This window comes from Caretta caretta, chromosome 24 (assembly GCF_965140235.1).
Source record: "Caretta caretta isolate rCarCar2 chromosome 24, rCarCar1.hap1, whole genome shotgun sequence".
NCBI lineage: Eukaryota > Metazoa > Chordata > Testudines > Cheloniidae > Caretta > Caretta caretta.
In genome coordinates, this window is record NC_134229.1 from 17,854,064 (window position 1) to 17,909,649 (window position 55,586).

At 61.3% G+C, this 55,586-nt stretch overlaps 5 protein-coding genes and 1 pseudogene across 10 annotated transcripts; 4 read left to right on the forward strand and 2 right to left on the reverse strand.

Moving 5' to 3' along the window:
- The first annotated feature begins 396 nt into the window (after window positions 1-396).
- On the forward strand, window positions 397-14,094 carry KCNN4 (potassium calcium-activated channel subfamily N member 4). Of its 2 annotated transcripts, none has more exons than XM_075122840.1 (9): window positions 397-817; window positions 3,143-3,238; window positions 6,562-7,100; window positions 7,555-7,684; window positions 8,614-8,724; window positions 9,690-9,808; window positions 10,021-10,090; window positions 10,675-10,852; window positions 12,271-14,094. In XM_075122840.1, the coding sequence occupies exons 1-9, from the start codon at window positions 617-619 to the stop codon at window positions 12,276-12,278; spliced, it is 1,452 nt and encodes a 483-aa protein (XP_074978941.1). In that variant the 5' UTR covers window positions 397-616; the 3' UTR covers window positions 12,279-14,094. The 2 variants fall into 2 exon arrangements, with proteins under 2 accessions (XP_074978941.1, XP_048684657.1); XM_048828700.2 differs by having other exon boundaries at window positions 399-817; window positions 6,562-6,971.
- A 626-nt stretch (window positions 14,095-14,720) lies between these two features.
- LOC125625607 (uncharacterized) lies at window positions 14,721-21,073 on the reverse strand. 2 transcript variants are annotated; one of them, XM_075123080.1, is made up of 3 exons: window positions 20,944-21,073; window positions 17,499-17,588; window positions 14,721-17,019 (listed from the first exon to the last, which is right to left on the reverse strand). In XM_075123080.1, the coding sequence occupies exons 2-3, from the start codon at window positions 17,580-17,582 to the stop codon at window positions 14,929-14,931; spliced, it is 2,175 nt and encodes a 724-aa protein (XP_074979181.1). In that variant the 5' UTR covers window positions 17,583-17,588; window positions 20,944-21,073; the 3' UTR covers window positions 14,721-14,928. The 2 variants fall into 2 exon arrangements, with proteins under 2 accessions (XP_074979181.1, XP_074979182.1); XM_075123081.1 differs by lacking the exon at window positions 20,944-21,073 and adding an exon at window positions 17,976-18,386.
- Window positions 20,891-30,582, forward strand: SMG9 (SMG9 nonsense mediated mRNA decay factor). Its single transcript, XM_048827880.2, has 14 exons — window positions 20,891-21,026; window positions 23,411-23,575; window positions 23,659-23,733; window positions 24,228-24,471; window positions 24,903-25,000; window positions 25,306-25,418; window positions 25,789-25,900; window positions 26,276-26,371; window positions 26,711-26,796; window positions 27,287-27,393; window positions 27,785-27,892; window positions 28,285-28,410; window positions 28,654-28,798; window positions 29,520-30,582. Exons 2-14 carry the CDS (start codon window positions 23,420-23,422, stop codon window positions 29,596-29,598), a joined length of 1,545 nt encoding a protein of 514 aa, XP_048683837.1. The 5' UTR covers window positions 20,891-21,026; window positions 23,411-23,419; the 3' UTR covers window positions 29,599-30,582.
- A 408-nt stretch (window positions 30,583-30,990) lies between these two features.
- On the reverse strand, window positions 30,991-34,400 carry IRGC (immunity related GTPase cinema). Its single transcript, XM_048827875.2, has 2 exons — window positions 34,320-34,400; window positions 30,991-32,674 (listed from the first exon to the last, which is right to left on the reverse strand). Exon 2 carries the CDS (start codon window positions 32,656-32,658, stop codon window positions 31,435-31,437), a length of 1,224 nt encoding a protein of 407 aa, XP_048683832.1. The 5' UTR covers window positions 32,659-32,674; window positions 34,320-34,400; the 3' UTR covers window positions 30,991-31,434.
- A 3,855-nt stretch (window positions 34,401-38,255) lies between these two features.
- LOC125625604 (interferon-inducible GTPase 5) lies at window positions 38,256-53,607 on the forward strand. 4 transcript variants are annotated; one of them, XM_048827877.2, is made up of 2 exons: window positions 38,256-38,354; window positions 51,838-53,607. In XM_048827877.2, the coding sequence occupies exon 2, from the start codon at window positions 51,841-51,843 to the stop codon at window positions 53,182-53,184; it is 1,344 nt and encodes a 447-aa protein (XP_048683834.2). In that variant the 5' UTR covers window positions 38,256-38,354; window positions 51,838-51,840; the 3' UTR covers window positions 53,185-53,607. The 4 variants fall into 4 exon arrangements, with proteins under 4 accessions (XP_048683834.2, XP_048683836.2, XP_074978956.1 ...); XM_048827879.2 differs by lacking the exon at window positions 51,838-53,607 and adding an exon at window positions 41,710-44,173; XM_075122855.1 differs by having other exon boundaries at window positions 38,260-38,372.
- LOC125625788 (interferon-inducible GTPase 5-like) lies at window positions 45,755-47,846 on the forward strand (annotated as a pseudogene).
- Window positions 53,608-55,586: the final 1,979 nt, after the last annotated feature.

Below are 55,586 nucleotides of genomic sequence, written 5' to 3' on the forward strand. Positions count from 1 at the left end.
TTCCTGCTGCCTTCCCTGTGCCCACTGCCACCCTCCCGTGCCACCTTCCCACCGCCTGCTGCCACCTTCCCCTGCCAACTTCCCTCCTCCTGCTCCTGCCACCTTCCCCTGCCACCTTCCCTCCGTACTAATACCCCTTCATCTATCTCTCTTCCACCTTCCCTTTATCTTTTTATCGCTCCGTCTCTCTCTCTTCTACACTCCCTCCGTTCTCTTCTCTCTCCGCCCGTCTCTTCCAAATTCCCTCCATTTCTCCATCTCACCTGCTCGTCCCTTTCTGGGGCTGTCCCATTACCTCTGCCAGGCTGACTTGCTCGCTGGCCCGTCTCTCCCCAGTCACTCCCGCCCGCCCTTTCGCAGCGACTCTCGTCCCCCTCCTTCCTTCCTTCCTTCCTTCCTTCCTTCCTTCCTTTCCCACCCCCCCGATTTCTCCAGCTCTCTCTTTTACTCTGGCCCCCCCTTTCCGCTCCGTGCCCCCTGCCCGCCCGCCTAGGGGTTGTGGCCCCCCTCCCTCGGTGTCACGCTGGCTGCGTGCTGGTTGCTGAAGCGCCACCGATGGGGGCCAGCCGGGGGGCCCCTCGCCCCCTGCCTGCCCGTGCCCCCCTGCGCCCATGAGATGGGAGTCAAGCAGAACGGCCCCGAAGCCACCGTCCTGCCCGTGCCGGGGGCGCCGGGCGAGAACCTGCGGCGGCTGCGGCTGCGGAAGAGGCTCCTGAAGGCCGAGGGGCGGCTGGCGGGCTGGGGCCTGGCCCTGGCGCTCGGGGGCATCCTGCTCATGGTGCTGCACACGGAGCTGGCCTGGTTCGGGGGCTGCAAGGTAGGAGGGTGCCCCTCAGCCCCGACCCACAACCCCCCCTCCCCCCGCTTCCCCGCCCCCAGCCCTGCCGGTGCCCCTCACTCCCGACCCGCAGCCCCCGGCCAGCCCAGCCCCGGGTCCACCCCCCAGCCCTGCCGGTGCCCCTCACTCCTGACCCGCAGCCCCCGGCCAGCCCAGCCCCGGGTCCACCCCCCAGCTCTGCCGATGCCCCTCACTCCCGACCCGCAGCCCACTGCCAGCCCAGCCCCGGGTCCACCCCCCAGCCCTGCCGGTGCCCCTCACTCCTGACCCGCAGCCCCCGGCCAGCCCAGCCCCGGGTCCACCCCCCAGCCCTGCCGGGGCCCCTCACTCCCGACCCGCAGCCCCCGGCCAGCCCAGCCCCGGGTCCACCCCCCAGCTCTGCCGATGCCCCTCACTCCCGACCCGCAGCCCCCGGCCAGCCCAGCCCCGGGTCCACCCCCCAGCCCTGCCGGTGCCCCTCACTCCTGACCCACAGCCCACTGCCAGCCCAGCCCCGGGTCCACCCCCCAGCCCTGCCGGTGCCCCTCACTCCTGACCCACAGCCCACTGCCAGCCCAGCCCCGGGTCCACCCCCCAGCTCTGCCAGTGCCCCTCACTCCCGACCCACAGCCCCCCGCCAGCCCAGCCCCGGGTCCACCCCCCAGGTCTGCAGGTGCCCCTCTCTCCCGACCTGCAACCCCATCCCGGAACTAGCTGCCACATGCTGGAATTCGGTGCCTGGTGGCAGCAGCCCTGGGCTGCAGAAACTTAATTATCCAAATCATTTATTTAACCAGCCATCAGCCATGGGCCGTTAGAGGGGTGGGAGTGGGGGTGGGAGGGTCAGAGTTGGGGGCTGGGAGCCAGAACTCCAGGCTTCTATCTCTGGATCTGGGAGGGGAGTGGGTTCTAGTGGGTTAGAGCAGGGGGAGGGGCGGGGAGCCTGGACTCCTGGGTTCTCATCTCGTCCCTTGTCGTTGAACCCAGGAGTCCTGACTCCCTGCTCTGGAATCTCGGGGGGCGGGGAGGAGGGGGTTGGCTAACTGCTGTGACTTTCCGGCGGCCAGTGGACCCTCCCAGTGATTACACGTGGGCTCAGCCTGGCTCAGTGTCTGGAACGGGCCCCTGGATCCGTTCTGGGCCCTCTCCCAGAACCCTCCCTTCTGTGGACATGTCTGGGCAGGAACCCGGAGCCGTGCAAAAACAATTTGTGCTGCAGGGGGGCAGGGTGGGGGCTCTCCCCTGGCAGGCAGAGCTGGCCCCAAAGCCCCAGCATGGGGCTGGGGGGGGGCGCTGTGCCGCAGGGAGTGCGGTGGGGGATTCAGTGGGGAAACCGAGGCACGAAGCAGCGATCATTTTGATGTCTTTCTGGGCACCAGCTCCCGGTACAGAGCTTGGTCATCCTGCTCCCGCTCTTGGCACCATCCAGCCCCATTTGCAAGAAGCCGCCAAGACTGGCTGCTCCGATTGTTCCCAACACAATCGCGCCCTTCACCGGGCGGGGGGTGTTGATTCTGGGCCAATGACAGGATAAATATTGATCAGGATGGTGGAGGTGGCAACTTCTCACATGGAAGGAGATCGATCAATCACTGCACAGGGCATGGGGGAGGGTAAACTGGGGTTTAGAGGGGGGGGGGGCTGGGAGCCAGGACTCCTGGGTTCTCTCCCTGGCTCTGGGAGGGGAGTGGGATTTGTGGCTAGAGCAGGGGGCTGGGAGTCCGGACTCCTGGGTTCTATCAGGGCTGGACTCTGGGTTCCCTGCACCTGCCGCTCTCAGAGCGGCCTGGCCCGCGCCCTGCCCCCTTCTCCATGGCGAATTCCCACCTTCCTCCCGGCCTCGCTCCAAACCCTCCACCTGCCCCCAGTGCTGTTTGCTCAGGGTGGGGCTGCGATCTGGGCTGGGCTGGAGGCAGTCACTTGCCGTCTGCCAGCAGAGCCGGGGGAGGCGGGGGGAATAGGCGGGGGGAAGGGGACGATCCCCACCCCGCTCCCCCCGGGGCCTGGCTGTGGTATCGGCCTTGGCTGGCGGCCGCTTTCCTGGGTCAATTACAAACGACAATGAGAGTTTGCAGTGAGAGCTTCAGGGCACGGGGGTCAAACGCCCCAGAGCCACCCACCCGGGCTGGGGCGGGAATGGGGCTCGGGGCCGCTCCCCTCTAGGGGCCCCCATCCGGCCCCAGGGCAGAGACTGGCTGGCTTAGGGGGCTGGGGAATGGGGCACGGGACGTTTCCCTTCTATAGGGCGCTGGCCCCCCATCCAGCCCCAGGGCAGGGCCTGGCTGGCTCAGGGGGTTTCACCCCCCTTTTCTCTCCCCCCCTCAGTGGTTTGCGTATCTGTTCCTGGTGAAATGCCTCCTCTCGCTCTCCACCGCCGCCCTGCTGGGCCTCATCCTCGCCTTCCACGTCAAGGAGATCCAGGTAAGGCCCCTCCCCGCAAATGTCGGCCAGCCCAGGGTCCTACGAACCTCCCCCCCGCCCGCCCACCGCCAGGCTTGCCCCTGATTCCCCCCACCCCCGAGAAGGCTCCTCTGCAGTGGGTGGGGTGGGGGTATGTTTGGGGTTCCCCTGTTTGGGACTGAAGCTCCCCCCAGCTGCTCTGAGCTCTTGGATCTAAAGTGGCCACCTCGTTATCAGCTCTTCCCAAGTCAAATTGGATCCTGGGAGTCCTGGCTCTGTCCCCCCCCCACCCCCCCACATACACTCTAACTACTAGACCCCCCACTCCCCTCCCAGAGCTGGGGAAAGAACCCAGGAGTCCTGGCTCCCAGGCCCCTCCCTGCACTCTAACCACTAGACCCCCCACTCCCCTCCCAGAGCCAGGGGAAGAACCCAGGAGTCCTGGTTCCCAGGCCCCTCCCTGCACTCTAACCACTAGACCCCCCACTCCCCTCCCAGAGCTGGGGAAAGAACCCAGGAGTCCTGGCTCCCAGGCCCCTCCCTGCACTCTAACCACTAGACCCCCACTCCCCTCCCAGAGCCGGGGAAAGAACCCAGGAGTCCTGGCTCCCAGCCCCCCACTCCAACCCCCCAAACCGGTGACAGAAAACGCACACTGACTAAATTTTTCCGTCTTCGGTTGGGGGCAGATTCCATCTAATCTCCCCAGATCAGGCTGAGTCTGGGCTTTTCTAGCTGCTGGTGGGTGGCAGGAGGTTGTGGGTTCATGTCCCCGCTGCACGCAGACATACACACTCTCTCTCTCTCACACACACAGAGACACACACAGAGACTCACACACACACCCGCACACAGACTCACACAGATACACAGACGCGCACAGAGACACACACAGAGACTCACACACACAGATACACAGACGCACACAGGGACACACACCCGCAGACAGACTCACACACACAGATACACAGACGCACACAGGGACACACACCCGCACACAGACACACACACAGATACACAGACGCACACAGGGACACACACCCACACACAGACACACACACACAGATACACAGACGCACACAGGGACACACACCCGCACACAGACTCACACACAGATACACAGACGCACACAGGGACACACACCCGCAGACAGACTCACACACACAGATACACAGACGCACACAGGGACACACCCCCGCACACAGACTCACACACAGATACACAGACGCACACAGGGACACACACCCACACACAGACTCACACACAGATACACAGACGCACACAGGGACACACACCCGCACACAGACACACACACACAGATACACAGACGCACACAGGGACACACACCCACACACAGACACACACACAGATACACAGACGTACACAGGGACACACACCCGCACACAGACTCACACACACAGATACACAGACGCACACAGGGACACACGCCCGCACACAGACTCACACACACAGATACACAGACGCACACAGGGACACACGCCCGCACACAGACTCACACACACAGATACACAGAGGCATGCAGAGACACACACCCGCAGACAGACTCACACACACAGATACACAGACGCACACAGGGACACACACCCGCACACAGACTCACACACACAGATACACAGACGCACACAGGGACACACACCCGCACACAGACTCACACACAGATACACAGACGCACACAGGGACACACACCCGCACACAGACTCACACACACAGATACACAGACGCACACAGGGACACACGCCCGCACACAGACTCACACACACAGATACACAGACGCACACAGGGACACACCCCCGCACACAGACTCACACACAGATACACAGACATACACAGGGACACACACCCGCACACAGACTCACACACACAGATACACAGACGCACACAGGGACACACACCCACACACAGACTCACACACAGATACACAGACGTACACAGGGACACACACCCGCACACAGACTCACACACACAGATACACAGACGCACACAGGGACACACGCCCGCACACAGACTCACACACAGATACACAGACGCACACAGGGACACACGCCCGCACACAGACACACACACAGATACACAGACGCACACAGGGACACACACCCACACACAGACACACACACAGATACACAGACGTACACAGGGACACACACCCGCACACAGACTCACACACACAGATACACAGAGGCACACAGGGACACACGCCCGCACACAGACTCACACACACAGATACACAGAGGCACACAGGGACACACGCCCGCACACAGACTCACACACAGATACACAGACGCACACAGGGACACACACCCGCAGACAGACTCACACACACAGATACACAGACGCACACAGGGACACACGCCCGCACACAGACTCACACACACAGATACACAGAGGCACACAGGGACACACGCCCGCACACAGACTCACACACACAGATACACAGAGGCACACAGGGACACACGCCCGCACACAGACTCACACACAGATACACAGACACACACAGGGACACACACCCGCAGACAGACTCACACACACAGATACACAGACGCACACAGGGACACACGCCCGCACACAGACTCACACACACAGATACACAGAGGCACACAGGGACACACGCCCGCACACAGACTCACACACACAGATACACAGAGGCACGCAGGGACACACGTGTGTTGTTGTCACAGCTGGGCGGGCTCGTGGCCCGCGGGGCGGAAATGGGAGGCTGATCTTGCGCGGGTGGAAGTTTCCCGCCCCAGGTTCTTGGGGCGGGTGAGCGAAGGGATCCTGGCTGTGAGTCACCCGCACACGCCTCTTGGCCCAGACAGACAGACACACGCACGGAGCAGGGCTCAGCCCCCCAAGCAATGGGTTACCCCCCCACCCACCCACACACCCACACACCCACACCCCGGTCCAGCCACTCCCGGGCCCCTCGAGGGGGAGAGTAGCTCTGGGTCTCCCTGCCTCTGCCCTGATGGCCCCTTATGGGGCAGGGCGGTGGGGGGCCGTGCCTGGCCCCTACCTGCAGCAGCTGGTTGTGGGGCTGAGCTCCCCACAGCCCCCAGCGGCCGGGGGTGGCGGCCGGGGGGGGTTGCTCCATTGAACTGAGGATCCTCCCCTAGGCAGGGGCAAATCCCAGAGAGGGAAAGAAAGATGGAGAAAGTGAAAACGAAAGAGAGAAATCGGGACAGAGAGAGAGGGGTGAAGTCAGGACTCCTGGGTTCTCTCCCCAGCTCCGGGAGGGGAGTGGGGTCTGGTGGGTTAGAGCCGGGGGGGCTGGGAGCCCGGACTCCTGGGTTCCATGCGCTCCCCCCTCCTCTCTCCCCCCACAGCTCTTCATGCTGGACAACTCGCTCCAAGACTGGCGCATCGCGGTGAGCGGCCCCAAGCTGGGCCTGATCCTGCTGGAGCTGCTGGTCTGCTCCCTGCACCCCTTCCCCGCCGGGGACCCCCCCTGCCTGGCCCCCGAGCTGGGCCCCCCGCCGCCCTTCCTGCCGGGGGCCGAGGTGCCCCTCTCGCTGCTGATGTTCCTGCGGCTGTACCTGGTGCCGCGGGCCGCCCTGCTGCAGAGCCGGGTGCTGGGGGACGCCTCGTACCGGACCATCGGCTCCCTCAACCAGATCCGCTTCCAGCACCCCTTCGTCCTGCGGCTGCTGGTCAACGGCCAGCCGGGCCGGGTGCTGCTGGTGCTCACCCTGGGGCTCTGGCTCACCGCCTCCTGGGTGCTGTCCGTCTGCGAGAGGTGCGGGCCGGGCGCGGGGCAGCCCCGGGGCAGGCTGGGACAGCGGCCCACTCCGCGGCCCAAGTGGACGGTGGGAGAGCCGCCGAGGGCCCTGGGGCATCGTGGGAAAGCAGGCGACTTTGGGCCCAGGTGCACGGTGGGAAAGTGGTCCAGGGGCCCGAAGCGCATCGTGGGAGAGTGGCCAACTTAGGGCCCAAGTGCACCATGGGAAAGCAGGTTAATTTAGGCCCAGGTGCATCATGGGAAAGCATCCATTGGGCCAAGGTGCATCATGGGAAAGTGCCCAAAGGCCCAAGGGCATCGTAGGGAAGCGGGCTACTTAAGGCCAGGTGCATCATGGGAAAGCGGCCGAAGGCCCAGCGGCGTGGTGGGAAAGCCGGCAATTTACGGCGAAAGAGCAGCATGGAAAAGGGGCCAAGCGGCCGGGTGCATTGTGGGTTGCGGGGCTCCCGCTGTAGGCCCAAGGGCATGCTGGGAAAGCCACCAGGCAGAAGGCCCAGGGGCATTGTGGGGGCAGGGGAGGGGGCAGGGCAGGCTCAGTGGGGGGGTCTCTGACGCTGTCTCTGTGACCCCCGTGCCGCAGGGAGAACGGAGCAGGGCACCTGGAGGGGACGCTGTGGGTGATCCCCATCACCTTCCTCACCATCGGCTACGGGGACGTGGTACCAGTGACGGTGTGCGGCCGGATGGTCTGTCTGTGCACCGGCATCATGGTGAGGGCCCTGACCCCCAGCACCGCGCCCCCTAGTGCCACCCGGGGCCAGTCCCCCGTTCCCGCCCCCTGCAGCACAGCGCCCCCCGGGGCTGCCATGGGGCCAGCCCCTCTCCCGCAACACAGCGCCCCCTAGTGCTGCCATGCGGCCACCCCCCACAGCACAGCGCCCCCTAGTGCCACCTGGGGCCAGTCCCCCGTTCCCGCCCCCTGCAGCACAGCGCCCCCCAGGGCTGCCATGGGGCCAGCCCCTCTCCCGCAACACAGCGCCCCCTAGTGCTGCCATGGGGCCACCCCCCACAGCACAGCGCCCCCTAGTGCTGCCATGGGGCCAGCCCCTCTCCCGCAACACAGCGCCCCCTAGTGCTGCCAGGGGGCCAGCCCCCCGTTCCTGCCCCCCTGCAGCACAGTACCCCCTAGTGCTGTCATGGGGCCACCCCCCACAGCACAGCGCCCTTTAGTGTTTCCCTGGGGCCAGCCCCCCACCCGCAGCACAGCGCCCCCTAGTGCTTCCCTGGGGCCAGTCCCCCCTGCAGCCCCCTAGTGCTGCCAGGGGGCCAGCCCCTCTCTCGCAGCACAGCGCCCCCTAGTGCTGCCAGGGGGCCAGCCGCTCCCTCCCGCAGCACAGCGCCCCCTAGTGCCACCCTGGGGCCAGCCCCCGTTCCCGCCCCCCTGCAGCACAGCGCCCCCTAGTGCTGCCATGGGGCCAGTCCCTTCCCCCTGCAGCACAGCGCCCCCTAGTGCTTCCCTGGGGCCAGTCCCCCCTGCAGCCCCCTAGTGCTGCCAGGGGGCCAGTCCCTCTCTCGCAGCACAGCGCCCCCTAGTGCCACCCTGGGGCCAGCCCCCGTTCCCGCCCCCCTGCAGCACAGCGCCCCCTAGTGCCACCCCGGGGCACTGCCTGGCTAGTCACATCCCCCGTCTCTGCCGCAGGGCGTTGGCTGCACGGCGCTGCTGGTGGCGGTGGCAGCCGACAAACTGGAGTTCAGCCGGGCGGAGAGACACGTTCACAACTTCATGCTGGACACACAGTGCACCAAAGAGGTGGGGCAGAACCCAGGCGTCCGGGCCCCCAGCCTCGAACCACCAGACCCCACAGCCCTCCCAGAGCTGGGATAGAACCCAGGGGTCCGGGCTCCCCCGCCCCCCGCTCTGACCTGGCTGTTTTACAAACGTCCTTCTGCGGACGGGGATGGGAAACGCTCCCGGCTTTCTGGGCTGACCCGGTGCCTGCTGGGGGGGAGGGGGCAGGGCCCCCCGGGCCATCCCGCCCCACAGCCGGGCCCTGACCCCCCGCCCCCGGCATGGTAGGGCTTGGCTGGGCCCCCATGGGCTGGTTGGCCTGCACAGGCTTAGTTGACACAGGGGCATTGTGAGAAAGTGGCCAAGCCCCGGAAATCCAGGTGCATTGTGGGACAGGGGAAAAGTAAGACCCAGTGCATTGTGGGAAAGTACCCATCCTCCAAGATCCACGTGCATTGTGGGAAAGTACCCATCCTCCAAGATCCAGGTGCATTGTGGGATGGGGAAATATTAAGGCTCCAGGAGCATTGAAGTGGCCAAGCCCTGGAAATCCAGGTGCATCGTGGGACAGGGGAAAAGTAAGACCCGGTGCATTGTGGGAAAGCACCCATCCTTCAAGATCCAGGTGCATTGTGGGATGGGGAAATATTAAGGCTCCAGGTGCATTGAGGTGGCCAAGCCCCGGAGATTCAGGTGCATTGTGGGACAGGGGACTAGTAAAACCTGGTGCATTGTGGGAAAGTACCCATCCTCCAAGATCCAGATGCATTGTGGGATGGGGGAATACTAAGGCCCCAGGTGCATGGTGGGAAAGTGCCCAACCTTGTAGCCCAGGGGCATTGTGGGAAGTATAGGGAGGAACCTCAGAGTCCAGGTGCTTTGTGCCCCTCCCCATCCCACCCAGCCCATGGGCCCCAGGTTGGGGCAGGGCCCAGCTGCCTCGGTGCATTGTGGGAAGGACCCTGACTGCTCTCCGTCCCCCCCAGATGAAGAACTCGGCCGCGAACGTCCTGCAGGCGGCTTGGCTCTTCCACAAGCACAGCACGGCCAGGGCCGGGCGCCGGGCCCGGAAACATCACAGGCGCTTGCTGGCGGCCATCCACAGGTGAGCGACGGCACCCGGACGCCTGGGTCCGCTCCCGGCCTCTGGAGGGTGGGGTGGTGGAATCTAGTGGTTAGAGCACAGGGCTGGGAGCCAGGACTCCTGGATTCTCTCCCCAGCTCTGGGAGGGGAGGGGGGAGCCCAGGGCTGGGCGGGCAGGGGGCTGGGGGTCGGGAGCGAGGGGCCCCGGCTGAGCTCGTTCTCCGGTTCTGCAGGTTCCGGGAGGTCCGGGTTCGGCACCGGAAGCTCCGAGACCAGGTTAACGCCTTGGTGGACGTGTCGCAGGTGAGTCCTGGCCGCACGTCCCAGCGGAGGGGAGTCTTCGATCTGGGGATCGCTCAAACCCCCGCCCCAGCCTGGCTTCCCCCTCCCAGGGCCCCTAAGTAACCCAGCCCCACACAGCCCCCTGCTCGGGGACAATAAGGTAGAAACTGTAGGGACTGAGCCAGGATGGGGGGCTGGGAGCCAAGACTCCTGGGTTCTCTCCCTGGCTCTGGGAGGAGAGTGGGGTCCAGTGGGTTAGAGCAGGGGGCGGGGGGGCTGGGGGCTAGGACTCCTGGGTTCTCTCGCTGGCTGTGGGGGACGGGGGAGTGGGGTCCAGTGGGTTAGAGTGGCTGCGGGGTGGGGGGGACTGGGAGCCAGAACTCCTGGGTTCTCTCCCCGGCTCTGGGGGGGGAGTGGGGTCCAGTGGGTTAGAGCCAGGGCGCTGCGGGTCGGGAGTGAGGGGCACCGGCTGAGCGGGCTGTGGGGCGCTGCTGCCCTCCAGGGGCTACACGTCCTCCCCCCGCCCGAGGCTTATCCTCAGGAGGGGCGTCTGACCCTTGGCCGCTTTCCCACGATGCCCCGGGGTTTTGTCCGCTCCCCCCCAGGTGCAGACGATTCTCTGCGACCTCAGCACCGGGCTCAGCACCTCCCAGCGCGGCCTGGAGAAGCGAATCGACGCCCTGGACCAGAAGCTGGACGCGCTGACGCGGCTGGTGACGGCCGCCCTGGAGGACAGACAACCGCAGGAGCCATGGCTGCTCCAGCCCCAGGACACCCAGACAGGTGGGCCCCGTGCCCCCCACTCCCGACCCGCAGCCCCCTGCCAGCCCAGCCCTGGGCTCCCCCGCCCACCAGCCCTGCCAGTGCCCCCCGCTCCCGACCCACAGCCCGCTGCCAGCCCAGCCCTGAGCTACTGCCCCCCGCTCCCGACCCACAGCCCCCTGCCAGCCCAGCCCTGGGCTCCCCCCCACCAGCCCTGCCAGTGCCCCCCGCTCCCGACCCACAGCCCCCTGCCAGCCCAGCCCTGGGCTCCCCCCCACCAGCCCTGCCAGTGCCCCCCACTCCCGACCCACAGCCCGCTGCCAGCCCAGCCCTGAGCTACTGCCCCCCGCTCCCGACCCACAGCCCCCTGCCAGCCCAGCCCTGAGCTACTGCCCCCCCTGCCCTGCCGGTGTCCCCCACTCCTGACCCACAGCCCGCTGCCAGCCCAGCCCTGAGCTACTGCCCCCCGCTCCCGACCCACAGCCCCCTGCCAGCCCAGCCCTGGGCTCCCCCCCACCAGCCCTGCCAGTGCCCCCCACTCCCGACCCACAGCCCCCTGCCAGCCCAGCCCTGGGCTCCCCCCCACCAGCCCTGCCAGTGCCCCCCGCTCCCGACCCACAGCCCGCTGCCAGCCCAGCCCTGAGCTACTGCCCCCCGCTCCCGACCCACAGCCCCCTGCCAGCCCAGCCCTGAGCTACTGCCCCCCCTGCCCTGCCGGTGTCCCCCACTCCTGACCCACAGCCCGCTGCCAGCCCAGCCCTGAGCTACTGCCCCTCCCCACCCTGCCGGTCCCCCTCACTCCCGACCCGCAGCCCCCTGCCAGCCCAGCCCTGGGCTCCTGGCCCCCACCTGCCCTGCCAGTGCCCCCCACTCCCGACCCACAGCCCCCTGCCAGCCCAGCCCTGGGCTCCTGGCCCCCACCTGCCCTGCCAGTGCCCCCCACTCCCGACCCACAGCCCGCTGCCAGCCCAGCCCTGAGCTACTGCCCCTCCCCGCCCTGCCGGTCCCCCTCACTCCTGACCCACAGCCCCCTGCCAGCCCAGCCCTGGGCTCCTGGCCCCCCCGCCCTGCCGGTGTCCCCCACTCCTGACCCACAGCCCCCTGCCAGCCCAGCCCTGGGCTACTGCCCCCCCCGCCCTGCCAGTGCCCCCCACTCCCGACCCACAGCCCGCTGCCAGCCCAGCCCTGGGCTACTGCCCCCCCCCCCAGCTCCACCGGCGCCCCTCACTCCCGACCTGCAGCCCCCTGCCAGCCCAGCCCTGGGCTCCCCCCACACCAGGTGTGCCTGTGAATTCACAAGCCCCCCTTTTCCTCCCCACCCCTTAGTGTGGGGGGGGGGCGGGCGGGGCTAAGGTGTGAAATGTAAATGGCCAGGACCCTCGTTTTGGTTCCCTCTGGGGCGAGTTTAACCTCTGGCTCTGTTTCTCTCTGCTCCGCAGGCCGGTGAGGAGGGGTTGACCCGGCGTTGGAGCCCAGACCCTGGTCCTGGGGGCGCCTGCCCCATAGAGGCCTGCAGGGACTCAGCCCTGTGTACCCTGAGTAGGGCTGAAGGAGACACCACTTGTGGGGCTGGGAATGGGTGGACAACAGCGCTACCTGGTGGCCGCAGCCCGGAACCGCAGTTCCAAAGTGCAAGAGGGTTACACGCCCGAAGGGGGGCTGTCAGCTCTGCGACGTGCCGGGGGGTGAAACACGGTGGGCACACGCCGTACTGGAGGGGATCCCCACTGAGGAATGATCCATGCAGGGGCCCACGCTTCGCGGCAGGACACCCCAGCTGCGAGCGGGCATGCGAAGACCCAGGCTGCAGAAGATGGCAAGGCACGTGCTTTGCACCAGATGTGATTGTGAACAGGCGTGCGAGGGCCCCAGGATGTGAGTCAGGGAAGACACACGCTTTGCACAAGGGGCTCTGGGATTGTGAAGGCTCCAGGGCATGAGACACGGCAAGCCCACACTGTGCACAAGGGTGAGCAGTGAATGTGAGCTGTTGTGCAAAAGAGCCAAGCTGTGAAACATGCTCAGCCTGTGCTTTGCCCCAGGGGCACCGTGATTGTGAACAGGCATGTGAGGGTTGCTGGCTGTGAAACACGGCAGACGCATGTTTTGCACCAGGGGCTCTGGTATGCGAGGGACCCAGTGTGCGAGACTTGGAAAGCACCTGCTTTGCACAAGAGGCTTTGGGATTGTGAGCAGCCGTGCGAGCCCCTAGAAACGTGAAACAGAGCACATGGGAGTCGTAACAGGTGCTGGCCCAGTGTGCACAGGGGCTGAGTGTGAAAGACAGCGGGTCCCCTCTTTAGACAAGACTGCGCACACTCACACCAGGTGCCCAGGAGGCAGATCACAGAGGGCACGACCCTCACCCGGGGCAAATGGCTGTGCGTACAGCACCAGGCGCGCCCAAGGCCGGTTCTTGTTGCTGACCAGCCTGGAGCACCATGAAATACCCAGGCTGGAACGGCCTCTTGAGCATGGGGTTTAATGTGGGGGACACCGGTGCCTTGCACATTTCAGCCAAGAGACAAACCCGGGGCCCTCGGCCCATTGTGGGCACTAGGGCCCTCCTGGTTCCCCCTCCTGCCCCAGACTGAGGGCACGAACCCAGGCGTCCTGGCCAAACCCAGCTCCCGTGATTCCCTAAACTCCCCGCTGCAGTTGCAGTTCTCCCTCACACACTGTCCTAAACCCCCGGAGGTGGCTGCATCATCACCGAGGGGTCCCTGTGTAAACAGCCCCTGCCCCCACCCCAGAGGTGGCCACATCTCAGCACCGGGCAAGGGGTGCCTGTCTAGCCATTTGGGCTCACGGTCAGGAACATCTCAGGCAAGTGGGGGGGGAGCAGGAACTGGAATCCCCTAAATTAACAGGGGGTCCCCATGACATGACAGTCCCCGGGGGTTAGATGCAGGGTGTGAATTACCCCGCAGAGGTGGCGGGAGGAGTTTCATGGCCATCAGCTCTTCGGGGCAGGGACCAGCTTTGGGGTTGCGGTTTGTCCAGTGCCTGGCGTCTGGGGGTGGGGGGCTGGGGCACCCCCACAGTCCCCTGAATGCGCAGCCGTGCTGCCATACAGCACCTGGCACATGGGGCCCTGGGGTGCCAGATGCCCAGCCATGGTGCCGTACAGCGCCTGGCGCGCGGGGCCCGGGGGTGATGGAGGCCCAGCCGTGGTGCCGTACAGCGCCTGGCGCGCTGGCTCACGGCAGTCTGATGGTCACAGACACAGCTGCTGCATTGGAAATAAAAGCCGTCTGCCCACCTGCCTGCCTCGGCCTCTCTTCCTTCTGAGCTCGGCTGCCCTAGGTCCAAAAATCCCCCCCCCCCAGCTGTCCCCTTCCCCACACCACCCCCCATCACAGGGCTCCGCAGCCCCTTCCCCATCCATCACCCCGACAACCTGCCAGCCCTGGACAAACCCCAACCCCGGCCACTAGGACCCTTCATTTTCAGCTCCCCCTCCGCCACACCCCCATTGTCCCCTTGCATCCTGCCCCCCACTATGTCAGCTCCCCGCCCCATTCACAGCCCCCATCTCCTTTCACTTACATCTTGCCAAGGCCCCCTCAATCCCAGGGACACCCCCTTTTCTACTCCTGCTGCCCTGTTTCCTTCACCCAGCCCTAGGCTCTCCCAGACACCTGGGTCTGTTCCTCGCTTGGCAGAGCTTGGCCTGGACCCCGGAAAGAGAAGGGAGGCCTGCGCGGAGGGTGTGGGGGGGTGCTAGAAAAGACGGGGGACCAGCTTCAGGGAGTCTGAGAAGCCCCTCAACCCCCCTGCTTCCACAGTTTCGGCATGGGTGGGGGGGGGCGCCCCGAGAAATCACCAGTGCCCCCACGCCAGGCCCCAGTGCCCCCCGGGGTGGGGGAGAAAAGGTCATGACAGCTGCTCCGCTTTAGCTCTTTAATTAGGAACAATCTAATTAGAACAAGAATCAGGTCACTCAGAGCCAGCCAGGCCCAGGATGGGAGCCGGCGCCCCCTGGAGGGGAGAGGCCCCGTGCCCCATTCCCCGCCCCCCTGAGCCAGCCGGTCCCTGCCCTGGGGCCGGATGGGAGCCGGCGCCCCCTGGAGGGGAGAGGCCCCGTGCGGCCCCGCTCAGGCCGGGGGGAGGAAGCTGTCCAGGCTGTAGACGCCCAGGCTGGGCGGCTGGTTCCGGATCCGGTGCCAGAGGTACCGGGGCAGGCGCCGGAAGCCCGCCCCACAGGGGCAGCGGAAGCAGGGGGCCCCAGGGTGCCGCCCCCCATGGCGGCCCAGCGCCCGGCGCCCCTTCAGCGCCTCCCCGCAGGCGGCGCAGAGGAAGGCGGCGCCCTCCAGCTGCCGGAGCTGGTGCCGCAGGAGGTGGAGGAGGCCCCGGAAGGGCCGGCCGCAGCCGCAGCGCTGGTGCCCCGGCCCCCGGCGGTGGGAGCGGAGCTGGGCCGCCCGGCCGTAGCGCACCCCGCAGTCCGGGCACCAGAAGCGCCGGGGCCCGCGGGTGTCCGAGGAGTGCTCAGGCCCCCCGGCGCCAGGCGGGCCGGCCACCGCCTCCTCCCGCCCGCCGGGGTCCGCCTCCAGCTCCACCACGATGAAGTCGTCCCCGGCCTGTGGTGCCACGCCCCCCGGCCAGGGCTCGGCTGCCAGCCCACTGCCCGGCGCATACTCCAGCTCCAGCACCTGGGGCAGCTCGCCGGGGTGGGTGGGCACCAGGTGGAGGAGCAAGGGGGCCCGCGGAGAGGGGGGAAGTTTGAGGGGGTCCGGGGGGCGGCACTGTTGGTTGAGCGGCGGGAGGTAGCCCGTGAGCTGGAAAGCCGTGGGCTGAGCGTCTCCGGCCTCGTCGGGAAGCTCCCCCACCATCTGGCTGCCCCACGGGACGAGCCCCTGGGGGTCAGGGAGCAACGGGACCAGGCGGAGGGTCACCGCATCCACCGCCGTGCTGAGGCAGGGCTCGGCTTCCAGGAACAACGAGGGCGGGAGCTCCTCGGCCCGCAGAGGCATGGGGTGGAGGGGACTCACGCCAACTTGGCTTTCCAAGATGGCCGCCGGCTCCTCAGCTCCCACCACCACCGTCCGGAAAGAGTGGAGAGGGCTGGCGCCCACCAGGCTAGCCAAGATGGCCGCCTCCTCCTTGAGGTGCGCCGGTGGCGGGGGACTCCCACCAACCAGGCTCTCTAAGATGGCCGCTTGCTCCTCAGTATTGATGACCAGCGTCCTGAGAGGGCTCCCGTCAATCTGGCCATCCAAGATGGCTGCCTGCTCCTCACTATTGATGACCAGTGTCCTGAGAGCGCTCCCGCCAACCTGGCTGTCCAAGATGGCTGCCTGAAACGCGCTCCCGCCAACCTGGCCATTCACTGGCTGCGGAGGAGTCATGACAACCTTGCCATCCAAGATGGTCGCCCGCCCCTCGTCCTCCACGTTCACTGGCTGGATAGGACTCATGCCAACTGGCCTAGGCAGGCTGAACTCCCGGCCCAGAGTCGGTCTACGCTGCCGGGTCCCTTTGGGCCCTTCCGTGCCCTGCCCCTTGCTCGCTGTCCGGGCCTCGGGCATCTGACGCCCCTTCGGCTGCCCCACACGCCTCCCGGGGCGGGCCCCATCCTGCCGTTTCCTGAGGCCAGGCGAACCCTCCCAGCTGGCTGGGGGGCAGGGGACGTCCCCAGAACCCGCCGGGTTCTTCCCGACGTCCGGCGGCTGGTAGACGTAGGAAGTGAGGGAGCAAGGCCGGGATCCCCATCTCCACTGCACCCGGATGCCCGCCTGCGCCAGCTTGAGGTGCCACTTGACGTGCCTGGTGAAGGGGGGCTGGTGAGAGAACCTCTTTCCGCACTCCGGGCAGCGCTGCTTCCTCCGGGGCAGGGAGTGGGGCAGGGAGTAGGGCAGGGCCGGCTTGCGCCGCCGGGCCAGCTCCTGGGCATGCTCCTGGGCGTGCTGGAGGTAATGCCATTCCTCCACGAAGACCTGGCAGCACTCCTGGCACTGGTAGGCCCCGAACGCCTGGGTCCCCAGGGCGGTGGCAGGCCCCGGGCGGAAGGGGACAATGATGTTCTCCAGAGGCAGGGATTTGGTGGCGAAGGGGGGAGCCAGCAGGTTTGGCGCCAGGGGCCGGGGTGGGCGCAAGGGGGGCAGGGAGGTGGGGGCGCTGGTCTCCCCATCGTCATCGCTGCTGGAGGCTTCCAGGCCTTCCCACGAGAGGCAGTTCTTTGCGTTCTCCTGGGGGGGATGAAATGGGGGTAAGTGGGGGGGGAGAGTACCCCCACGCCACTCCCTGTGATACAGCACCCCCTACCGCCATGCTGGGGAATCGGGGCCAGCCCTGACTGGGGGTCCCCCACCTCCTGCATCACAGCCCCCCTGTTGCTGCCGGGGGCCAGTCCTGAATGCCGGGCGAGAGCCCCCCATCTCGCCCCCTGCAGTACATCAAGTTCTCTATGGAGTCCCCCCAAAATGAACAGGAAGTGGAGTAAAGTTCGGAGTCCAGACCAAAACTACCCTGAAATGACAGTCATGTATGTGAGGTTCATGCACTTCCTGTCTCAAACTGTTAAGCAGCTCCCTGCCCCCCAGAGGCAGACGCGTCTCAGGGCTGGGGGAGGTGTCCTGAATAACCAGCCTCTGCCCCACCCCAGAGATGGCTGCATCTCCCGTCCGAGCCGGTGCACCGCTGCTCAGACACGAGCGCCGGGACGTACCAGCCGCAGCGGCAGCTCCTCCAACACGCCGTCTTCAATCACTTCAATTTCGGCCCCAACCTCCATTGCCGGCACCGGGTCCATGGCTGCCTGGAAGCGAAGCGGGGAACTCAGTGAGTGGGTCGGCAGCAGCCGCCCTGACAGGACTTCACAAGCGCAGATGGGGACAGAGAGGAGAAACTGAGGCACACAAGCGGGGATGTGCACAAGGTCGCACAAAGCATCTGTGGTGGAGCTGGGGAGAGAACCCAGGAGTCCGGGCTCCCAGCCCCTCTGCTGCAACCACTAGACCCCACTCCCCTCCCAGAGCCAGGGAGAGAACTCAGGAGTCCTGCGAAGGCAGGGGAAATCAGACCTCAGTTTTCAGGGTGGGGGGGGGGAGAGAGAGAGTAAATTTCAGGCAACCTGGGAGAGGAGTGGGGTCTAGTGCATAGAGCAGGGGGAGGAGGGGGGCTGCCCAGGGCCTGTGCTACCAACCTGGGGGTATATGCCTGGCCCAGGGGTGCAGCTACCCAGCCCAGGACCCGCTCCTAGCTGGATCGCAAACACCCCGTGGGAGGGGGAGCAGATCCCCACAGCCCCCTCCCCCGCCAGCCTGCTGGCCCGGAAGCTGGCAGCCCGGGAGGGGGGCACAGGGGGATGCTGGGAAGTGTAGTCCCCCCCTTGCAGCTGTGGGCTTTAAATGGTCCAGAGCTACGGAGTGGGAGGAGGGACAATATGGCCTGTTTTTGTCTGGTACAGAGAAGGGGTGGGGGGGGGGCAGAGATGGCAGGCGGGAGGGATGACAGACAGGGATGTGGGTGTAGGGAGAGGGAAGGGTGGGCTGGGGGGTTGTGGGGAGGGGGGTGGAGATGGATGGGGGTGGACAGAGGAAGTGTTTGGGGGCCGGAGAATGCCGTGGGGGGCCAGGGGACGGGCAGGGAGGGGGCTGGGAGAGGGGCCAGGGGGCTGGGGCAGGGAGGGGGCGGGGAGAGGGGGCCGGGGCAGGGGGGCCGGGGCAGGGGGGGGACTGGGAGGGGGCCGGGGCAGGGAAGGGACTGGGAGGGGGCCGGGGCAGGGAAGGGACCGGGGCCGGGGGGCCGGGCAGGGAGAGGGGGCGGGGGGCCGGGCAGGGAGGGGGCTGGGGAGAGGGGGCCGGGGCAGGGAGGGGGCTGGGGAGAGGGGGCCGGGGGGCCGGGCAGGGAGAGGGGGCGGGGGGCCGGGCAGGGAGGGGGCGGGGGGCCGGGCAGGGAGGGGGCGGGGGAGAGGGGGCTGGGGAGAGGGGGCCGGGGAGAGGGGGCCGGGGCAGGGAGGGGGCTGGGGAGAGGGGGCCGGGGGGCCGGGCAGGGAAGGGGCCGGGGGGCCGGGCAGGGAGCGGGCTGGGGAGAGGGGCCGGGCAGGGAGGGGGCCGAGAGGGGACCGGGGCAGGGAGGGGGCTGGGGAGAGGGGCCGGGGGGCCGGGCAGGGAAGGGGCCGGGGAGGGCAGGGGCCGGGAGGGGGCCGAGAGGGGGCCGGGGCAGGGAAGGGGCAGGGAAGGGGCCGGGGGGGCCGGGCAGGGAGGGGGCCGGGGGGCCGGGCAGGGGGCCGGGGCCGGGCAGGGAGGGGGCCGAGAGGGGACCGGGGCAGGGAGGGGGCCGAGAGGGGACCGGGGCAGGGAGGGGGCTGGGGAGAGGGGCCGGGGGGCCGGGCAGGGAAGGGGCCGGGGCCGGGAGGGGGCCGAGAGGGGGCCGGGGCAGGGAAGGGGCCGGGGCCGGGAGGGGGCTGGGGAGAGGGGCCGGGGGGCCGGGGAGGGAGGGGGCCGGGGCAGGGAGGGGGCCGAGAGGGGGCCGGGCAGGGAGGGGGCCGGGGAGAGGGGCCGGGGGGGAGGGGCCGGGGGGCCGGGCAGGGAGGGGGCCGGGGGGCCGGGGCCGGGGGGCCGGGCAGGGAGGGGGCCGGGGGGCCGGGGCCGGGGGGCCGGGCAGGGAGGGGGCCGGGGAGAGGGGCCGGGGGGCCGGGCAGGGAAGGGGCCGGGTAGGGCAGGGGCCGGGGCAGGGAGGGGGCCGAGAGGGGGCCGGGGGGCCGGGCAGGGAGGGGGCCGGGGAGAGGGGCCGGGGCCGGGGGGCCGGGCAGGGAGCGGGGCCGGGGGGCCGGGCAGGGAGGGGGCCGGGGAGAGGGGCCGGGGCCGGGGGGCCGGGCAGGGAGCGGGGCCGGGGGGCCGGGCAGGGAGGGGGCCGGGGAGAGGGGCCGGGGCCGGGGGGCCGGGCAGGGAGCGGGGCCGGGGAGAGGGGCCGGGGGGCCGGGCAGGGAAGGGGCCGGGGAGAGGGGCCGGGGGGCCGGGCAGGGAGAGGGGCCGGGGGGCCGGGCAGGGAGCGGGGCCGGGCAGGGAGCGGGGCCGGGGGGCCGGGGCCGGGGGGGGACTGGGGGCCCGGGGCAGGGAGGGGACTGGGAGGGGGCCGGGGCAGGGAGAGGGGCCGGGGGGCCGGGCAGGGAGGGGGCCGGGGAGAGGGGCCGGGGCCGGGGGGCCGGGCAGGGAGCGGGGCCGGGGGGCCGGGCAGGGAGGGGGCCGGGGAGAGGGGCCGGGGCCGGGGGGCCGGGCAGGGAGCGGGGCCGGGGGGCCGGGCAGGGAGGGGGCCGGGGAGAGGGGCCGGGGCCGGGGGGCCGGGCAGGGAGCGGGGCCGGGGAGCCGGGGCCGGGGGGCCGGGGCAGGGAGGGGGCAGGGGAGAGGGGGCCGGGGCAGGGAGGGGGCTGGGGAGAGGGGGCCGGGGCCGGGGGGCCGGGCAGGGAGAGGGGCCGGGGAGCCGGGGCCGGGGGGCCGGGGCAGGGAGGGGGCAGGGCAGGGGCCGGGCGGGCGGAGCAGCCTGTGCGGGGGGCGCAGGGAGACGCGTGGCGCAGACGGGCGGGCGCGGGGCAGGGATAGATCAGGAGCTGGGGGGTCCCGGGGGGCCCCATGGGGGCTCCAGGGCGGTGGGATGGGGGGGCCGCGGGGGGCGGGGTCCCTGTTCCGGGTTTATTTGTCTCCGGCTAATTAGCGCCCCCCCCCCCCCCGCTGCGCTGAGCGGCGGGGGAAACTGAGGCACCGGGAGCCGGGTCTGACCCGAGCCGCACCGGGACAGGACCCAGGCGTCCTGGCTCCGCCCCCTGCTCCGCCCCCTGGGTCCCGCCCCGCTCCCAGGGCCACGCGGAGAACCCAGGCGTCCCAGCTCCCTGCGCATGCGCACTACTGTACTTCCCCGTCTACACTTCTAGCCTCGTTCTGACTGGAGGCCACGCCCCTCACGCGGGGTCTCGTCGGGCAATGCCGGAGCAGTGCGCATGTGCCCCCAGCGGCGCGCGCGGGCGCGAACCCGCCATTTTGGGCACGCCCCTCCGCGCGCAGGCGCGTTCGGAAACAACGGTGGCCGAGCCGGTCCGTTCCCAGCCGGCGCCCAGATGCTCTGTTCGCGCCGCCGGGCTTCCCCAGCAGCCCGTCCCGGCCGCCCCACGGTACCTCAGCCCCAGTGAGCCGCCCGGTATCCCTCCGCCGTTACCGGGGAGACAGCCCCGGCTTCTGCTCTCAGCACCAGCGCTCAGGTATCGCTCCGCGGGGCGGGGTAGATAGTGCCGGGTGACGCCTCACACTCCTGGTATCCCTCCGAGGGGCGGGCGGTTGAGACGAGTTACCCAGGCCGGTATCCCTCCGCGGGTCGCTACTTCGGCCTTCCCTTCCCCTAGGGGTTATTCTTCCGCCGGGCATGTCGGTCTGCGGCCTCTTCCGCAGCCCGGTGACCCGCGCAGGGCATGTAGTCCCTACAGCTTCATAACCTCGCGAAGTATCCCTCCGCGGGCCCTAGGGCCCCTGCGGCGAGGCCTCGCGCCGCCCTGTATCCCTCCGCGGGCCCTAGGGCCCCTGCGGCGAGGCCTCACACTCCTCTGCCCATCCTTGCATGGGCCTTATAGCCCTGGGGTGACAGGTCCATCCCATATCCCTCCGCAGGCCCTAAAGTCCCTTGGGGCGACACCTCACCCCCCCCCCGTATCCCTCCGCAGGCTATATAGCCCCAGGGGTGACACCTCACCTCCATCCTGTATCCCTCCGCAGGCCGTATAGCCCCAGGGGTGACTCCTCACCTCCATCCCGTATCCCGCCGCAGGCTGTATAGCCCCGGGGGTAACACCTCACCCCCCCCGTATCCCTCCGCGGGCCGTATAGCCCAGGGGTGACACCTCACCTCCATCCTGTATCCCTCCGCAGGCCGTATGGCCCCAGGGGTGACTCCTCACCCCCCCCCCCGTATCCCTCCGCAGGCTGTATAGCCCCGGGGTGACACCTCACCTCCATCCCGTATCCCTCCGCGGGCCGTATAGCCCCAGGGGTGACACTTCACCTCCATCCTGTATCCCTCCACAGGCCGTATGGCCCCGGGGGTGACACCTCACCCCCCCCCGTATCCCTCCGCAGGCTGTATAGCCCAGGGGTGACTCCTCACCTCCATCCTGTATCCCTCCACAGGCTGTATAGCCCCGGGGGTAACCCTTATCCCCGTATCTCTGCGTGGGCCGTATAGCCCCGGGGTGACTCGTCATCTCCATCCTGTATCCCTCCGCAGGCCGTATGGCCCCAGGGGTGACACCTCACCCCCCCCCCCGTATCCCTCCGCAGGCTGTATGGCCCCAGGGGTGACACCTCACCTCCATCCCGTATCCCGCCGCAGCCTGTATAGCCCCAGGGGTGACACCTCACCTCCATCCCGTATCCCGCCGCAGGCCGTATGGCCCCGGGGGTAACCCTTATCCCCGTATCTCTGTGTGGGCCGTATAGCCCCAGACCTGATGCCCCCCCCCGTATCCGTCCGTGGGGCGTATAGCCCGGGGTGGGGGCACCTCCTGCCCCCCTATTCCTCTGCAGGCCATGTAACCCCGTTCTGCCGTATCGCTTCTCTGTATCCCTCCGCGGGGTATATAATCCCAGTGGCGCCCCCCTCGGGGTGGGGTCATAACCCTGGGGCCCAGAATCCCTCAGCTGAGCAGGACATATCCCAGCAGCCTCCTGCCCCGTATCCATCCGCAGGGCTGATTTCCCCCCCCCACCCCCACGGTCCTGATAACGCCCCAGTGCCTTAAGCAGCAGGCTCAATATCCCTCCACCACATGGGCCAAATAATCCCCCACATAGGTGCTGGGACTAGGGCTGCGGCTTGACGTGCTTTCCCTCACACCCAGCGTGGGCAGTTTGCTTCAATGGCGCTCAGCCACCCTGGGCCCCATGCATCTCGTCGACTTTTCTCTATGGTATTCCTCCGCCACGCTGGCGAAGTAGTCCCACGGGCCCTTGGTTTTCTCTCGGGCATCCTCCCGCGGTGCAGGTTAAGTAGGTCCCTGCGGTGGTTTGATGCTCCACTGCCTGGGTAAATAGTCCCTGGGGGCTTCACCACCTCTCCAGTATCCCTGCGCCCGTCTGTGCTCGTGTTCTTCTGCCAGGCAGGGTAAATAGTGCAGGGAAAATAGGCCCTGTCTTCCCCGTGGTGTCTCTGAGCCTTGCTGGTTAAATAACCCTGGTGCCCTTCCACCACGTCGAGTAAATAGGCCCTAGTGACCGTGTCTCCTCTGTGGTATCCCTCCGCAGTGTGTGGGGGGAAAATAGTTCCCAAGAGTGTGTCTCACACGCGTATGTGTATCCATCTGCCATACCAGGCGAATAGTCCCTAGCGGCCTCTGCAATATAATCCTTCTCCACCCGTTCAGGGAAATAGTCCCTAGCGGCCTCTTTGTCTGGTATCCCTCCCCCACACGGGTCCTCCTCCCTTCTCTGGTGTCCATCCGCCATGCCAAGGAATAGTGCCCAGCAGTCTCTTCTCTGGGATATATCCCTCCACCGTGCTGGGGAAATAGTCCCAAGGCGTTGAGCCCCTTCCCCGTGTCCCTCCGCCGCCGCGCTGGGGTTGACGTGACTCTCATCCTCCCCCCCCCCCCCGCAGGTGGCGGCCATGTCGGACTCCGGGCACAGCCAGCCCGGCCTGTACGGCCCCGACCGCCGGCGCCGCTGGAACCGCGACAAGGAGCTGGGCCCCCCGGGCGGCCCCCAGAGCCTGTCGGGGCCGGGCCGGGAGCGTGACTACGGCCCCTGGGACCGCGAGCGCCGGGTGAGTGACGGGGCAGGGGAGGGGCTGCGGGGGGGCCGTGCGAGGACACCCTCCCCCTCACCCCTCTCCGATCTCTCCCCCAGGAGCCCGCAGAGGAGCCGGTCGGGTCCGTGATGCAGAAGACACCCATCATCCTGGCCAAGCCGCCCGCTGAGAGGGTAAGACCCACATGGGAAGGGCGCTGCCCCCTAGGGCCTGTCAGACCCACCCCCTGTGTGCGTGACCCCACCAACAGTGGGGATTGAACCCGCCACCACCCGGGCCAGCCCACGGGGCTCTGCTGCTTCAGCTAAAGGAGCGGCTTCATCGGCCGGCAGCTGAAGTGTAGCTGGTATCCTCCACATGAAGCAAAAGGAGTTCCTCTGTCAGCATGCCGCAGCAGTAGGCTATTAGCTACTACATAGAGCAGCCGCTTAGCAAGGGTGTCTCGCAATCACTGCTTAACCATTTGCAGGATATGTGAGTCCAGTAAGAGTAAATGAGCTGGGCAGACCTTGGTCAGGAGTCCTGGGTTCTACCCCAGCTCTGGGAGGGAAGTGGGGTCTAGTGGTAAGTGCAGGGTGGCGGGGGAGAGTTAGGACTCCTGGGTTCTGTCCTCAACTTGAGGAGAGGAGGGGAGGGGGGGTCTCGACCAACCTCATTCTCCCCACAGTCCAAGCTGGCCCCTGCCCCAGCTCCGGTCCCACCTGCCACTGCCCCGCCCCCCATGGAGAAGCCCATTGTGCTGATGAAGTCGCGGGAGGAAGGCAAAGGCCCAGTGGGGGCATCGGAGGGGGCTGCCCAGCTCCCCACAGCTGCTGCCAAGGGGGAGAAGGAGGGACAGCGCCCCACGCAACCCGTCTACCAGATCCAGAACCGGGGCATGGGATCCGCTGCGTCTAGCAGCACTATGGACCGTGAGTACCCGCTGTGGGGGTGGGGCTAGGAGAAGGGGTGGGGTGGGGTGGGGGGCGCTAGGAGGTTGTAGCCCCAGGGACATGGATATGGGAAGAGAAGCCAGTCCCCTTTAATATGCATGGGGTTACCAATGCATGCCACCAGACGGCAGCCAAGCCCTCCCCATTGGGCCAGCCTCCAGGCAGCTGGTGGGTTTTGGGGGTGTGGATTTGGGGCCTGGTGGGGAAGAGCTGAGAGCCAGGACTCCTGGGTTCTCTCCCCAGCTCTGGGAGTGGAGTGGGGGCGAGTGCTTAGAGCCGGGGGCTGGGCTATAGGACTCCTGAGTTCCGTCTCCAGTGGGTTAGAGCAGCACTGGGTGGGACGTCGCGTAGCTAAGCCCCCGGCTGGGGCTGTAAGACGCTCTGAGCCCCGTCTCTTCGTCCCTCCCCAGCCGTGGCGGGCCAGGCAAAGCTGCTGGCCCCGGAGAAGATGAAGCACAGCATCAAACTGGTGGACGATCAGATGAACTGGTGTGACAGCGCCATCGAGGTACCTGGCCCCGGCCCTCGCCCCACAGAGACCCCCCCAGCGGCCCCCTGCCCTCCCTGGCCCCTGCTAGCGAGGGCAGATCAGAGCCGGCGGCCCCTGGCGGAGGGAGGCCTCTTGCCCATTCCCTGCACCCCCGAGCCAGCTGGACCCTGTCCTGGGGCTGGATGGGAGCTGGCGCCCCCTAGAGGGGAAGGGCCCCGTGCCCCGCCTCCCTGAGCCAGCCGGTCCCTGCTTTGCACTGCTGCTCCGCAGGACTCCTGGGTTCTAAGGGAGCCGGCTGTCGCTGAGCTCTCTCTCCTCGGCAGTATCTGCTGGACCAGACCGATGTGCTGGTGGTCGGGGTGCTGGGATTACAGGGCACCGGCAAATCCATGCTGATGTCTCTGCTGTCGGCTAACCAGCCTGAAGAAGATCAAAGGTACGGGGGTGGGAGGGGGCTTTGTGGGTGTTTCAGGGGGGTAGCAACTGGGGAGGGGGCATGCACGGGGTCTGGTGCGTTTGTGCAGGGATGGGCGTGCATGCTGAGTGGCTGGGGCAAGCGGGAAGTTGGGGTGGGATGGAGGGGGGCAGGTGGGTGAGGGGGGGATGTGGGTGCTGGGGGGGCACCGGCAGTAGGGGCAGTGGTAAGTGTTTGGGGGGTGAAGGTGGGATATTGGCGGACAGTGGGGAGGTGGGATGTTGAGGGGGTGTCAGGTGGGGGATGGGCATCAAGAAGCAGGTCAAGGGGGCACACATTCTTCCCCCCATCCCTACTGACCCTTCTCGGTCCCCCCCCCTACCCATCCCAGGGCCTACGTGTTCCGCACCCAGAGCCAGGAGATCAAGGAGCGCGGGGGGAACCAGACCAGCGGCATCGACTTCTTCATCACCCAGGAGCGCATCATCTTCCTCGACACCCAGGTCCCTGCCCCGCCCCCTTCTCCAGGGGGCGCCCCCCTCACAACCACCCCTCTGGTGGCAATGGGCATGGAGATCCTGGCGCAATACTGCCTTTGGCCACCAGGGGGAAGCACCGCACGACGCCACCATCTGTGGCTGCTGGGCCCGCCGACGCTGGCCTGTGCCGGCCCAGCTTGGTACCCTGGCGAGCTCGGCTCCCAGGACTGACACCTCGTGCCGGACGAGGCCCCCTGGGCCGATAGCGGTAGGGGGTCTCTGTGGCACATGGGTTGGCGGGGGCTGATTGGTGGCATTGTGTGTATCCCCCTGTGAGCAGCTCGCATGGCTCTGGACAGTCGGACGCTGTAACGCTCTCTGCCCCATGTTCCCCTCCAGCCAATTCTCAGCCCTTCCATCCTGGACCATCTCATCAACAACGACCGCAAGCTGCCCCCTGAGTACAACCTGCCCCACACTTACGTGGAGATGCAGGTAGGCTACTGCCCCCCACCTCCCATCCGGCTCCAGGGCGGGCACTAGCTGGCTCACTGGGACGAGGAATGGGAAACCCCATCTATGGGGTGCTGGCTCCGATCCAGCCCCAGGGCCGGGGGCTGGCTGGCTCTGGGGTCCAGGAAACAGGACAGGGGGCCTTGCCCCTCTAGCGGGTGCTGGCTCTGATCCAGCCCCAGGGTGGGGGGTAATGGGATACACAGCTATGATTGGTTGCTACTATTTGGGGGGGAGGGGGCATTCGCTTTGCTGGCTGGGTCCTGGGGGGAGACCCCACCCCAGAGACTCCTCCTTGGACAGCTGCTCTGCTCCCCGCAGTCCCTGCAGATCGCGGCCTTCCTCTTCACCGTCTGCCACGTGGTCATCGTGGTGCAGGACTGGTTCACCGACCTCAGTCTGTACAGGTGAGAAGGCCTCTAGCAGGATGGGGCATGGGGCCCTTCCCCTCCGGGGGGGCTGGCTCCCATCCAGCCTCAGGGCTGGGACTGGCTGGTGGGAGGGGGGCAGGGGCAGGAAATAGGGCGTGGGATCTTTCCCCTCTAAGGGGCGCCGGCTCTGATCTAGCGCAATGGCTGGGACTGGCTGGCTCTGGAGGGCAGGGAATGGGACACGGATTCTTTTCCTCTGGGGGGCACTGGCTTCCATCCAGCCCCAGGGCTGGGACTGGCTCGCTTGGGGTGGGGGATGGGAATGGGGCACTGGGTGTTTCCCCTCTAGGGGCACCGGCTCTGATCTGGCCCCAGGCTGTTTCGGGAGATGGGCTCCGGGCCCCTCTCGCTCAGCAATTCATGTGTGACTCAAGTTTGCCAGGTCTCAGCCCCATTCCCAGCAGGGACAGGGACCCAGGGCCCCCCAGCTCCCCACTAACCGCAGGTCCCTGTGTCCCCACGGCAGGTTCCTGCAGACGGCCGAGATGGTGAAACCCTCCACGCCCTCCCCCAGCCACGAGTCCACCGGCTCCTCGGGCGCCGACGAGGGCACGGAGTACTATCCCCATGTCGGTGAGCAGCTGCTGCCCCCTGCAGCATGGCGCCCCCCAGCGCCAGCCTGGGGCATTGGGGCCCGCCCTGACTGCCAGGGGAGAGACCCCCACCCAGCCCTGTGCAGCACGGCGCCCCCCAGCGCCAGCCCGGGGCATCAGGGCCCGCCCTGACTGCCGGGGGAGAGACCCCCACCCCACCCCCTGCAGCACAGTGCCGGGTCATCAGGGCCAGCTTTGACTGCCAAGGGAGAGCCCCTACCCTGCTCACATAGCACAGCGCCCCCTAGTGCTCCCTTGGTGAATGGGGCCAGGTTATTCTAGCAGGTGTTGGTCTGTGCAGTCATGTCCAGGCTGAAGTTCCTCTTCCCCCCCTGCCCCGCCCCCCCCGGTGTCTCTGCCCCTCTCTTCAGTCTTTCTGCAGAACAAGGCCAAGCGGGAGAATTTCTGTCCCCGGAACCTGAAGCAGATGCACGTGGTTATCGATAAAATCATGATGCACTCGCACCTGAAATACAAGGGTAAGCCTTCCCCGCTAGCTCCCCCTGCGTGGGGGTGGGGTGAATGGGGCCACGGACACCTGGGTTCCAGGACGCAGAGCTAATGGCCCAGTCCCTGCAGGGGAAAGTGCGGGGGGATTTGGAATGACCAAGAATGGCTGGAAGCTTGGGTGTGATTCTCACCTCAAAAGTAACACAGCACCCCCTAGTGCCACACTGGGGCTTTGGGGTCAGCCCTGACTGCCAGGGGAGAGCACCCCTCCCACTCGCTGCAGCACAGCACCCCCTAGTGCCGCACTGGGGCATTGGGGCCAGCCCTGATTGCCAGGGTAGAACCCCCCACCTTGTCCCCTGCAGCACAGCACCCCCTAGTGCCGCACTGGGGCCAGCTGGCACGTGTCTCTGTCTCTCAGGCACTCTCTCCATGCTGGAGTGTAACATCTTCCCTGGCCTGCCCTACGACTACCTGGACACGGAGGTGAATCTCTTCCTGCTGCCGTTCGCGGACAGTGACGCCGACGACACTTTCCCCAGAGCAGGTAGGGAGTTGGGATCCTGCCCCCAGAATCCTGCTACCCTGCCGTTCCTCCGTGCCCCACTAGGTGGCGCTGTGTGGGCTGGGGAGCAGGCGTCTGCAGTCCTGGGGCGCGGCCCCTAAGGCGGCGCTGTCCTATGCCCCCTTGTGGTCCCTGACTGCGGTCCCTAGGGCAGTGCCCCCCTCTGACTCCCTGCGGTCCTCGGGGCAGCCCTATTCTCATTCTCTTCCCCCCTTGTTCTTGCAGCTCCTGGGGGCGGCCCCCTCTTCTCCCTGCTGCCCGGGTACAAGGGGCACCCCAGCTTCCAGTCGCTCGTGGCCAAGCTGCGCAGCCAGATCATGTCTATGGCACGGCCGCAGCTCTCCCACACCATCCTGACGGAGAAGAACTGGTGAGGGGCTAGATACAGCCGAGGGAGCAGGGGACTGTGGGTAGGCAGGTTGGGTAGGAGATTATGGGGCAAAGGATTATGAGTAAGTAAGGGGGAGGGGAGGGGGTGCGCCCCTGGCAGTCAGTGCCAGCCCTGATGCCCCAGGGTGACGCTAGGGGCCGCTGTGCTGCAGGGGGTGGGGGCTCTCCCCTGGCAGGGAGGGCAGGTCCCGATGCCCCAGGGTGACGCTAGGGGGCGCTGTGCTGCAGGGGGGTGGGGTGGGGGCTCTCCCCTGGCAGGGAGGGCAGGTCCCGATGCCCCAGGGTGACGCTAGGGGGCGCTGTGCTGCAGGGGGGCGGGGTGGGGGCTCTCCCCTGGCAGGGAGGACTGGTCCCGATGCCCCAGGGTGACGCTAGGGGGCGCTGTGCTGCAGGGGGGCGGGGTGGGGGCTCTCCCCTGGCAGGGAGGACTGGTCCCGATGCCCCAGGGTGACGCTAGGGGGCGCTGTGCTGCAGGGGGCGGGGTGGGGGCTCTCCCCTGGCAGGGAGGACTGGTCCCGATGCCCCAGGGTGACGCTAGGGGGCGCTGTGCTGCAGGGGGCGGGGTGGAGGCTCTCCCCTGGCAGGGAGGGCAGGTCCCAATGCCCCAGGGTGACGCTAGGGGGCGCTGTGCTGCAGGGGGTGGGGTGGGGGTTCTCCCCAGGCCGTCGGCACTGACCCATATGCTGTGCACCCCCCGGCAGGTTCCACTACGCGGCCCGGATCTGGGATGGGGTGAAGAAATCTTCGGCGCTTTCGGAGTACAGCCGCCTGCTGGCCTGAGCGACTGATGCCCAAGGAGCCACCGCGCTGGGGGGCTGCACCGGGGCCCCCGCCCTCTGCCTCCTGGGGCAGAAGGGGCCTGCAGGGCAGCCCAGGAGGTGCTGTTTGGTCGCTGGCCCCAGGCAGGGTGCGGGAGAGTCCGGGCGGGACACCCCTCCTGGGCCACCATCCCACTTCCAGAGGGCACCTGGGGCAGAGCCGTCCTGACCCCCCCAGCCATCGGAGCTCCCCCAGCCAGAAAGGGGTACTTGGTAGGGGGGAGCCCTCGCCTCTCCCAGCCTGCCCGGGGCTGAGAATGCACCCGCTACGATGCCACAGGGCAAGATCGGGGTGGGGGTGAACCATAGGGCAGGGCCACAGTCCTGAATCAGTGCCCCATGGAGCTGAGCCCTTCATCTCCTCTTCCCCTGCTTCCTTCCTTCCTCCCTCTTTTTCTCTCCTTCCTTCCCTCCCTCCCTCCTTCCGTCCTTCCCCCCACTTCATCTCTCCCTCCCTCCTTCCATCTGTCCTTCCCTCCCTCCCTCCTTCCGTCCTTCCCCCCACTTCATCTCTCCCTCCCTCCTTCCATCTGTCCTTCCCTCCCTCCTTCCTTCCTTCTGTCCTCCCCCCACCTTCATCTCTCCTTCCCTCCCTCCCTCCTTCCTTCCTTCTTCCCCCCACCTTCATCTCTACTTCTCTCCCTCCTTCCTTCCTTCTCCCCCCCCACCTTCATCTCTCCTTCCCTCCCTCCTTCCTTCCTTCTGTCCTTCCCCCCACCTTCATCTCTCCTTCCCTCCCTCCCTCCCCGTGTCTCATCCACACCAGCCTCAAGGAAGAATCTCTTTCCCCTCCCCCCATTCACGCCCCCTTCTTTGTCCTTCCCACTGTCCCTGCCGCATGTGAAGCTCTGACCCCATATCGGGGTCCCCCCATAATGGCCATAGGGTCTCCCCACGCTGTGCCCCACCCCCACCACTCCTGCTAATAAAGAGGGCTTCAAGCTGGGCACTGACTGTGTGGTGGATTTTTTTTAACACCTGGAGAAGGGGCTGCATTGGGGCAGAGCGTCTTGTGCAGACCCCCTCCCCCCCCATTCCGACCAACGGGCCTATCCACCCGGTATCGCACCCGTGAAACACGGGCCTGTCTACCCGGTGTCGGGCACCTGCCATGTGTCAGACCAACGGGCCCGTCCACACTGGTAGTGGGTTGAGGGGGCTCAGGTTAGGCCTTTGTGGAAAGACTGTGAAGTCAGCACTGTGTTCCCTCTCAAAGACAGGGATAGAACCCAGGAGTCCTGGCTTCCAGCCCCCCTCCCCGCCCTAACCACTGGAACCCCACTCCCCTCCCAGAGCCAGGGATGGAACCCAGGAGTCCTGGCTCCCATTTTCTACCCCACCATCATAAAATAAGTTTAATTTAAAGTTTGTTTTTAATCAACCACCTGCAAAACAATCCCACGTTTTGCTGAACCGTAGCCTGATTGCACCAAAGTGAGGCTGATCCCAGACCAGGGGTGCTGAGCTCCCACAGTCCTCCACTGGGAGCCGCAAGGCTCCCCCTGCAGAGCCCCAAAATAGCACCACAGCCCGTGGCCTCCCGTTCCCCCCCCGGGTTGCTTTCCCCCACCATGGTGGGAGACGGCAAGGACCAGGTGCCCCTCGGGACAAGTCCGGAGAGCCTGTGGGTCCCATGGAGGCCAGTGGGTCACATGCTGCTCTGATACCCGCTGACTTCTCAGCCGGTGTCCATCAGCCCAACACCGACCTCTTCCCACTGAGGAGCCGGCTCCGAAATCTCTGCCATGGCCGGCAGACTGAGCTCAGTGCTGCGGCCAAGATCCCCGCCGCCCCTCCTTCAAACGTCCGTCTCGAAGGCCTTGATGAGGACACTGTGGGCGTCCCTGGCGACTTCGTCGAGGAAGCTGCGGAGCATGTAATAGGTGGTTGCGAAGGAGATCCCCCCGGCCACCATGGACCCAAACACTGGTACCGTGCTGGCCAGGTACTCTATGAACATCAGCGCTCCTCCTCCGGCTTTGGTCAGCAACTTCAGCACCAGGTCCCTGGAGATCTCCCTGGCCAGAGGCGACTTGATGGCCTCTTTGATGTCCTCCACGGGTTTGCCCACCTTCTCGGCCAGCTTGCAGAGCGACTCGTCGTCCAAGCCGAAGGTCTGGCGGTATTTAGAGAGGGTTTTGATCAGGATGGTCACGTCGCAGGCCACCGAGAGCCCCGGGATGGGGACAGCGGCCACGCTGCAGGAGATGGTGGCCAGCTTCCAGATCTGCCTCTGCATGGCTTCCTTCTTCCTCTGCAGGACGCCCAGCGAAATGTTGGGCAAAGCCAGGAGGAACGTGTGTCTCTTGTGGCCAGGCAGCTCCTTCGCTAAGGTTTCCTCCAGCGCCAGGAAGTCGTAGCTGCCCAGCTCCCAGCTGGAGAGGAGGAAGACGGTTGGGGAAGCCACCCCTTCGGCCAGCAGCCGCCGGCAGCAGTCGTCCCGGATCTGCGTCAGGACCCCCTGCTCGCTGTAGCTCGCCGGCCGCCTTCTTCTGGCCGCGTCCAGGTCGGCGTCCACCTTGGAGCGCACGAAGTAGAAGCGCTTGCCCATGGCCTGGATCTCCCGGGCCAGCTGGGCGTGGTTGGCTCGGAAGCGCTCGGAGGCGATGAGGATGAAGAAATCGTAGCGGGGGAAGCCCACCCGCTCCAGGTAGGTGTGGGACTGGAACTCCGGGGTGCCGATGCCCGGCAGGTCCCACAGCGTCACGTTGGGGTGCGTGGGGTGGGGGTACGGGGTCGGCTCCATGGTGGTCTCCACCACCCCTGTGGCGGCCGCTCCCTCGTCATCGTCCTGCAGGCCGCGGATGGCGTTGACGAAGGAGGATTTGCCGGAGCCAGACTCCCCGGTCACGGCAATGTCCAGCCGGGCGTTCTCCAAGGCCTCCAGGCTCTCCAGGATCTTCGAGGCAGCTTCGTCCATCCGGCCCCCTTCCAGGGCGTCCCTGATCTCCGCGATGTCCTCGTCGGTGATGATGTCATACTCCTCCGTGAAGTCGCTCTCTGGGGGGATCTGGTCAGCCATGGGGCTTGGGAGAGTGCTGGGGGGGTAAGGGGGGGCAGAGAGATGCAGAAGTGGGGGTTAATGTAGGGAAACAGGACACGGGGCCTTTCCGCTCTAGGGGACGCCGGCTCCCATCTGGCCCCAGGGCGGGGACTGGCTGGCCCAGGGGGGCAGGGAATGGGGCATGGGGGCCTTTCTGCTCTAGGGGTTGCCGGCCCTGTTCCAGCCCAGGGCAAGGGACTGCCTGGCTCAGGGGGGCAGGGAACGAGTTCCCTCCTTCCATTGGGGGGTGGGGGTAGGCAAAAGCCAGGAGCCCAGCCCAGGGCTCTGCTGGGGTGCGGTCTTCACCTGCCCCCACCCACATCGTCAACGCACGTCTCCTCAAGGTGGCCCCCATCCCTGGGGGGTTAGGCAGAAAAGGAGGAGGGTTCCCCAGTTTGCACATGCATGCCCTCCCCCCCGCCCCCCCGGCCGGTCTGGGTCGGTCGCTCGCCGGCCCCGTGGGGCACAGCCCGGGTCCCCCAGGCACAGCCCCATTTGGGGTGGTGGAAGGATGGATGCGGGGGGCTCCCCGTCCTGCTGTGATTCAGTCTGTCCTCATCTCTTCATCTGCCCCCCTGGCTCCACCTCTGTCTGCCCCCCTGATTCCACCCCCGGCTCCCCCCTCCCTCTGCTCCCCATTCCGACCCCTTTACCCCCTGCTTCCCCCCCCATTCTTCTCCCTCTGCCCCCCGGCTCCCCCTCTGTCTGCCCCCCTGATTCCACCCCCGGCTCCCCCCTCCCTCTGCTCCCCATTCCGACCCCTTTACCCCCTGCTTCCCCCCCCCATTCTTCTCCCTCTGCCCCCCGGCTCCCCCTCTGTCTGTCCCCCCGATTCCACCCCCGGCTCCCCCCTCCCTCTGTTCCCCATTCCGACCCCTTTACCCCCTGCTTCCCCCCCCATTCTTCTCCCTCTGCCCCCCGGCTCCCCCTCTGTCTGCCCCCCTGATTCCACCCCCGGCTCCCCCCTCCCTCTGCTCCCCATTCCGACCCCTTTACCCCCTGCTTCCCCCCCCATTCTTCTCCCTCTGCCCCCCGGCTCCCCCTCTGTCTGCCCCCCTGATTCCACCTCCGGCTCCCCCCTCCCTCTGCTCCCAATTCCGACCCCTTTACCCCCTGCTTCCCCCCCCCATTCTTCTCCCTCTGCCCCCCGGCTCCCCCTCTGTCTGCCCCCCTGATTCCACCCCCGGCTCCCTCCTCCCTCTGCTCCCCATTCCGACCCCTTTACCCCCTGCTTCCCCCCCCATTCTTCTCCCTCTGCCCCCCGGCTCCCCCTCTGTCTGCCCCCCTGATTCCACCTCCGGCTCCCCCCTCCCTCTGCTCCCAATTCCGACCCCTTTACCCCCTGCTCCCCCCCCCATTCTTCTCCCTCTGCCCCCCGGCTCCCCCTCTGTCTGTCCCCCTGATTCCACCCCCGGCTCCCCCTTCGTCTTCTACCCACCCTGCCTCCCCCCCTCTGGCAGCTTCCCACCCGCCCTGTTTGCTTCGCCCCCCCCGGCCCCCGTGTTTCCTTCCATCTCCCCCCCGTCCCTGCTTCCTTCCCTGTCCGTCCATCTGTCTGCCCCCCCCCCCAGTTGTCTGTCTGTCCGTCCCTGCTTCCTTCCCCCTCTGTCTGTCTGCCCGCCCCCCTTCCCCGTGGTTACCTCCCGAGTGGGGCCAGATCTGTCCTTGTCCCCCGCTGGCTGAAGGCTTTCACTTTCGTTTCCCGTGAGTGTGTGTGTGTGTGTGTGTGTGTCCCTGCCGCCCCCTGCTGGACGGAAGGAGCCCTGCTGTGTGTGTGTGTGTGATTGCACACACGCACCTCCTAGAGCAAATCCCCACAACCTCCGCCCCCTGCCCTGTCTGAGCCCAACCCGCCGCCCATTGACCAGCCTTGTGCCACCGGGCAACTCCCGCCCGGAGCAGGGCTCAGCCCCGGCAGGGACCCCCAGGGCTCATCTCCTCCTCCAGCAAGGCCAAGCCCGGCACAGAGCGGATTCCCTCCCCTCCCCGCTGGGCCCTGGTCACTTAACCGCCCAGCCGGGGGCTTGCTCAGAAAAACCCAGTCCAGCCGTGCAAGCGTGCGAGACCCCTCGTGCCACCCACTCGTGCGCCACACCGGGAGCTGCGGCACTGTTTATTCACAGGCACTGGACACAGCGGGATCGAACAGCGACGGCGTTCATAACCCAGAAAAAACCCCCCCTTTCCCCCCCCCCCCGCTGGCAGGCTGCCTTCTCCATCCCGGGGTCGCCTCCAGCATAAGCTCTAGGCCGAGTCCTGCAAGGGTATTGCCTCTCCCCTCGCCCCCAATTTCCTGCTCCTGCGAATATTTAAAATAGATAAACACCGGGGAGGTGGGAACGTGTCACTCACGTAATTTGGCACAACTGTGAGCATGTAGGTGATTAAAAATAAAAAACTTAAAAAGCCAGAGCGATATTATCCATCGAAATTCCACATAAACCAATCGAATTCTGCGGTGCCTGCATCTAGCCTGTGTTCGGTGTCGGCCGTGTTGCACGCTCCCTGACGGTCATTGTGTCGCAGTGTGTGGGGGGGGTGCGCCCCACCCAGGCCCCGAACGGCTGAGTGGGGGCCCGAGATGGCACCAGGCTGCACCGGCAGAGCCAGGGGCTGGAGTAGGCGGGTGAGGATAAAGGAGGGAAGGGGGCAGCGGAAGGGGACTGCGGGGAGGGAGGCTGCAGACGCTCCCTGGGCCGAGCAGGAGCCCACGGGGAAGGAGAAGCCCTGGGGCCTCGCCTGGCTGGCGGAGGCTGGCAAGCAGCCGGGGAGGAGGGTAGACCAGCCACTGGGGTGGAGCAGGCCCAGGGAGAAGGGTGAGATTTGGACGGCCAGGGGGCCCGCTTGTGGAGGATGACCCCGGTGTCCCGATTTTATAGGGACGCTCCCGATCTGGGGGGGCTTTTTCTTATATAAGCATCTATGACCCCCCACCCCCGTCCTGATTTTTCACACTTGCCCTCTAGTCACCCTAGCCAAGCGTGAGCGAGGCCGGGTTGGAAGAGCCCAGGAACCGGCAGGCCGGAGCGGCTGGTGGTGGCAGGCTCCGGTGGAGCGGGAGGGCCCGGTTTCCCCGAGCAGCCGCTGGCTGGGCGGCGCGAGGCCAGAGAAGGGGGCCAAGGCCGTCGGAAAGCCCAGCGGCAAAGGGGAAGCCTGTCGACGCCACCCGGCTACGGCAGGAGGAAGTTGGCGACGGCAGGGAAATTTCCCTCGCCACCTGCTGTGTGGTCCCCCTCATGCCTGATACTCGCTGCCGGCAGATGTTCAGCGGCGTGTTCTCCCTGCGTGGGGTCCCCGTCCCGCTCTGATTCAGATCTCCCAGCTCTGCGCAGACAGCCGGCTCAGCCGCCCTCCAGCGAACCGCCCAATAAATCCACAGACTCGGTTCGTCGCGAAGGAACGCGGTCAGGTTTATTGTCAGCGAAGCACGGTGCTGAGGCCCTGGCTCAATGGGTACAGGTACCCTGGCCCAGGTGTGCCGGTTGCAATGGACTGGCTCAGTTACGGGCAGGACTTTCCATTCTCCCCTAGGCCAGGCAAAGACGCTGCCTCTGTGTCTTTATTCACCGATACAAGCAAGAGCCGCCTCCCTCCGGACGTATTTGGGTGCCACCCGTTACCTTGTACGTGTTGGTTCAGTCAAAACCTCTCTATTTGTCGCCCTGTCATCTTGAGCTCATCTTTGGGATGGGTCGGCGTGTTCCTGTTCTCTTTGGGGGAGGTGTTTGGGATCGAGGGGGTCTGGTACCACCTTTCTGCAATGCGCTTGCGTCTATTCTTACGCCTAGCACGAGTGAGGGATGCGCGTTTCTGCAGGATTAGCCCTGTGCCTGCCAGATCCTGTGAGCCGGGCCTGCCTCTTGCTCACAGCTTAACTTTGCTTTATATCAGCTTTTTGTCTTTTTGCGAGCAGGATGCTTACCCATTGTCTCACCAAAGCATAATGCATGGACTGAAGATGACCCAGTGGGCTAAACACTGTTATGTGGCCACCTTACTTAACCATCTGTACATTCATGCCCCATCTGTCCAGGCCCGCTGACGGGGGAGGAGGGACAAAGGGGGCAATTGCCCAGGGGCCTGGGCGATTTAAAAGGGCCCGGGGGCCCGTGGCCATCGCTGCTGCTGCGGGTAGCGTCAGCCGGGAACCCTGGCTCAGGCTGGTGCCGAAGGGAGCAGTGGGGGAGCCCGGAGGGGGGCACTACTTGCAGGAAGGAAGAAAGCAGGAAAAACAAGGTAGAGCTCTGTAGCCTCCAAGGGGAGCTGGGAGCCCAGGCTGAGCAGCAGGTCCTTCCCCAGCTGGGCCTGCGCCAGGGACAGACTGTGTGCCCAGGCCAGGGGGACTTTCTCCGGCTGGACCCAGCCCCGGGCTCTGCCGCCCCCGGCCCGGAGCCACAGGCACCAGGTCCCAGAGAGACCTGGGGCCAGCACTGGGTCTGCCCCAGGAGCCGCAGGTCTCCCAGCCCCTGGGGATCTGCTCCCAGGTGGGGCACGCACCTGGGCAGGGCCTGGACAGTGATGGAGCCACCCACTACCCACCCCGCTCCCTGAACAGTGCCCCCTAGCGCCGCACTGGGGCTTTGGGGCCAGCCCTGACAGCCAAGGGGAGCGCGCCCCCCACTGAGCCCCTCAGCCGCAATGTCCCACCTCTGCATGCCTGTGCCCGGCTGCAGATCCTTTAGGGAAGAGCGGCGCCCACTGAGGTCCGTGGGAGCTGCCGCTTCTCAGCTTGGCACAAACTAGCCCAGTGAACCATGGGCTACGTTCTCAGAGATGGAGGCATCCAACATCCGGAGCATTTGAGGAAAGCCCAGCCCTAGACACCCCTCCCAGGACTGCCTGCCCCTGAGCTGCCAGCAACCAGCTGGGTCATAGCCCCGGATAACAGCTCTCCTAACACGTGGGGAACGTCTGGGAGTGTTCTCGACACAGGAGGGCCTCTGTGAGACATCGCAGCGCATCTGTCCAAACCCCTGCACACACTCACTCACTCTATCCATCCCTCGCCACCCCCTCTATCCATCTATCTATCCCCACACCCTCCCCTCTATCTATCCCCTACCTATCTATCCCCCACCCCACCCCTCTATCTATCTATCTATCCATCCCCAGCCACTCTATCTATCTATCTATCTATCCTCCATACACACCCATCTCTCTCTCTCTCTCTTCCTCCATTTCTCTATCCATTACCTCCCCTATTTTGCTATTTCAGAGGCCTGGACAACTTTTCGGTGTGGGTGTGGGTGCGTGCTGGGGCAGGGCGGGAGGGCGGGGGGGGTAGAATAAAAACCAATCAAACGACAGCCGCTGATTAGTGCTTTAATGAGCAGTTTTGCACCACAACTAAATTTGTCTACTTGACTGAAAGTGAATTAAATGAGCCTCTGTTCCATACTCAGTGTTTTCTTTCTTTGTGAACGCAATCCTGACATTTTGGGGGGTTCCACCGTGTCTGTCTGTCCATCTGTCCAGTACCGCTCTCTGGTATATGCAGGAACTCAGAGCTGGCTGCAGCTTATCCGGCAGGAAAGGGTGCGGCTGCAAATTTCACAGGGCTGCTTTTCTCTGCAGTTTTTGCTTTCCATTTGACTCCGAAGAGGGAAGCAGACAGAGCCCTGCATCGGGGTGTCTCTTGTGCTTCGCGGGGAACATCCTGCTAGCTCGGGTGGCCGGTAAGAGTTTCTGCCCAGGTAGGGGGTTAAATTGCCCCTTCCCGGTTCCCGGAGCTGCTGCCAGTCACTGGCCGTAGTTGCATTTTCAGCTGGGTATGTTTGCAAGCTCCCAGCACTCCAGAGGCCTGCTGGGCACTCGCCCTGGGCTGGGTTTCGCTGGGCACTTTCCCAGGGCTACTCCTTAGCCGGGGGGAGACTAGCAAAGGGCAGGTGGGTGCCCTGCTCCCAGGGGAAGCTTGAACTACGCGGGGCAGGGGGAGAAGCGGAGAGGGTTGAATAGTCCATGAGCTCACCAGGGTGGGCTATGTCTGGGCTGCAGCCAGTGTGACAGGGCCCCAATTCTGACTGGAGCTCAGGATACGGCAATAGGGAACAGATCAGTTATGATAATTAGGGACTGTAGCCCTTCCAGCCTCCCAGCTCACACACCCATGCACACACTTGGATTTGCATTCGCTTTCCCCTCATGCACAGAGGCATTGGTGTCAGGCGTGGGATCCCCTAGAACTTACCCCCGTCGGCCCAGGTGTCTCTCCTGGGGTGGTGATAGCAGAGGCAGGCCTGCTTTGCTCCTCTCCTTCTGCCCCACACATAGTCCCCTGCTGGGTTGGGGTGGGGTGGGGTGGGCAGGGAGTTAACACCCCAGTCAGATGCACAGAACAGCTACCCCCTCAGAGTGATGAGTTCAGGCTCTTTGCAGGTTCAGGCAGCAGTCCTGCATTAGCTCAAATGTACCTACATGTAATCACATTTTTGAGTTTTTCTCACCAGTCACTAGGGTTAGGAAATTACTCTCTCTTTTTTAGTAACTGAAAGATGAGATTCTGCTGCAATCATAGAATCATAGAATATCAGGCTTGGAAGGGACCTCAGGAGGTATCTAGTCCAACCCCCTGCTCAAAGCAGAACCAATCCCCAACTAAATCATCCCAGCCAGGGCTGTGTCAAGCCGGGCCTTAAAAACCTCTAAGGAAGGAGATTCCACCACCTCCCTAGGTAACGCATTCCAGTGCTTCACCACCCTCCTTGTGAAATAGTTTTTCCTAATATCCAACTTAAATCTCCCCCACTGCAACTTGAGACCATTGCTCCTCGTTCTGTCATCAGCTACCACTGAGAACAGTCTAGATCCATCCTCTTTGGAACCACCTCTCAGGTAGTTGAAAGCAGCTATCAAATCCCCCCTCATTCTTCTCTTCTGCAGACTAAACAATCCCAGCTCCCTCAGCCTCTCCTCATAAGTCATGTGTTCCAGACCCCTAATCATTTTTGTTGCCCTCCGCTGGACTCTTTCCAATTTATCCACATCCTTCTTGAAGTGTGGGGCCCAAAACTGGACACAGTACTCCAGATGAGTCCTCACCAATGTCGAATAGAGAGGAATGATCACGTCCCTCGATCTGCTGGCAATGCCCCTACTTAGACATCCCAAAATGCCATTGGCCTTCTTGGCAACAAGGGCACACTGCTGACTCATATCCAGCTTCTCGTCCACTGTCACCCCTAGGTCCTTTTCTGCAGAACTGCTGCCGAGCCATTCGGTCCCTAGTCTGTAGCGCTGCATGGGATTCTTCCATCCTCAGTGCAGAACTCTGCACTTGTCCTTGTTGAACCTCATCAGATTTCTTTTGGCCCAATCCTCTAATTTGTCTAGGGCCCTCTGTATCCTATCTCTGCCCTCCAGCGTATCTACCTCTCCTCCCAGTTTAGTGTCATCTGCAAACTTGCTGAGGGTGCAATCCACACCACCTTCCAGATCATTAATGAAGATATTGAACAAAACTGGCCCCAGGACCGACCCTTGGGGCACTCCACTTGATACCGGCTGCCAACTAGACATGGAGCCATTGATCACTACCCATTGAGCCCGACAGTCTAGCCAACTTTCTATCCACCTTATAATCCATTCATCCGGCCCATACTTCTTTAACTTGCTGGCAAGAATACTGTGGAGACCGTGTCAAAAGCTTTGCTAAAGTCAAGGAACAACATGTCCACTGCTTTCCCCTCATCCACAGAGCCAGTTATCTCGTCATAGAAGGCAATTAGATTAGTCAGGCATGACTTGCCCTTGGTGAATCCATGCTGACTGTTCCCGATCACTTTCCTCTCTAAGTGCTTCAAATTGATTCCTTGAGGACCTGCTCCACGATTTTCCCAGGTACTGAGGTGAGGCTGACTGGCCTGTAGTTCCCCGGATCCTCCTTCTTCCCTTTTTTAAAGATGGGCTCTACATTAGTCTTTTTCCAGTCATCTGGGACTTCCCCGGATCACCATGAGTTTTCAAAGATAATGGCCAATGGCTCTGCAATCACAGCCGCCAACTCCTTTAGCACTCTCGGATGCAACTCGTCCGGCCCCATGGACTTGTGCACGTCCAGCTTTTCTGAATAGTCCCGAACCACTTCTTTCTCCACAGAGGGCTGGTCACCTCCTCCCCATGCTGTGCTGCCCAGTGCAGTAGTCTGGGAGCTGACCTTGTTCATGAAGACAGAGGCAAAAAAAGCACTGAGTACATTAGCTTTTTCCACATCCTCTGTCACTAGGTTGCCTCCCTCATTCAGTAAGGGGCCCAAACTTTCCTTGACTTTCTTCTTGTTGCTAACATACCTGAAGAAACCCTTCTTGTTATTCTGAACATCTCCTGCTAGCTGCAACTCCAGGTGGGATTTGGCCTTCCTGATTTCACTCCTGCATGCCCGAGCAATATTTTTATACTCTTCCCTGGTCATGTGTCCAATCTTCCACTTCTTGTAAGCTTCTTTTTTGTGTTTAAGATCAGCAAGGATTTCACTGTTAAGTCAAGCTGGTCACCTGCCATATTTACTATTCTTTCTACACATCGGGATGGTTTGTCCCTGTAACCTCAATAAGGATTCTTTAAAATACAGCCAGCTTTCCTGGACTCCTTTCCCCCTCCTGTTATTCTCCCAGGGGATCCTGCCCATCAGTTCCCTGAGGGAGTCAAAGTCTGCTTTTCTGAAGTCCAGGGTCCGTATTCTGCTGCTCTCCTTTCTTCCCTGTGTCAGGATCCTGAACTTGACCATCTCATGGTCACTGCCTCCCAGGTTCCCATCCACTTTTGCTTCCCCTACTAATTCTTCCCAGTTTGTGAGCAGCAGGTCAAGAAGAGCTCTGCCCCTAGATGGTTCCTCCAGCACTTGCACCAGAAAATTGTCCCCTACGCTTTCCAAAAACTTCTTGGATTGTCTGTGCTGACGGACGCAGGAATTTACAATTACAGTCCCTAGGCCTTAATCCAGCCTTGAGTTCCTACTTGAACTGACCGTTTTAAGTCACCTGTTTAAAAACCAACTCAGAGTAACGGTGATATCCATTTCCTTCTCTGCGGCAGATGGAGTCTCTCTCAGCTCTGACGAAGGGCATTGACATTGAGTCAAACCCTAAGGGGTTTTTCAATGCAGCGCTAAAGGTTCATGAGAAATTCATGGAGCTTTTCAAGGATGGAGGCCAGGCAGAGGCAGCCGCCAAAGCTCGGGAGGATCTGGAGTCACTGGAAAACACCAAGCTCAACATTGCTGTCACAGGGGAGACGGGCTCTGGAAAATCCTCCTTCATCAATGCCCTTCGCGGTTTGGGTGCTGAAGATCAAGGCGCGGCCCAGACCGGGGTGATAGAAACAACGACCGAGCCGATGGCTTATCCCCATCCAAGCTACCCGAATGTGATCCTGTGGGACCTGCCGGGGATCGGGGCGATGGATTTTCGACCAGAGAGTTACCTCCAGAAGGTGAATTTCAGCCGCTATGACTTCTTTGTCATTGTTGCTTCGCAGCGGTTCCGATCCAGCCACGCCGACCTGGCCCAGGAGATCCAGAGGATGGAGAAGAAGTTCTATTTTGTACGCTGCAAAGTGGATGAAGACTTGGCCAATGCAAGAAGGGCTCATCCTCAAGCCTACGTCGAAGAGAATGTTCTCCAGAGGATCAGGGAGCACGCCAGGAAATGCCTGAGAGACCAAGGAGCAATCGACCCCCAGGTCTTTCTTCTCTCCAACTGGGACTTAGACCAGTATGATTTTCCCTTGCTGGAGGAGACTCTGGAGAAGGACCTCCCGCATCTACAGAGACTTGTGTTCCTGCTCAGCCTCCCCAACTTCTCTCCGGAAATCATAGAGAAGAAGAAATCTGCTCTGCGTGGACACTTATGGAAAATATCCCTGGGGTCAGCTTGTATCAATGTCCTTCCCATGAGAGGTGTCTCTCTTGCCTGTGATGTTGGCCTCCTGTTGGTATCCATGATCGCCTTCTACAAACAATTCAGCCTTGACGATGACTCCTTAGCTAAGCTGGCCAGGCAGGCTGGGAAGCCTGTCGCAGAGCTCAAGGCTGTTATTGTCTCACCGCAAGGGGAAGATCTCATCCGAGATGTATTAATGAAGAAGATTGTCCAGGTTGGGTGCAGCCTCACCCGCTCAGTCGAACAATGCTTTTACTTCGTCCCAGTGATTAGCACCCTGGCTGCAGCCGGGTTGTCCTTTGCCACGTCCTACTCCGTTCTGTCAAACTTCCTGGAGAAGGTGGCTGCGGATGCACAAAGGGTTCGCAAGAAAGCTCTGGAGTAAGATGGGAAAGTGTCAAGATCGAGAGACAGAGAAACGCCATCAAGCCGAGTCTGACCCCTCATTTCCTGGGCCAAGAAACAATAATTACATTTTAAAAAAAGTTACAATACCCTGCCTCACAGGGCTGTACTGAGGATTAACCCATCTGTGTTTGTGAGACGCCTAGTGTCTACCCTAGAACTATGTCCATGGGTCGCTAAGCTGCTGATACGAACGTGCCGCTCCCATTCCAAGATGTTGTTTGGGTTGTTGCTGTCTGTGGATTTCAATGGCCTCTCATCTGCTGGAGGGTTGATTTGCATTGCCCTGATTCTTAGCCTCTCCCCTGGCATGGCTGGCGTGTGTCGAATGTCTGCTGGGGAGGGTTGAGTGGAAAGTTGATTTTTTTTGGTTCAGTGGCTGAACCAAAGCAATCTTTAAAAAAAATCAGTTCATTTAGAATGAAAACTGATTTTTTTTTTCTTGACAAAATTAAAAAAATCATTTTGGGTTGAACAAAATATTTTGTTTGCCCCTAGTTGATTTTTTCTCTCTCTTTCTTTTTTTTTTTTTGGTTTTGTTTCTGGATTTTTTTTTTACCCCTCTGCCCCCCCCCTTTTTTTTTTAGTTAAGTAAATCTAGCTACATTTCAAAATGAAACACCATTTGAAACCAAAAAGTCAAACCATTAGAAAATGTCAAAACAAACTTAACTTTTTTTTTTAAAGTTTTTAATCAGCCAACGTTATTTGTCCTGAATGTTGTAATTAGTTTTGGTCACCCTGGAAGTTCATTCTTCAGAAAATGTACTATTCAACTGAAAAATTTCACCCAACTCTTCTCCACGTTACTGGGACTGCAATATATAAACTATCGCAAAGCGGCTTATAGTGCATAAACAACAGTTGCTATAACATGCAAAGCCCAAACCCACCCTGAGATCAGCTTTATTAAGCAAGGGAACAACAGTAAAACAACAAAGATCAGCTCAGGCCTCCTCCTTAGGAGAGGCTGCTCCCAGGGTTCCTCCTTCAGCTTTGCTCTGCCCACATCCTAGGTCATCTCTCCTCAGAGACCCACTCCAACCTCCCTTAAATCCAGATGAGTCTCCCATCTAGTGACACAGCAAAACCCTCATATTCCTTTTCCAGTAGGATCAATATTTGCTAACAGGGTAGTATGTTCAGATAAACAATGCTAGCCTGTTATACATCTCTCTCTCATAGCTAGTTCTTCAAAATATCAGTTCTCTGTATTTTCTTTGGTCTGTCATCATGTTTCATGTAGAAATGGTTTTATAGTTGAATAAATTCTTATTACATTGGAATCAAGAATCTGTGTATCTCTTGTGGCAAAGTTCCTCCTCTACCTTGGTGGGTCCTGCGCTTATTGGCGGATTTGCTCGCCTTGGAGCTTCACAGCAGCCCTCAGTTTGGCCGTTTTCGTGAACCCATAATCCAGGTCGATGACTCCTGTGTCTGATCAGGAGTTGGGAGGATTTGGGGGGAACTCGGGCCCGCCCTCTACTCCGGGTTCCAGCCCAGGGCCCTGTGGAATGCAGCTGTCTAGAGAGCCCCCTGGAACAGCTGTGTGACAGCTACAACTCCCTGGGCTACTTCCCCATGGCCTCCTCCCAACCCCTTCTTTATCCTCACCACAGGACCTTCCTCCTGGTGTCTGATAACGCTTGTACTCCTCAGTCCTCCAACAGTCCACGTTCTCACTCTCAGCTCCTTGCGCCTCTTGCTCCCAGCTCCTTACACGCGCACCACAAACTGAAGTGAGCTCCTTTTTAAACCTAGGTGCCCTGATTAGCCTGCCTTAATTGATTCTAGCAGCTTCTTGATTGGCTGCAGGTGTTCTAACCAGCCGGTCTGTCTTAATTTTCTCCAGAAGGTTCCTGATTGTTCTGGAAGCTTCCCTGTTACCTTACACAAGGAAAAGGGACCTACTTAACCTGGGGCTAATATATCTGCCTTCTGTTGCTCTCCTGTAGCCATCTGGCCCGACCCTGTCACAAGATCTAAACTAGACCAGTCACTAATGAATATGCTTACTTGCCAGGGTATAAATGTATCTAATTAGTAGAACTGGTCAGAAAACTAATTTTTTTCCCCATGAGAAATTTTGAATGCAAACTGTTTGTTCAAAAATTTTTGGTCGGAAGTTTGGAACCACTTCACACAGAGCATTTTTGTTTTGAATCCCCATTTATTTGAAACCAAACTGGAATTTTAAGTCAACACAAACATTTTCATTTCCAAATTTCCTGTGGGAAAACTGACAATATATCGGGGAGAGGAAAGGGGGGGGGGGATGTTGGTGATTGAAACTGGGATAATTCAAATTAAACTGTGGAAAAAAAAACACTTGGAAAAAATCTCTTCCAAGCCCTTAGAGAGAATTTGCTGATCAGATATTCACATTTCTTGTTTAAAAGGTGATGCACAAGGGTCTGGTGGATTTTCCATCGTTTGGGGTCTTTAAATCAAAATAGAGCGTCTTCCTAAAAGATACACTCTAGCTCAACTGTGGGCTCAATGCAGGAGTAAATCAGTGAATGTCTCTGGCCGGTGTTATATGGGTGGTCAGGCTGATGCTCTAATGTTCCCTTCTGGCTTTCAGGTCTATGAATCTGCCATAAGGAAAGCAAGAGCTGTTTGGGGAATGTCGGTCCTTTTCTCTCCATGAAATTGAGTGTGCGTGTTTTGTGTTGGTTTTGGGCAGGATTTTGCATCAAAAATGTTCAGGTTTTTGACAAAATCTAACTATTTTTGAGTGGGTTTTTTTTTAATAAAAGCTTGAAAAATATTTGAAAACAGACATTTCTGTTTCGATGGAAAAGCCACTGGCAAAAAACACTTGCTGTAAAGTTTTCGCCCAGCTCTAATGCAAAGTTCTATTTCTTCACAAGCAGAGATCTCCACCACATAGCTCCGAGTCATTATTTTTTCTACCTCTCCTCTCTCCTGTTAATCTTAATGCTGATGAGTAAAGATTATTCTTGATACATGGTCTTGTTTGCTATCTACTGGTGTCCTACCAGCCTTAAAAAATTCTCCTTTCTGTCTTCCCTTGCTTCCATTTTCCCTTTCTGTCAATATTGGCTGGCATATTTCTCCTTTCCCCCAGAAAGATCATAGAATCATAGAATATCAGGGTTGGAAGGGACCTCAGGAGGTCATCTAGTCCAACCCCCTGCTCAAAGCAGAACCAATCCCCAATTTTTGCCCCAGATCCCTAAATGGCCCCCTCAAGGATTGAAGTTACCAAAAGGTGCTGTGGCTGGTAGATCACAGGATTTAGATTTTAAGCTCCCCACTATCTCCAAGGAGGATCTTGAAGAGCTACAGGCCGCCCTTGACAAAGGAAACCTTTCAGAGGTGGCTTCCAAAGTGCAGGAATTCCTGGAGCTATCAAAAAATGCTAAGCTCAACATCACGATCAGGGGGAACTCAAGTTCCTAGAAATCATTCTTCATCAATGCCATGCTGGGTGATGATGGAAGATGATGATGAAGGTGCAGCCAGGGCTTGCATCATGGAAACGACAAAGGAACCAGTCGTGTTTCCTCATCCCAGACCCCCCCAATGTGAGGATGTGGGACCTACTTGGAATCGGGATTCCAGGATTCCGGCCCGACACCTACCTCCAGCAGGTCAACTCTGCCTGCTACAATTTCTTCATCATTGTTTCACACAGGTTCAGATCCACCCATGCTGACCTGGCCGGGGAGATCCAGAGGATGGGGGGAAAGTTCTACTTTGTGCACTCCCAGGTGGACATGGACTTTGTAACGAGAGAAGGAAAAAGAACTTCAGCCAGGAGGGTGCCCTGCAGGAAATCCGAGATGATTGCATCGAGTTTCTGCGGAGACAAGGGGTGAGCTCCCCATAGGGTTTCCTCATCTCCAGATGGGAATTCGACCAGTAAGATGCTCCCCAACTGCAAGAAGCTCTGGCAGATGAAGTCGATGCTCACAAGAGACATGTTTTCCTCCTTGCCCTACCCAGCATTTCAGACTCATCTTCGAAAGGAAGACGAAAGCCCTGCAGGGACAGGTCAGGGTACAAGCCCACGCCATCTCTGCCATTTTTAATCCATTCCTTGTGACGTTTCCCAATTGATGGACTGCATGGCAAGTTACTGCAAGAGCTTTGGCTTGGATGACAACTCCCTGGTTAACCTTGCCCAGCAGGTTGGGAAGCCCATCATGGACTTGAGAGCTGTGGTAAGGTCTCTGATAGGCAAAGAAATATCTAGTCATTTTACTTTGAATCTGCTGGCTCAGGCTGGATCGGTTTGCATGACAAGAACCAGAAATATCCTCAATGCGATACCATTGGTCAGCAGTTTGGTGGAGTGTTTGCCTCACACTGGCCCATAAGGGAGGGTGTGCAGGAGGCAGCCAATCAGAGAGGGGCTGCGTGGGACAGCCAATTAGGGCCGGGCTGGCCCTTATAAGAAGGGCGTCAGAGCAGCTTCAGTTACTCTCTGGAGCTCAAGGAGGGAGGACTGGCTGCCTTGCAGTCAGTGTGAAGCTAGCACCCTCGACAGAGCGTTCCTGGGCAGGAACAAGGGGTCAAGAGCGCGCTTCTGACTGGCCTCTAAGACCAGCATGCTGAGGCCTGAGATAAGCGTGAAGAGGGTGCTGGAGTCACCTGGGAAGTGGCCCCGGGATAGTGGACTGCAGTTGCCACTGGGGGAGTGGTGGGACAGAGATTGCTGGTCCCCCCGAACGGGGAAACAGAGTATGGCAGAGCCAAAGGGCAGTGTCACTGAAGAGAATGCTGTGGTCCGTGGAGAGACATGGGTCCAGGAACAGAGGTGACGGCCGGTGAGACTCCACCGGAAGAGGGAGCAGTGCTAATTCCCAGAACAGCCAGCAGGGGGCACCGCAGCGGTGAGTCGCGCCCCGTCACACTCACACGGAGGCACACATGGGTTCTTCGGTCACATGCACCGTCCTGCAGAGCTTTCTGGATAATGTGGCTGAAGATGCCCAAAGGGTCCTGCTCAAGGTATTGGAGGCAGAAGAGGAAACGTGAGTTTAGGAGCACCACTAGTTCAGTAGCCCCCATGCAGAGACTCTCAAGGGAGCGGGACACCAGGGGGTGGAGTGTCTCACCCACTGGGGAAAGTTATTATGATTAATCGTTTGTATTACTTATAGACGGAGCACTGGACTGGACCGCAGGGGACGTGGAGTCTGTTTCCAGCTCTGCTGCTGGCCGGCCAGTTGACCTTGGACAAGTCACTTCTCTTCTCTGTGCCTCAGTTTCTCCATCTATGAAAACAAGATAATAATATTGACCTCCTTAGCAGAGCGCTTTGAGATCTGTGGATGAAAAGTGCCATAGAAGAGTGAGGGATTATTACAGTTATAGTTATTATGATTCATAGATTATCAGGGTTGGAAGGGACCTCAGGAGGTCATCTAGTCCAACCCCCTTCTCAAAGCAGGACTAATCCCACTGTCCCTGATCCCTAAATGGCCCCCTCAAGTCTTGAACTCACGACCCTAACTTTAGGAGGCCAATGCTCAAATCACTCAGCTATCCCTCCCCATGCTGATTGTGGTAGCATGAAGGAACACCAGTTGCATATCAACAGGTTGCAGAGTAACAGCCGTGTTAGTCTGTATTCGCAAAAAGAAAAGGAGTACTTGTGGCACCTTAGAGACTAACCAATTTATTAGAGCATAAGCTTTCGTGAGCTACAGCTCACTTCCTCAGATGCATATCGTGGAAACTGCAGCAGGCTTTATATATACACAGAGAATATGAAACAATACCTACTCCCACCCCACTGTCCTGCTGGTAATAGCTTATCTAAAGTGATCATCAGGTGGGCCATTTCCAGCACAAATCCAGGTTTTCTCACCCTCCACCCCCCCACACAAATTCACTCTCCTGCTGGTGATAGCCCATCCAAAGTGACAACTCTTTACACAATGTGCATGACAATCAAGTTGGGCTATTTCCTGCACAAATCCAGGTTTTCTCACATCCCCCCCACCCCCATACACACACAAACTCACTCTCCTGCTGGTAATAGCTCATCCAAACTGACCACTCTTCAAGTTTAAATCCAAGTTAAACCAGAACATCTGGGGGGGGGGGGGGTAGGAAAAAACAAGAGGAAACAGGCTACCTTGCATAATGACTTAGCCACTCCCAGTCTCTATTTAAGCCTAAATTAATAGTATCCAATTTGCAAATGAATTCCAATTCAGCAGTTTCTCGCTGGAGTCTGGATTTGAAGTTTTTTTGTTTTAAGATAGCGACCTTCATGTCTGTGATTGCGTGACCAGAGAGATTGAAGTGTTCTCCGACTGGTTTATGAATGTTATAATTCTTGACATCTGATTTGTGTCCATTTATTCTTTTACGTAGAGACTGTCCAGTTTGACCAATGTATATGGCAGAGGGGCATTGCTGGCACATGATGGCATATATCACATTGGTGGATGTGCAGGTGAACGAGCCTCTGATAGTGTGGCTGATGTTATTAGGCCCTGTGATGGTGTCCCCTGAATAGATATGTGGGCACAATTGGCAATGGGCTTTGTTGCAAGGATAAGTTCCTGGGTTAGTGGTTCTGTTGTGTGGTATGTGGTTGTTGGTGAGTATTTTCTTCAGGTTGCGGGGCTGTCTGTAGGCAAGGACTGGCCTGTCTCCCAAGATTTGTGAGAGTGTTGGGTCATCCTTTAGGATAGGTTGTAGATCCTTAATAATGCGTTGGAGGGGTTTTAGTTGGGGGCTGAAGGTGACGGCTAGTGGCGTTCTGTTATTTTCTTTGTTAGGCCTGTCCTGTAGTAGGTGACTTCTGGGAACTCTTCTGGCTCTATCAATCTGTTTCTTTACTTCTGCAGGTGGGTATTGTAGTTGTAAGAAAGCTTGACCGAGATCTTGTAGGTGTTTGTCTCTGTCTGAGGGGTTGGAGCAAATGCGGTTGTATCGCAGAGCTTGGCTGTAGACGATGGATCGTGTGGTGTGGTCAGGGTGAAAGCTGGAGGCATGCAGGTAGGAATAGCGGTCAGTAGGTTTCCGGTATAGGGTGGTGTTTATGTGACCATTGTTTATTAGCACTGTAGTGTCCAGGAAGTGGATCTCTTGTGTGGACTGGACCAGGCTGAGGTTGGTGGTGGGATGGAAATTGTTGAAATCATGGTGGAATTCCTCAAGGGCTTCTTTTCCATGGGTCCAGATGATGAAGATGTCATCAATATAGCGCAAGTAGAGTAGGGGCTTTAGGGGACGAGAGCTGAGGAAGCGTTGTTCTAAATCAGCCATAAAAGTATTGGCATACTGTGGGGCCATGCGGGTACCCATAGCAGTGCCGCTGATCTGAAGGTATACATTGTCCCCAAATGTGAAGTAGTTATGGGTGAGGACAAAGTCACAAAGTTCAGCTACCAGGTTAGCCGTGACAGTATCGGGGATAGTGTTCTTGACGGCTTGTAGTCCATCTTTGTGTGGAATGTTGGTGTAGAGGCTTCTACATCCATAGCGGCCAGGATGGTGTTATCAGGGAGATCACCGATGGATTGAAGTTTCCTCAGGAAGTCAGTGGTGTCTCGAAGGTAGCTGGGAGTGCTGGTAGCGTAGGGCCTGAGGAGGGAGTCTACATAGCCAGACAATCCTGCTGTCAGGGTGCCAATGCCTAGTTGCATATCAGTAAACCATTGTGCTAGGCACAATACAGACATGTCAGAAAATGTACAAAAGCAAGACAGGCCAAGGGGAAGAATGGTCTTGTGGTTAATACACTGGCCTGGAGCTCGGAGAGCCCATGTCAGATGGTGGGAAAATCTATGTCAGAATCTCCACCTGTCGTGAATGGGCCATAGCTCCGCTGGACTCAATGGGGCCAGGTCCCAGCTGGGGTCAATGGGCCGTAGCTCCAATGGGATTCTTAAGCATTATTAATAATTATTTTATTCTTTAAAATACCAGCTTAATGAGATCGGTGGAGTTTTACACCAGAGGTGAACCTGGGCCAATGGTAAAACCAAGTACTTAGCAAGGCTTCAGATGAGGACATAGGCACTGCCTGTGTCCCAGCATGCTCGAGCCTACGTCATCTCAATAGCTCTGTGGGCTTATGGGTGTGATGAAGGCTGTTTTTCATTGTCTGCTAATGTCTGCTTTTGTTGTTGAAAAAATCCATAATTGCAGAAAACCAAGCTATTTTGTCTTGAAAAGGCAGCTGCAATGCCTCATGGGAGTTGTAGTTCATTTCCCTCATGTCCCCATTCTCCTCTATGGGTGAGGATCCCCGGCTGGACTACATTCCCCATGTTGCACTATGGTGAGAGGTTCTGGTATTTTCTGCCTCGCTCTCTCTCCAAGAGGGGAACGTGTGGTGCATCATGGGAAATGTAGTACAACCAGTGACTCTGGTCTATAAGAGCAAATGGGGCCATGAGGCACCTGAACTACAACTCCCATGAGGCATCACAAAAGCATTCCCAAATCAAAATATTTTGGTTCATGATTTTTTGGCAAAAATTTAATTTTTTTTTGCAGACCCCTTCCATTTTCTAACCGTAGTTACTAATTATGTATATTAGTGCCCAGCACAATGGGGCCTCAATCTCGCCAGGGTCTGTGTGGCGCCTGCCACCGTGGAGGCCCTAATCTCAGTAGAATGGTAGAATGGAGGCCCCAGTCTTGGTCTGGTTCTGTGCAGCCCTGGCATAGTGGGGGCTCTGATTTTGGGTGGCACCTCTGCAGTGACAGTGCGCTAATATCAAGTGGGGTCATTTCTGTACATTAAATAATTAATACTAATAATTAATAATAATGGGCAACTTAGACAGTCCCAGTTCAGTGCTCTAACAACTGGACCACAGCTGGTTGGGTGAAAGATGAGAATGACTATCATATTTCTCTTCTCTCCCCCCATCCCCCCAAGGAGATGGCTGCTGCAGAAGAGGTATCAAGGAGCATATTTCAAGATATGGATGTTAAAATCCCTGGTATGTCCGAGAAGGATCTTGAAGAGCTAAAGGCGGCTTTTGAAACAGGGAACCTTTCAGAAGCAGCTTCCAAAGCACAGGAAGCCCTGGAGCTGTCAAAAAACGCCAAGCTCAACATCGCCATCACGGGGAAGTCGGGATCTGGGAAATCTTCCTTTGTCAACGCCATGCTGGAGTTAGCCGACGATGACCAAGGAGCGGCAGAGGTTGGCATCACAGAAAAGACAATGGAGCCAATGGCTTATCTGCATCCCACGCTTCCCAATGTGAAGATGTGGGACCTGCCTGGGATTGGGACACCAAGTTTCCGGCCTGACTCCTACCTTCAGCAGGTCAGCTTTGCCCGCTATGACTTCTTCATCATTGTCACTTCGAAGCGCTTCACATCTTGTGACGCAGACCTGGCCCAGGAGATCCAGAAGATGGGGAAGAAGTTCTACTTTGTGCGCTCCAAAGTGGATGAGGACTTGAGAAATGAAAGAAGAAAAAGAAACTACGACCAGGAGACCACCTTGCAGACAATCCGAGACGACTGTGTGGAGAGGCTGAAGACAGCAGGTGTGAGTTCCCCACAGGTTTTCCTCATTTCCAGGTGGGAATTCGACCAGTATGATTCACCTCAACTGCAGGAAACTCTGGCCAATGAACTGGACTCTCACAAGAGACACGTTTTCCTCTTGGCGCTTCCCAACATCTCAGGGCCAATCCTGGTTAAGAAAAAAGAAGCCCTGAAGAACCAGATCTGGAAACGAGCCCTGAAGTCGTGTGTTATTGCAGCTGTTCTCATCCCCCTCCCCTCTGTCTCATGTAACGTTGACATCCTGGTGGAATCTATGATCGAGTACTGCAAAGTCTTTGGTTTGGATGAAGAATCCCTCGTTAAACTCTCCAAACAGGTCAGGAAACCAGTGTCTCAGTTGAAGGAAGTGATAAAAACCCCGTTGGCCAAGGAAATCTCTGAAGAAAATGCTTTGGAGCTGTTGAGGAAAGTTTCAGCTAGTGGAACAGGGCCATTAACGTACCCGCTTTTAACATCATGTAAACCTAAATCATCTAAGCCTACTCATCTTGCCTGGAAGCAAGGGGACAAGGAGACGGGTGATGTCATGATACAAATTAAAAACTACCTAAGCCTCGTACCACTGTGTGGAAACTTCCTAGCTGCAGCGAACTCATGGAGAGTCACCTTCTGCACCCTGCATTCCTTTCTGGAAGGCGTCGCTGAGGATGCTCACCGGGTGCTCACCGAGGCTCTGGAGGTGGCAGAGAAAAAGTCCGTTTAGTGGCACCGGGGAGGATGGCGTTGCAGTCAGAGTGTTGGAGTGTGACTCAGGAGGCCTTGCTGTACCACAGCCTGACTGTGGGGCCTTCATCGCATCTAGTCTTCTCTGTGCCGTAGTTTCCCCTGCTTACAACGCGGAGAGAAGAATCCTTTGTGGACTTAGACTGTAAACTAGCTGGGGCAGAAACGGTGTCTCTCTGTGTGTCTATGTAGCACCCGGCGCAACGGGGCCCTGATCTGGGTCGGGGTTGTCGAGATGTGTTTCTTGAGGATTATAATGAAGAGCCGCTCCCACATAATGGACTGTATTATGAATGCAGGGATTTAGTGATGTGCCCTGGAAGCCCAGTATAGCTGTGCACAGCAGGTCCCCGCAGACAGAAACTCTCTCGTTTGTTTTATTAAAAGTTGTATTCCTGTGTCATTCACTGGTTGGTTGTTTAACGAACCCGAAGGTCATTACACGGTGTGACGCTCTGTACCTCGGGGGAACACCCTACACCCCCATGCTCATCCTTGTGAAAGGATTGCGTGGTATCCGATGGAAAGCGTGTCAAGTCGGGCGTTTTCGGAAGGCTCATGATGCCCTGAGCATGGTGGTTGTCGTGATGTTACAGTGATGGTTACATCGGATGCGTTCCACGGGCCTCACGCTGGAGGTGGGTGGGGGGCAGCGTCACTCCCTCTCTGGGTGGCGGGCGCAGGCCCGGGACGTGGCGCCCGCCTGTCGGTTGGCACCTTCCTTTGGGCCTCTCCCCCTGGGCAGGGTGGGGAGCCGGGGCTGGGCCTGTCACCCCTCCCGGCCGGGGCATAGGTTGGGCAGGCGGCCCGGCAAGAGGCGCTTGCCGGCTTCAAGCCGGGCGGGATCCGGCAGCTACGGCTGCAGGGGAGGGACCAGTCGGGGCCCCGAGGTGGATCTTCCTCTGCTGCAGTGAGCAAGGAAACCGACATATGGTCACCCTACCCTCCAGGAGCCCCCGCCTTCCCCTCCCCCGCCCCTCAATATCCCCCCTCTGGAGCCCCCACTGCTCCCCACTGCCCCTCAATTTCCCTCTCAGGAGCCCCCGCTGTCCCCCCTCACGGTCCCTCAATATCCCCCTCAGCAGCCCCTGCCATCTCCCCATGGTCCCTCAACATCCCTGCCCCCCCCGGAGCCCCCAATACTCCCTCTATCTCCCCATAGCTCATCCTGGTATCTCCCTTGTTGCAATTCCAACAGTCCAAAGGATTTGGGGGGAAAGGGCAGCGAGGTGGGGCAGCCTCCCTGCCTTTTCCAGATTTCCTTAGTCAGGTCCCCCAGGTACAGCCCCATGGTCTCTGGCCCGGCACGGCCGCAATCGGGGTAGATCCCTAATGGACACACGGTCTAAGTCCCTGGCTCTGGCCCTCTCCATCCCATTCTCCTCCCCTCCCACAGGTCTGCCCCCTTTGTGTTCTCCAGGCTCTCTTGTCCCTGCTGGGCTCCCTCCCGTCTCAGGACAACCCGCTCCATCCTTGGGGTTCTCTTTTCCTTGCCCTCTCCCGATATCCCCTTTAACTAACCCCCCAGCCAGGTCTCTCTTCCCACCCAGGGTCTCCCTCTTTCTCTGCCTCCCCCTCTTAAATCTACCTCCCAGCCCTCCTTCGGGTGTCCCTTCCCCAGATTGGAGTTCCCCCCTTTCTCCTCCTCCTTGTGACCCCCACCTTATCCACTCTGCCCCCAGCACTCTCCCGGCTTGGCATCCCCTCTTCTGCCCCAGGACTTTCCCCCATTGCAGAGTGACCTCAGCTCTTAGCTCGCCAGCTCCCACCCACTTCCCCAGTCTGCACCACTGGGTGCATCGCCCCTTGAATAACCCCAGACCCGAATCCTGGCCCATTCTGCCTCCCCACTCTCCCTTTGCATTCCCACATGGACCCATCACTGCCCTGTCCCAACTGCCTTCAGCCCGCACACCTGGCAACTCCTGAGCACCAAACATGTCTTCCCGCAGCAGCCCCTCGTTCCTCTCTGCCCCCAGATCCCAGCGTCACCGCAGGACCCCAGATACTCACGAGTTAATTCTGTGCCCCACCAACCCCACCTCTGCCTGATCACTCCCCTGCCTGGTCACACACCCCGGCCGACACACAGCGATGCTGATTTAATTTTCAAGTATAGATGGTTCCTTAAACTCCCATGCGGAGTGAGATCAGGCCCACGGCGCCAGGAGGGGCTCTCAGGACTTTTGGTATTTCCAAGACCTGTAACTCTCGAGTGCTTTGAGAGCGAAGTCACTGGGGTCCTCTGCTAACCCTGTGTTCCTAGCATGGGCAGCAGATGAAGCTTCCCCTTGGGGAGATTAGACACCCCTGACTCGCCCCTTCAGGACGAGGCCCCACCCCTGCTCGCTGCTCTCAGCCCCCCAGTGTCCCCGGCCAGAG

Bases quoted from the DNA above. Each gene is read 5' to 3' on its own strand.
- IRGC (XM_048827875.2), bottom strand. From the start codon at position 32,658: ATGGCTGACCAGATCCCCCCAGAGAGCGACTTCACGGAGGAGTATGAC.
- LOC125625604 (XM_048827877.2), top strand. From the start codon at position 51,841: ATGGCTGCTGCAGAAGAGGTATCAAGGAGCATATTTCAAGATATGGAT.
- SMG9 (XM_048827880.2), top strand. From the start codon at position 23,420: ATGTCGGACTCCGGGCACAGCCAGCCCGGCCTGTACGGCCCCGACCGC. The intron at 25,001-25,305 runs GTACCTGGCCCC...TCTCCTCGGCAG, and splicing joins GGTGTGACAGCGCCATCGAG to TATCTGCTGGACCAGACCGA. The intron at 25,901-26,275 runs GTCCCTGCCCCG...GTTCCCCTCCAG, and splicing joins TCATCTTCCTCGACACCCAG to CCAATTCTCAGCCCTTCCAT.
- KCNN4 (XM_075122840.1), top strand. From the start codon at position 617: ATGGGAGTCAAGCAGAACGGCCCCGAAGCCACCGTCCTGCCCGTGCCG. The intron at 7,685-8,613 runs GTGAGGGCCCTG...TCTCTGCCGCAG, and splicing joins GTCTGTGCACCGGCATCATG to GGCGTTGGCTGCACGGCGCT. The intron at 10,091-10,674 runs GTGAGTCCTGGC...GCTCCCCCCCAG, and splicing joins CCTTGGTGGACGTGTCGCAG to GTGCAGACGATTCTCTGCGA.
- LOC125625607 (XM_075123080.1), bottom strand. From the start codon at position 17,582: ATGGACCCGGTGCCGGCAATGGAGGTTGGGGCCGAAATTGAAGTGATT. The intron at 17,020-17,498 runs GTACGTCCCGGC...CATCCCCCCCAG, and splicing joins AGGAGCTGCCGCTGCGGCTG to GAGAACGCAAAGAACTGCCT.